At 45.5% G+C, this 60948-nt stretch overlaps 5 protein-coding genes and 1 long non-coding RNA gene across 6 annotated transcripts; 5 read left to right on the forward strand and 1 right to left on the reverse strand.

The window, feature by feature from the left end:
* Window positions 1-29766: 29766 nt before the first annotated feature.
* On the reverse strand, window positions 29767-31761 carry LOC136484121 (uncharacterized). Its single transcript, XR_010765771.1, has 4 exons — window positions 31593-31761; window positions 31005-31518; window positions 30763-30839; window positions 29767-30201 (listed from the first exon to the last, which is right to left on the reverse strand). It is a non-coding gene; the product is annotated as an uncharacterized lncRNA (long non-coding RNA).
* A 315-nt stretch (window positions 31762-32076) lies between these two features.
* Window positions 32077-33888, forward strand: LOC136456997 (uncharacterized). Its single transcript, XM_066457036.1, has 4 exons — window positions 32077-33088; window positions 33265-33355; window positions 33458-33676; window positions 33789-33888. Exons 1-4 carry the CDS (start codon window positions 32077-32079, stop codon window positions 33886-33888), a joined length of 1422 nt encoding a protein of 473 aa, XP_066313133.1.
* LOC136484125 (DEMETER-like protein 2) lies at window positions 33779-40459 on the forward strand. Its single transcript, XM_066481318.1, has 14 exons — window positions 33779-33905; window positions 37109-37188; window positions 37476-37560; window positions 37654-37745; window positions 37831-37899; window positions 38000-38036; window positions 38136-38218; window positions 38465-38914; window positions 39019-39055; window positions 39165-39251; window positions 39396-39461; window positions 39586-39700; window positions 39779-39817; window positions 40167-40459. Exons 1-14 carry the CDS (start codon window positions 33888-33890, stop codon window positions 40343-40345), a joined length of 1437 nt encoding a protein of 478 aa, XP_066337415.1. The 5' UTR covers window positions 33779-33887; the 3' UTR covers window positions 40346-40459.
* A 6388-nt stretch (window positions 40460-46847) lies between these two features.
* Window positions 46848-49515, forward strand: LOC136484135 (pentatricopeptide repeat-containing protein At3g53700, chloroplastic-like). The gene has a single exon (XM_066481326.1). The coding sequence runs from the start codon at window positions 47100-47102 to the stop codon at window positions 49368-49370; it is 2271 nt and encodes a 756-aa protein (XP_066337423.1). The 5' UTR covers window positions 46848-47099; the 3' UTR covers window positions 49371-49515.
* Window positions 49516-51688: 2173 nt separating this feature from the next.
* On the forward strand, window positions 51689-56858 carry LOC136484142 (probable dolichyl-diphosphooligosaccharide--protein glycosyltransferase subunit 3). Its single transcript, XM_066481339.1, has 2 exons — window positions 51689-52821; window positions 56408-56858. Exon 1 carries the CDS (start codon window positions 51752-51754, stop codon window positions 52772-52774), a length of 1023 nt encoding a protein of 340 aa, XP_066337436.1. The 5' UTR covers window positions 51689-51751; the 3' UTR covers window positions 52775-52821; window positions 56408-56858.
* Window positions 56859-59375: 2517 nt separating this feature from the next.
* On the forward strand, window positions 59376-60533 carry LOC136484149 (antimicrobial ginkbilobin-2-like protein). The gene has a single exon (XM_066481353.1). It carries the CDS (start codon window positions 59555-59557, stop codon window positions 60425-60427), a length of 873 nt encoding a protein of 290 aa, XP_066337450.1. The 5' UTR covers window positions 59376-59554; the 3' UTR covers window positions 60428-60533.
* The last annotated feature ends 415 nt before the right edge of the window (window positions 60534-60948 follow it).

Consider the following 60948-nt stretch of genomic DNA (forward strand, 5'->3'; position numbering starts at 1 on the left):
ATAGTGCAACCAAAGCAGTCGAGTTCATCCAAGACATTATGCACCGCTTCGGCATGCCCAATCGAATCATCACAGATCTAGGCTCCCCCTTCACAGCTACAGAATTCAAAAGCTGGGCACAAGACTGTGGTTTTAGTATAGACTATGCGTCTGTTGCACATCCAGAAGCCAACGGACAAGTAGAAAGGGCTAATGGACTCATACTGGCCGGATTAAAACCAAGGTTATACGAAGAACTAGTGGACTATGGGTCCAAATGGATTGAAGAATTACCTAAAGTAGTATGGGGGTTACGAACTCAAATAAGCAGAGCAATAGGCTACTCACCCTTCTTCCTAGTTTACGGGTCAGAGGCCGTACTGCCTGCCGACTTGATCTGGACATCACCAAAGATAGAACAATACGATGAAGGAGAAGCAGAACACACAAGAAGATTAGAACTCGACAGCTTAGAAGAAGTCAGAGTAAACGCTACCCTCCAATCAGCTAGATACCTACAAGGTTTAAGACGACACTACAACAAGAGTACCCATCCTCGATCATTACAAGTCGGAGACTTAGTGTTAAGAAGGATACAAAAAACTGACGGACGACACAAGCTACTCAGTCCATGGGAAGGTCCGTTCATTGTCACAAAAGTCATCGGACCAGGCACATACAAGTTAATAACCAAAGACGGAAGAGAAGTCAGCAATACATGGCACATCAGCCAGCTAAGAAGATTCTACACGTAAAAACAACTCAAGAAAAAACAGATATGCAAGCCACAAGGGACCAACGTTCACAATCGACAAAGGACAATATTCCTCGACAACATATGTATTAGTTTATATTCATGATCAATAAAGATGATATTCATCCACAGCATGTCTTGTCATGACTTTCAACAAGTTGTTTTCACGAAACAAAAAGCAAAATGGCTGAAAACATGCCTGAGCATCCCGGCCGAGAGCAAAATAGCTGAAAAGATGCTTGAGCCCGCCGATGAGGGTAGCTAAAAGCTAACACCCGAAACAAAGAGCAAAATGGCTGAAAACATGACTGAGCATCCCGACCGAGAGCAAAATAGCTGAAAAGACGCTTGAGCCCACCGATGAGGGTAGCTAAAAGCTAACACCCGAAACAAGAAGCAAAATGGCTGAAAACATGCCTGAGCATCCCGGCCGAGAGCAAAATAGCTGAAAAGACGCTTGAGCCCGCCGATGAGGGTAGCTAAAAGCTAACACCCAAAACAAGAAGCAAAATGGCTGAAAACATGCCTGAGCATCCTAGCCGAGAGCAAAATAGTTGAAAAGATGCTTGAGCCCGCCAATGAGGGTAGCTAAAAGCTAACACCCGAAACAAAAAGCAAAATGGCTGAAAACATGCCTGAGCATCCTGGCCGAGAGCAAAATAGCTGAAAAGACGCTTGAGCCTGCCGATGAGGGTAGCTAAAAGCTAACACCTAAAACTAGTCGACCGAAGTTAAGCTTAAAAAGACCCTCCAGCTCTTCGTTCCAAAAAGCAAGAGGCTCGGGGCTACATCCAGATAGGAATACTTTTTCCTCAGAAAAGCACAAGCGCCACTTAAGAAAGCACTCGGATGCCGAAGTTTGTCAAGGCAACATTCTATGCCGAGTCATTTTACATAGCGCAGACGAAAAGGTTGTCAACACAAAGATCTACATCTAACAAGTCATAGCGCAGACAAAGCACTCGACAGATCACAAAAGAGAAAGAAAAGAAAAGTACTCAACAAATCGAGGAATTTCGTCAGGATAACGCACAGAGTTGTTTACAGAGCAGAGACGAAAATGGGACAAAGTACTCAGCAAGTCAAGTAACTCCGACCATACCCGGGCAAAGAATACATCAATGAAAATAAAGAATCTTCATTTGAAGAGGAGTGTAATATTACAAGAGGCTGGTCAATTGGATCAGGCATTGTCATCAGGAAGGGAAATATCAATATTAAGATTGTCTACGACCCTACTGGCTAAATCTTCGACCTTAGGCTCCATCCTCTCAATGGCATTAAGGTATTCTTGACTATCAGCTTCCTCTACTATCTTGGACAGAGGCGCCTCTGGAGCAAGGACCCGGACCTGGGCCATCACATTCTTGGTACACACTTGAGCGCACTTCTTCGCGAACTCTTGGAAACGAGTCAGAATCCGAGGAATGAACTGAGCCCAAGATTGCCCGTCATCCGCTGGAGTCCGGAGAACATCAGCTAGTGAATGAAAGGATTTCCACAAAACGTTCCAATTTTCAGTAGCCGTCGCCAGCTTCCCAGACAAGTCTTCAATAGTTTTTTGGGCCTGCACAAGATCTTTATCAGCCCCACGCCTAATCAACTTAGCAAGCGCAAGTTCTTCGTCAGCACGAGTAGTTACCTCCTCAGCTTTGTTATGACTTGTATGAACAAGAGTCTTCATTTCATCAATGCCCTCCGAGAGCTTTTTTCCTTCAACTCGGAGAGCTGGACAAGACACCAAACAACAAGTCAGCATGAGAGAAAGGTTTGAATACTGAAAGAAACAGAGAGAACCCAGAATACCTTTACATTCTTTCTTCATGGCTTCCAAGCTCTTCATGGCCACCAAGTTCTTTGAAGCCTCCTAGATAGCAGCATCTTTCTGTTTCTCCAACTCCTGGGCAACAGTGTCTCTCTGTTTCTCTACCTCTACCACCCGGGCACGGAGAGCCTTTTCCTCTTTTTGATGCGACTTATGCTCAGTCTCCAACTCGGCCCGGAGGAGGTCAAGGTCAGTCTTCAGAGAACTTACCTCGGAGGACAACTTCTTCTCGGTTTCAGACGAAAAGAAGAAGCCGGTATGGTCATGAGAGAAAGTCTAAACAATTAAAGAAAGAGAAGAATAAGGCGTAAGGATGAAGGCAAAACAAATGGCCTAAGAAAGAATCTCAGAAAACTTACGTGAAGCTTCTCCCTGAAAGAAGTCGCAGAGGACGCCAAGCTCCCCTAGGCTGCGGTCAGCTCCGATAGCCGATGGGTGGCATCGAACTATTGCACCACGTCACCGGTAAAAGAGGGACCGCCAGAAGCAAGAGAAGGGGAAGGAGAGGCCGGCTGGGGCGAAGAAGGAACGACCAAAGCAACCTCCAGGGAAGCCAAAGCCAATCCCTCAGAAGGACCCGACGCGACGGCCATAGTCACCTCTGGGGCGGCCAAGTCCGCAACTTCGCCAGGTAGCTCTGAAGCCCCCGTAGCAACTTCACCAATAGTATGTTGCGAGTCCTAAGGCTTGGAACTCAATGGCACGGCGGAAGGCTGAGAAGAAGTCGATGAAGAAACGAGAGAAGACGAAAGACTAAAAATTGATAAAAGAAAGCACCGATGAGAACCAGAAGAAAGAAGATAGAAGCAAAAGGATGAAGTCAGAATCTACTCACCCAACCACTTTCTTCTTCGCAAAACCAAAAGAAGGCCTCGTAGGGGGGACCACGACGGCAAAAACGTCCCCGCCACCCGACGACGGGAGCGGGATAGCAGATACCGGAGCCACGGAAGAAGCCGGGGCTGGAGCCATGGAAGAACTCTGCACTGGAGGAGCGGTAGAGCTCGATATCGAGGCTACCAAAGAACTCGACACCGGAGCTTCAGAAGAAGTCGGCACGGGAGCCTTAGAAGAACTCGTACCCGACGACCGGTTACTTCAAAAAGATCAAGACTAAAAGTCAAGACAAAGAAGAGAAATTCAATGCGACAGGAATATGAAAACAACTCACCGCCGCATGATGAGGGGTACTTCATCATCCTCCTCTCCCTCAGCCAAGGAAACCAGAGCACCTGCTGAAAAAAGAATAAAAAGTACTCGGTTCAAGAGAGAAACAGGAAAACAAAGGAACAAAGAGTATTAAATATGCTCACCTAAGAGCATGCTAGCAACAACTGGAGTACCTGAGAGAGTACTTGGTTTGTGAGGCTTCTTGGAGACAGGCAGGCCAGATGAAGATCCATCCGTTTGCCCCCTCTTCAGGACACTACGAGGACCACGAGGGACTAGACGAGGAACATATTCTTCATATACATCAACAAATCCGGAAGAAACTCCAGGAAGCGCTGTGGAGGTTGGGGACTTACTAGTTGCAGAAGTTCCAGCAAGTTTATCCCCAGTCTCTGCCATGGCAGGGAGAACATCAAGAGGGATCGGGTCAACAAAGTTTCGCCCAAGCTCCTACGAAAAAGAATAAAATAGCAAGACAAGGAAAAGCTAAGCAAAAATGGATGCAGCAAGAGTACATAAAGTATCCAAACAAAGAGATAAACAACTCACAGTTGGGGGCGGGTTGTTGGCAGAGAACTCGGGAACAGCAGGAGGAATAACGCTCACTCCTTTCAGCATCTTCTGGAGACGCTCGAGTACCTCCTCATCGGTCAGCTCAAGAGCTGGGACCATGCGTGAAGGATCCTCGGCCCCAGAATACTCGAAGCCAAGGTGCTCCCACTCTTTCAAAGGCTGAACTCGGCGACGAAGAAAACTCGAGACAATACCGAAACCGGTTAACCCCTGCTGTTTCAGCATGCTAATCCTATCAAGGAGTGGCTGGATCACTTGAATCTCAGCGGGTGACTCAAGTTTCTTGTCCCATCGGTCATTCACCACAGGACCAGATCCAGAGTGGACGACAAGGGAAGGGATCAGATTGGCAGCATAAAACCAGTCGGCACGCCAATCTTTTACAGAATCAACCAGGTCATAGTCAAAGAACTTGATCTTAAGACTCTGGCGAAACTGAATCCCGCAACCGCCAAGAACGCTGGTTTCTTCGCGGCGGGGTTGAGGTTTCAGACGAAAGAAATAGCGAAAAAGAGATAGAGAAGGAGGGATTCCAAGGAAAGCTTCACAGAGATGAACGAAAACGAAAAGATGGAGAACAGCATTAGGGGTTAGATGGTTCAGACTAACCCCGAAATAACCAAGAAACTGATGGAGGAAGGCGGAAGCAGGAAGGCAAAGTCCGGCGCGAACAAAGGAAACGAAGAGGACAATCTCACCAGGACCCGGAGCAGGAACCCGATGCTCGCCCAGAATTCTCCATTTAGTGATGACTTTGCTTTGGATTAAGCCGTCGCTGACGAGCTCGCGCAGCTGATCTTCGCTTGTTGTTGGAGCCGGCCAAACCTTCTGAGCAGCCCTCATGGCCACGAACTCTTGGTTCTCGATCAAAGAAAGGGATGACTCCCCGTCCACAAAGGTCGCCTGGGACTTGCTCACGGTTTTCTTCTTACCCATGAACTAGCGGAAGCAAAAAGGTACTGGAGAAGATGAAGCTAGATGGCGGCGCTAAGGACGGCGGCGGCAATGGCGACGGCGGATGATTAAGAGCTAGGGTTTGAAGGCAAAAGAAAGGCAGTAAAGGAAAAGAGGACGAAGGGTCTATAAATAAATTTTACAGCGTTAGAAACGGCCCACTAGGCCCGTTAAAACACCGTGTGAGAACGCAACGGTCCATTTACCGACACAGCTAAAACGACGGAGGGCACAAATCCACACAACGGTACAATCCAATGGGCAGATTTCAGACTTATCCGTCCAGCACCACGGCAAGGATATCAGATCACTACAAGAACAACCCGTCAACCAAGAAGAAACAAAGGGCCACCTCATAAGGAACAAAAGAACCCGGTTATTTAAGAAAGAACTCGGTAATCTCACGAACGACAGGGATCACAGCAGAGAAGTGAAAGACAACTCAGAAGACAAGATTCGTTCCATTACAAGCGACTTCAAAAATAGAAGATTACAAATCTTACAAGACCCAATGAACTCGGTACCACGAAAAGCAAAATAGCAAAGAGGAACACGGACACGGCTAGGCTCTGGAACGACTACGTGTCCCAAATTGCTACTCGGAAGGACAAATCGCCATCAGCTACACTATTTTCTTCAAAGGACGGATGCAGTGTATCCAAGGCGGAAATCAACAGCACGGCAGGACAACATGGAGCAGAGAAGGCCGGCGGGCATCTATCTACCCAAGACCGATGTGATGCTGGATATGGTGTTGATCTGCACCGGACAATCTCAGGACAGGCGACGAAGATCAACCCAGAACTGCCAGATGAAGGAACGAAGCCCACATCACACGACTTCCTCCAACTACCGCCATGTACATCCTGGTACAATGCTGTCGTGGGATTAGCCTACCTCTAATCCCTATCACAAGACTTCCTCCAGCTACGACAAGACACACAGGAACTACAAAATATGCCCGAGGGCTGCTCTACTTCACAAACTACCATGTTCATGACCACGAAGGTTTCAACAGAATGTCCAATGGATGAAAAACAAGCACTCCAGGACAGTATTTATAGATCAAAGGAGCGGCGCACATGGACTAGGAGTACCAACGAAATAAGCCTAACAAAGGACACAGTGAAAAGACAGGACTCAATAATGGAAGACTCAGGCGAGAGGGAACAGTACTCGAAGACGAGCACATTCAGAAGAATATACCAACACAGTACAACCCGTGAACAAAAGGCATTTACACTCAACCACCACCACACAACTACATCTGACAACAGCGGACTATCAAAGAATACGCCAAGACCTCGCATCCGAGTTCTTCCTGAACAAAACAACACGGATATACGCTCGGGGGCTCGGCCAGCATCATGGCTTAATCAACACTAAGCTAGGGGGCTCGGCCTTCATTTCAACTACTCCCGGAGGCTCGGAACCAAAGACGAAGGACCAAGAATACAAGAAACTCAAGACTACAACAACGACAACACATCAAGACTCTTCATCCGACTTCTTTTCTAAAGAGAAGAACTCGAAGAAAGCTCGGGGCTACGGGATACATAGCCCCAGAATTTTTTGAAGACAAGAATCTGGACCCTCCAACTTTTGCAAGCAAAAGCAAGAGGCTCGGGGGCTACACTCAGTGAGTGCAATTTTTACGAAAAATTGCACCCACCCAAAAAGAACCCGGACATAAGCTCGGAGGCTGCATGCCGCGAAACTACTCGGATGATGGTTTAATCCAAGACTAAAGAGCTGCTTCAGAAAGATACCGCAAAACTACTCGGATGATGACATAATCCAAGTCTCGGGGACTACTTCAGAACACAAATTTTCAAACAACATAAAGATTCAAGACCCTCCAACTTTTTGTTCCAAATAGCAAGAGGATCGGGGGCTACACTCAGTGAGTGCCCTTTTTCTTTGAAAAAGCGCACGTCACCAAAAGACTTCCTCAACGCAGACCACTTCAAGACATTACGACAAAAAGAACCCGGAACGAGCCATATTCGAGTTCTTTTTGATAAAACTTCAACGAACAATCAGAGCAACTTCAAGACAAGATCCTCCAGCTCCTTGTTCCAAATAGCAAGAGGCTCGGGGGCTACAACCAGATGGATGTACTTTTTCTTCAAAAAGCACTCACCACTCGAAGATCCCAAGAAGCGCTACAAGGTTTCACTCCAGAAAGCACTCGGATGACGTTTGTTCCTACTCAACAAGACCTGAAGGAGCAAAACGAGTCTTTCAGAGCTCAACCATGAAGTGCTCGGGGGCTTGTCGATGCGGGACCCACAGGATACCCCGCAAGAGAGAGAGAAGATCTAGTCTAACTAGGATTATTCCCATGTAATCTTAGTGGTAGTACTATTCAGTAATCCTACTAGGAACTCTCATTGTAAACCGACTAGGACTCTGGCCTCCTGACTATATAAAGGAGGGCAGGGCTCCTGGGAGAGGAGGAGAGAACAACAATTGTACGACACAACACAATCAATCCAACGCAGAGGCTAACGCCGGCTGGACGTAGGGTTGTTACTCGATCAACGATCGAGGGTCCGAACCAGGATAAATCGACTGTCTCTTGCGTTCACCATCGAGTTCTGCATACGCTGAAGCCCGAACATACTGCCTCGGGTACCCCCGTGGCAGGCTATCGGTGGTAAAACATCGACAGTCGCTCTGCGGCATAGCCGCGCTTCAGGTGCGGCACTACCGCACCAAGCCAAACAGCAAGGGGTAAAGGAGTGTTGAGCTGGCTGTCTTGGCTGAACTTTGAGGATGCTTTAGTGTAGGATTGAGCACTTGGTTGCACATATTGACTTAAGCATTGTGTCCTCCTTTATAGTACGGCTTTTCCTATACTCAAATTTAAAATATAAAATGAAATAAACCTCCTTTGAGCTTGATGCCGTCACCTTTTGTGATTGGGGGCTCCTCCGTTATACATGACATCCTCTCTAATGATTCTCCTGCTTGTTATCTCAACAAATCTCATTAGTTCTCTAATTGCATGGTCATTATCACCAAAACCCATAATTAGAGCTTGATTGCACTTATAGTTATGTTATGTTTCTTCTATGTGAACAAAACAATTACAATATGAAACAAAGTTATTGCTCCTATAGGAACAGAGGAGGGCTTCAATGGTTTGTAGATATGTAATGTAGTGTGGAACTCCTCACTATTAATTTTGTTATAAAGATAAAATCTTTAAAAATGTTAACAATAAATGCTATTAGTTAGCATATTTTTCTGCCCCTTCTCTTAGGGTTCATTAACCATATATACGTTCATTTAGTGTTTCTCATGAGATAAGATTAGACTTTTTAGATGGAGAGAAGTCATTTTGTTTTTCATCACAATCGATTATCTTCGAATTTGTGCATGGTATATATGTTGTAGAGAATTTGCCCGCCGTAGCAGACGTGCAACAAAATTATCTACTGCATCTCATAACACTAATGAAGATGAAGAGCAAAAATTAACCGGCAACAAAAGGCACATGCCTGATTCAAGCCTGAATTTAGTGGACGGCAATGACAGAGATAGAGGCCAGTGCAGTTAGATGTTGTCACTAGTGATGAAAGCTATGGATGGATGCATGATCAGAGGCAAACTTGTACATATTAACGAGTATGGACCGGGTAGATGAGTAACAAATAGAACTACCATCCAGGAGAGTGGTAACTACTTTTGCGCAGATTTCACATGTGAAAAACAGCAGCAGGAACAAACTAAAACTAAACTAGTATCGTAAAGATGTGTTTATATTGTTTTATTTATCTCCTACTACTACTACTAGCCACTGATTGAGTTCTTCACCCCCATTTTGTGGTGCTTTCCTCTGTCTAATCCATCATCCAAAAACAAGGAGGCGTCAAGCTTGATCCAGCCTGGCGACATTGGCATTTGTGCGACAGCAGCCTCACAGTGCCAACGTCGACTGTCTGCAGCAGGAAACAGAATCTGGAAAGAAGCATGCATACAGGCAGAGCAGCTGGATCAGAAATCCACATGCCTGCATTGCATGCAAACCTTGCCTTCCTCTCTATAATTCGCAATCGCCTGGCAGTTGGTATATATCATCGTAGCAGTGGGCTAGCGGTTCGATCGCCTCGCCGCAAGCACGCGTCCCGGCCATGCGATCCATCGCTGCCTGCGCTCCCCTCATCTGTGCTCTGCTCTGCTGCTACTCCTGCATTGCCTGTCTGCGCGCCAAGAGCACCTGTAGATCGTGATGGAGCGGCATCGGCATCAGGAGAGAGGCTCCGGTTCCAGCCGCAGAAGCTGCTGCAGATCGCGGACGCGAGATCAGCGGCCACACAGCTGCTGAACGCTGCTGCTACCGTGGCGTCGGCGTCGGTAACAGCCTGAAGAAGCAGACGCCGAGCAAATCGAATCCAAGGCAGAATTAGAAGGAGCTGAAGAAGGATTAGGGGAGCATTTTCAGATAGATGTTTCTTGATGTACTTCTTCTTCAGTCCGTGGCCCACCTTTCTTTAATTTTCCCTCCCATTCTTGGAGTTGTAATCCGTAACAGGTTCCAAGAGCTGATGGCCTCATCCTTGTTCTGCTTTCTTCGATTCGTTCTTCCAGCTTTGACATGATCTTAACATTTCCCATGGAAGCCCATGGGAATATGGGATGAAGACAGGAAGCCAATTTTCTCTTCCTACCTTTAACTTGAGTTTTGATTCATATATACAGGGGAATTTTATTTCTCCTCTTGCTTTTCTCTACTGGCTCAAGACTTGTTAAACAATCTCTCAACAGTTCTTTGTATTGTGCCTCCTCGCACGGTCGCACCCGTAACTTGAGTTTTTATTCATATATACGGCTGACAATGCCGAGAGGGAGTAAATAGGCGTATCTAAAATTTTACTGTAAATGCTAAGTTCAAATCTGTCAGTCAATGTCGGAAGTCCCGGCGTTTGGGTCGGAACTCCCGACGTTGTCAGAAGTTTCGGCGCAAACGTTAGCAGTTCCGACGCCTACGTGAACTACAAAAGCAGTGCCAAATTTAACTTTACGGATAAATAATCTTACAACCTTACTTCCTAGTGGTTTGGTGAAGATGTTGGGTCACTCCCTTGACGTCGTAATGCGTCCAAACCATAGATCGAGTCCAAACCCTAAAATGAAAGTTTGGAAAAGAAAGAGACAAACAAAGTAATCTCTAGCAATCACAGCAACAACAAGCACGCGGGACACGAGGATTTATCCTGAAGTTCGGTAACCCCACAAAGTAGCTCCTACGTCCTTGTTGTTGAGGTGACCACCAAGGTCGGAGTCTCTTCCACCTCATTGCCTCTCTCAAAGCGACCACAAAGGTCACTTGAGCTTTCCACTAAGAATTCAAAGGGTGATACAAACTTACCAAGGCTCTTCCACAAGATGGAAGCTCTTGGGCAACGCCTAGCCGGCTAGGGGCAAAGCCCCAAGAGTAATAGATGTAAAATCAACCGGCTTGACGAAGAAATCAAGTGCTCAAGCTTGCCAAAGTGATGCTCTCACTTAATCCACTCTCCTTTCACTCAAAATCCTAAGGGAATCGAAGATTAGAACAAAGGGGGAAGGAGAGGGGTGCTTTAGTTGTTTGAGAGTTGTTGAGCACGAAGTGGGTCAGCTGTAAATGAGTCCGTAACGGTTAGAAGTGAAAAGAGAGGTATTTATACTCGAAGTAGAAATCTAACCGTTCAGATATACGTCGAAAGTTCCGATGCAGATCTCGGGACTTCCAACGTTAACAGAAAACACTATTCACATAGGGTCAGAAGTCCGCGCGAGTAAGTCAATGTCGGAACTCCCGGCAAACATCGGGACTTCCGACGTGCGCAGTTAAGCAAACCAGCAAAGCTCCAAGTGTCGGGACTCCCGACAAGGTTTGGGACTTTCGACGGTCGGAAGTTCCAACGTACGTCGGGACTTCCGACGAGCGCAAACAGCCAGTCAGTCAGAACCATAGGTGCCAGGACTCCGAGCTTGGGTCAGCACTTCCGACCGTCGGAAGTTCCGACTCACGTTGGGACTTCCGACGTCCACAGTCACTGCGCAGGCTAAGTGACTGGGAGTCAGAAGTTCTGGCAAGACTCGTGACCTCCGACTGTTGGGAGTTCCGGCTTACGTCAGGACTTCCGACACCGACAGTCACAGAAAAATAATCTACGTGCTCGTGGAGTGCTAGAGTGTCTCTCTTTTGATTTTATTTTAATAATTGAGCACTGTATCTTTCTCAGACCAACTAAATTTGCATCCCTCTTTGTAGTGCGGCGGATCCTAAACTCAAAAACAAAATTAAAACTTTTGGAGAGCGTTTTGAGTTCGTCCGCCTTTACAATTTCAAGAATTGAGGGATACCATTTCATCTTTATCAACTCTTTGAATCTTTCATGGGACTAATAGCTGCGACATATCTCATTAAGATCACATTAGTCCCTAATTTGGATGTCATCAATACACCAAAACCCACATAGGGGGCAAATGCACTTTCCATCTCCCCATTTTTGATAATTGATGACAACCAACTTAGGCTTTTATAGGAATGAAAGATTTTAAAACTTTTGAACGCCAAAATTTATGAAGAGCTCCCCCTTGATGTATGCATCAATTTGAATTTCAATTAGCATCATCTATACTTGATTTGCATACATCAAGACAAAAACTCCCCCTAAATTTTGCAATCCGTGGGGTGCAACAATTGTGTGTGAACAAATAGATATATGTGAAAAGAAATACAATATGACATGTTATTTCACACAACAAGTGAAAGAGAATATAATGGCCAAGATTTCAAAAAAGAATTTGAAGCAACACATGGCCATCCAAAAAAACATTCACCATCATAAGTAGAGACAAGTATAAGCCAATAAGATAAATAGATAACCATAACTTGTCCTACAATCATTCATCACAAACACATATAGATAGTTGTCCATCACAAGCTTGCCACCACACGATATAGTTCATACACGCTAAAGGTTTTAAAGTTCCAAAACAAAAAGACCAACTAACTTATTACAAGAGAAATCAAAGCCTAACACTCCCCCTTTGTCAACAAGTGCCAAAAGGGGTAGGCCGCATGAAAAACTAACTACTCATGCTCGTAGTCATCATCCTCATCTTGGTCACCGTCCTCACCACCATCATCGTCCTCATCATCATCGACCTCAACGTATTCCTCATCTTCTTCCATCACCTTGCCCTTGCCATGAGGGCGAGAAGTCACATCAGCTTCATATGCCACACATGCCTCATCATATAGAGCCAACGGATCACGGGGAGGCACAAACAATGGCGGAGAAGACACAATCCCTACGTGTTGTTCAAACCGGTAGAGGCACTCTTGCATATCGTGCTCACGTTGAGCACTGGCACAGCACTGACCAAACATGTATGTCATGAGGAACTTGAATTTGCTTGGCTTCTTACCCAAGGAGGAAGAAGAGAAGGGCTCGGCACTAGAAGATCAGGCAGCAGTAGCAGGTGGTGAAGCACCACGGCGAGAGCGAGAACCTACAACAGCTTTCCTTTGTGCTTTGGCTACATCACTTTTCTCCCTCGGTTCTCTAGCAGCAATGATGGAGGTCTTGTTGGATATCTTGAGGAGCTTTTGCTGAGTGTCATAGGGAAATCGAATGCCAGACACTTGCTCAATGACATGCATAATGTATGGTGCGTAAGGAAGATTCTTCATAGGATCCTCAGTAGCATCATGGATCTTGTTCCAAATATATCTGCTGATGGAAAATTTCTGAAACTCATCTCCAAATTGCTGAAGCACTCTCTGTGAATCATCACAAAGGAAGGTGGAGTCACCTACCTTCGGATACAAGATCTATCGTAGGATGTTATTAAGGACATAGAAATAGGGCTTCAGATATACTGTCTGTCCATCAAGATACATGTGTTGGTACTCCTCCAAAGTGACATCCTCATACTCAGTCAACTCAACTGCAGTGCGGTGGTTGTGACTCAAACCAAGAAGGCGAGAGAAAGTGATGAAGTCCACCTTATAATGCTTGCCTTCATTGGTCCAATGAATAATGTCAACAGCACCGGTAGGGTCTCTCTCATGATGATAGGAAGCATAGAACTAACAAATGAGCTCATTGCTCCAGTGCTTCCTAAACTCAAGCAGGTAGGACAACCCCATTGAGTGTATATCCTGAACCATCTGCTCTAGCTCGGGCTCCTTGTACTTGCCAAGAGAGTATGCATCAATGCACTTCATCTGAAGGACTGGTGGCTCCCTCTTCTTCAAAAACTTCCGATATAGAATGGAATCATAAAAGTCATAATGGAAGGGGTGCCAGAAATGATACTCAAGTCATAGATCCTTCTCGTCCTTAGCATAAAGGTTCCTTCCCCTCATGGACCTGATGTCCTTAACCTAATGATGATAGTCCACTGGTAGAGGAGGAGTCCAACCACCAGCCAGATTGGGAGCCATGGTGGTCTCCCACATGATCGGCGACACACCCAGGAAGGGAACAAGCTGAGAGATGAAGCCCGATCTGGTAGTCGGGGTGCGAATAGGTGGAGCAGCAATGGTGCAGCCGGCATGCTCAAGAGCTTCCTCTTCTTCATCAACAATCGCCACATCCCCAACAAAGGCTGGGGTAGGAGGAGGAGCGACAGTTGATGACCCTTGATCGTCATGGCGACGGGCAGCATGGGAACCACCAACACCACCACGCTGATATGATGCCTTGGTGTGACCAGATGGTCTGGGGACAGCGGCACGGTCCTGGTTCTTCTTGGACCTCTTCTCCTTGTGATGCGAGGGACTACCACCATCCATGACTATGAAGAACACAAAGTGGAACTAAGAAACAATGCAACGAGACGCGAACGAACATCGAGAATTGAAGACACATGAATGGAGCGCTCACCCTAGGGTCGGAAGTTCCGGCCAAAGTCGGGACTTCTGACAGCCTGGAGTTCCGACCTGGCGTCGGTAGTTTCGATGGTCGGAACCTCCGACAATCGCTGGGACCTCCGACACACATGGTGACCATCCCATTCATGGGGCTTCAAATTGCTACACACATTCATACAAGGAAGATAGAGGAGTAGATAGGGAGAAAGAATGGAGGCAATGTGCAAGGTACATTGACAATAGGGTAAGGGCTCCACGGTAGTACCTTGAATCAAGAAAGGAAGAGATGAAGAAGAACTAAATCCGCAGGCCACGAACAAATCAACGAATGTGAGCACGTCCACCAACGAAATCTCCACCACACCAACTGAATGTCCACCATGATCCAAGGAAATACCAGGGCACGGGCGGTGGAACAGGGGTAGGGAGGTCAGGACTGCCGGCAAGGCCTTCGGCGGTGCAAAGAGAGGGAATGGAGGTCGGAGCTCCCGGTAGGCCAGAAGTATGGGCAGAGCGCGATGCGGCGGCACGAGGAGAGGCGATGGCAGCGTGTGGAGAGAGATTGGGGAGGGAGAGAATAACCGCAGGAGAAGGGATTGGGCTGAGTAAATGAGATGGTGAAATGGTGCAGCGCGGTCAAAACGGACAACGTGGTGGTCAAAAATCCAGATCTACGTCGGAACTCCTAGCTTACATCGGGACTTCCGACGGTCGGGACTCCCAGCGTGAGCCGTGACTTCCGGCCGTCGGGACATCCGGCGTACGTCGGGATTTCTGACGCAGGGGAACAGAAAAACACCTCAACCTTCACTCAATCTACCATGTGGGGCAAAAATATGATGGACACTAACATTTTCACAAGTGACTAGATTTCATTCAACCAACACAAAGCAATAGTCACTCATGAAAATTATAAAATAGATTTTGAAAGTGTCACACAATGTTTTCTTAATTCTTTTCTCCTAACTAGATCAAACAAAATGTGTGTGCAAGGGATCAAGCCACGTTATGAGAATCAATGATATTTAGTTCACTCCTCAAAGCATAAAATCTTGACTCATCTAGGGGCTTTGTGAAGATATCGGCTAATTGCTTTTCGGTGCTCACATGATGAATGGCGATATCTCCTTTGGCTCCGTGGTCTCTTAAAAAATGATGCCGGATGTCTATGTGCTTTGTTCGAGAGTGGTTTACAGGGTTGTTTGCCAACTTAATGGCACTCTTGTCACACAAAAGTGAAATCTTGGTTAACTCACATCCAAAATCCTTTAGTGTTTGCTTCATCCAAAGTAGTTGGGCACAACAAGCGCCGGCCGCCACATACTCAGCCTCGGCGGTGGACAAAGCAATGGAATTTTGCTTCTTAGAGCTCCAAGACACCAAGGATCGACCAATAAATTGGCAAGTCCTAGTAGTACTCTTTCGAGTTACTTTGCAACCAGCATAATCCGAATTGGAATAGCCAAGTAACTCAAAAGTGGAGCCCATAGGATACCACAAGCCAAGATTAGAAGTGTGTACTAAATACCGAAAAATTCTCTTAATGGCCATCAAATGACATTCTTTCAGATTAGCTTGAAATCTTGCACACATGCACACACTAAGCATAATATCGAACCTAGATGCTCAAAGGTAAAGAAGTGATCCAATCATGGAGCGATATACCTTTTGATCGACGTCCATTCCTCCTTGATCAAGATTAAGATGTCCATTGGTTGGCATAGGTGTCTTGATGGGCTTGGCCTTATCCAAGTTAAGCTTGTTCAACATGTCGTTGGTGTACTTGGTTTGACTTATGAACGTGCCATCCTTGAGTTGCTTGATTTGAAATCCAAGGAAAACTTCAACTCTCCCATCATGGACATTTCGAACCTATTTGTCATAATCCTACTAAATTCCTCAATAAAAGCCACATTAGTACTACCAAATATTATGTCATCGACATATATTTGGCAAACAAAGATATCGTTGTTGACTTTGCGAGTAAACAAAGTAGCATCGGCCTTTCCTATCTCAAAACCTTGTTTGAGTAGGAAATCCTTCAAACAATCATACCAAGCTCTAGGGGCTTGTTTGAGCCCATAGAGCGCCTTGTCGAGCTTGTAGACATGGTTTGGATACTTAGGGTCTTCAAAGCCTGGTGGTTGCTCTACATACACCAACTCGGATAGGGGGCTGTTGAGAAATGCACTCTTCACGTCCATTTGATATAACTTGAAATCATGATGAGCGCCATAGGCAAGTAGAATACGAATTGATTCTAGCCTCGCCACCGGTGCATAGGTCTCCCCAAAATCCAAGCCTTCAATTTGAGTGAATCCTTTAGCCACCAACCTTGCCTTGTTTCTTGTTACCACGCCATGCTCATCTTGCTTGTTGCGGAAGACCCACTTGGTTCCAATCACATTTTGCTTGGGCCTTTCCACCAAGGACCAGACTTCATTCTGAGTGAAGTTGTTCAACTCCTCTTGCATGGCTATCATCTAATCTGGATCATCAAGTGCCTCTTCCATCCTACGAGGTTCCAAAGGAGAAATAAAAGAGTAATATTCACAAAAACTTGCTAAATGGGAACATGTAGTTACCCCTCGTCGAATGCTCCCCAATATGTTGTCAACAAGATGATCCCGTTGAATGGATTGATGCACTCTAGGATGTGGCACTTGAGTTGATCTTTGGATGGGGCCATCATCGTCATCATCATGGTCATGATCGATTGGAGGATCACAATCATGAGCTTGTGGAGGGTTGACTTCACTTCTTTCTTCATTGTTGAGTTGAGATTGAACTTGCTCATTGTTGACACCATCTTCATGAGAATGACATTGGGCTTCATTTGATCTCCCATCTTGATTATTTCTTCTTGCGGAAGCTTCACCATGTTCATTGGATGAAACATGATGAATGTTTGGATCAAGATCATCATGCACAACATGGTTTTCATCTTCGTCTTCGACGGGCTTTACTTCACCAATGGTAATCTTCTTGATTGCTTCGTGTGTAGCTTCTTCATTACCTACAATCTCAACCTTGACTTGCTCTTTTTGAGAGCCGTCGGTTTCATCAAAAGTCACGTCTACCACGATTTTAATCAAACCGGTGGTTTTATTGAAAACACGATATCCATGTTCGTTAGTACCATAACCAAGCATGAAACCTTCATTAACCTTTGGTGCAAACTTAGAGCTTTTGGATTTCTTGTTAAGTATGAAACACTTGGATCCAAAAACTCTAAAGTAGTGCACCTTAGGCTTTTTACCAGTTAGAAGTTCGTAGGCGGTCTTTTCTCTTTTCTTGTGAATATATAAGCGGTTGATGGCATGACATGCCATGTTGATGACTTCCACCCAATAGTTGGTTGGAGTCTTGTACTCATCCAACATTGCTCTTGCGGCTTCTATGAGCGTTCGGTTCTTCCTCTCCACAACACCATTTTGTTGTGGAGTGTATGGAACCAAAAACTCATGCTTGATTCCTTCTTCATCAAGAAACTCTTCAATGTTGGTGTTCTTGAACTCCGTCCCGTTGTCACTTCTAACTCTCTTGATTTTGACATCAAACTCATTTTGGGCTCTTTTTGCAAACTTCTTGAAGATACCTTGGACTTCACTCTTTTCACGCAAAAAGAATACCCAAGTGAAACGAGAATAATCATCAACAATTACAAAACCATATTTGTCACCACCAATGCTTATATAAACGACGGGTCCAAATATGTCCATGTGAAGCAACTCCAATGGCCTTTCGGTTGTCACAACATTCTTGATGGGATGTTTAGCTCCAACTTGTTTTCCCACTTGGCATGCGCTACAAATCCTATCTTTCTCAAAAGAAACATTTGTTAGTCCAAGGATGTGTTCGCCTTTTTGAAGTTTGGCCAAGTTCCTCATCCCAACATGGGCAAGTCGGTGATGCCATAACCAACCCATGCTAGATTTTGCTATTAAACAAGTCTCGGGATTTACTCTATTTGATGTGAAATCAACTAGATAGAGTTTCCCCTTTAAATGACCCATAAATGCAATAGAGGAATCCTCCCTTCTATAGACTTCCATACCCTTATCCGTAAAGAGACAATTGTAACCCATTTCACAAAGTTGTGAGATGGACAACAGATTGTATCTCAACGAATTCACAAGTAAAACATTTGAAATGAAATTATCATTTAATATAGCAATTTTACCCAAACCGAGGACTTCACCTTTTCCATTGTCACCAAACACAATATTTTCACTTTCATCTTGACTTGGTTGGAATGATGTGAACATGTCCTTCTCTCCGGTCATATGATTTGTGCATCCACTATCCAACACCCAACTTGTTCCACCGGAGAAATATTCCTACAAAGACAAATTAAGATTTTATTTTAGGTACCCAAAAAGATTTGGGTCCTAGGGGGTTAGTCACATAAAACTTGGGCATCCAAACACTCCTCATAATTGCCTTTCTCTTTTGGGAACCAACATACTTAACCACAATCTTGCCATCCTTGCCCCAACAACACATATAGTCACTAGCATAGCACCGTGGAAGTGGTGCTTGTGGCTTGGGGCATCGGATTGCTTCGTCTTGATTGTCTTGTTACTTATAGGTTGGATCTTTGGAATGTAGACCTTGTTGTTGGCCTTGCATATTAGCTCATCAAGAGCAACACCCTTGTTGAACTTCATACAAGGCACACCATTGATCATGTTCCTTCCATTGACCTTTCCATCATACCTATTGTAGCCAATGCCTTCCTTGATTGATGGGTGTCTTGATGACTTGTATATAGTCTTGTTAGATTGCTCTTGACACTTGCACCCATTCTTCAATATCATCTTCAACCTATGAATCTCCTTGTATTTCTTCTCTAACTCAACAAGGTTAGTTGTATATGCATTCACATCAATTTTATAGCATCTTTTACAACCAACACTAGTGGAGACATTAGAGTCTTTGGTTGCCTTAGGAGAAGTTGAAGTGCTAGCCCAAAGAGTACTATAGTTTAGCTCAAGATTTCAATATTTTTCTTCCAAGCTTGTGAGGCTTTTTTGAGCTATACTCTTCTCATTATTGAGGCTAGCTACTTGATCATTAATCGAGGAATGTTCCTTAGTCAATTTCCCAATTGAGTCATTGGCTAAAGACAATTCAACAGTTAATTTCTCAACCTTCATCTTTTCCTCGGCGATAGATGCTTCAAGGGCAAGGTTTTTCTCTCTCTCTTGAGTGATTATATCTCCTTGCATCTCTAAGCATCTATCCCTCTTCTCTAATTTCTTCATTAGTATTTTTATTTTAGTGAAGGCCTTTTTACCAGATTTCTTTATCATGGTTGCTTCAATTTCTTCTATGTTATCATCACAACTATCATACCCATCACTAGATGAAATGGGTGTAGTATGTACCTTCTCCCCTTTTGCCATGAGACAAGTTGGGGTGTAGTAGTCGTTGTCGATGAGGTTGGAGAAGAGCTTCGGTGGTGAAGATAGGTTGGAAAAGAGTTTTGGTGAAGTTGAGTCGGGGAAGATCATGGTCAATGAAGAAGAGTGGTGGATGGCGATGTTTGCGGCTCCCTTCTTCTTCTTCTCATCATCACTTGAGTCACTATCACTTGACTCCCATTCTTCCCCAAGATGAGCTTCACCTCTCTTCTTGCCTTTGTTCTTCTTGTCTTCATCCTTGTCGTGCTTGTGCTTCTTTTTCTCATTAGGACAATCGGCTATGAAGTGACCGGTTTGACCACATCCATAGCAAAATCTATTTTTGAACCTTTCCTTTCCATCACCATAGGTCTTGCAGTTGCTTTTCTTCTTCATAAACTTTCTAAGATTTATAATCACAAATGCAACCTTTGCATCGGAATCTTCTTCTCCACTTGAGGAATCATCCTTCACTTTCTTCTTCTTTTCTTGACTTAAACCTTGACCTTTATGTTGTTGAGTTGCTTTAAGGGCTACACTCTTGTTGAATCCCATTGCATTAGGATTTTGATTGTGAGCATTGATTGCATCTTCATCTAGACACTCATGATGCTTGAGTTCTGAAAGAACTTCTTGAGGTGTCATCTCATCATAACTGGGCCTTTCCATGATCACGGACGTTAGCATGTTGTTCTTGACTCTATAGGTTCTCAACATCTTTCTAGCAACCTTGTTGTCATCCCATTCGGTGCTACCAAGAGCTCTTATGCGGTTGACCAATGCCATGAGCCTATCAAACATGGATTGTGTTGTCTCATTTTGCAAGAATACAAATCTTTCCAATTCACCATGAAGTAACTCAATGTTTCCTTTTCTCACACTTTTATCTCCTTCAAATGACACTTTCAAAGTATCCCAAATTTGTTTTGCACTTTCCATTCCATTCACTTTTCTAAACTCAACCGGTGATAGGCTTGACACAATCAATGCTATGGCTTGTGCATTTTGATGGAGGTTGTGCACTTTTTCCGAAGTTATCTCTCTATCTTCATCGGTAGGAATCATCACACCAACATCCATAACTTATCAAAGTCTTGTGGCAATGAGATGCATCTTCATCTTGTAAGACCAATCGGTGTATCTTGTTCCATCAAAGTGAGGTGGCTTGCTAATGTTGATGGACGGAGTATGTAGTGTTGAACCTTTTATGAGTTGTCCATAGTCAAAGCTCATGTTTGAATATATTCCCTTTCCATGAGCATGCTCACCGGCTCCAATATCACTAGCGGCATCTTTGTTTGCTTCATTCTTGTCACTAGTATCATTCTTGCCACTTATTGCATCATCAACCTTCTTGCTCAATTCTTCCTTCATCTTGCTCATCTCATCTTGCATCTTTTTCATTTCATCTTGAAAGAGCTTGGCTTGAGCACTCATCAACTCTTCAGCTATTTTTTTGGCCATTTTGACGGCAACGGCTTGCATCTTGTCAGACTCCGACATTGTTTCTTCTCACGCGGTGAAGCACAAAGAGAAGACCATGCTCTAATACCAATTGAAAGGATCTAACAATGCCTAGAGGGGGGTGAATAGGCGTATCTAAAAATTTACTACAAATGCTAAGTTCAAATCTGTCAGTCAATGTCAGAAGTCCCGGCGTTTGGGTCGGAACTCTCGACGTTGTTAGAAGTTCTGGCGCAAACATCAGCAGTTCTGACGCCTACGTGAACTACAAAAGCAGTGCCAAATTTAACTTTGTGGATAAATAATCTTACAACCTCACCTCCTAGTGATTTGGTGAAGATGTTGGGTCACTCCCTTGATGACATAATGCCTCCAAACCGTAGATCGAGTCCAAACCCAAAAATGAAAGTTTGTAAGAGAAAGAGACAAACAAATACAAGTAATCTCTAGCAATCACAACAACAACAACAACAAGCACACGAGACATAAGGATTTATCCCGAGGTTTTGCAACCCCACAAAGGAGCTCCTATGTCCTCGTTGTTGAGGTGACCACCAAGGTCGGAGTCTCTTCCACCTCCTTGCCTCACTCAAAGCGACCACAAAGGTCACTTGAGCTTTCCACTAAGAAATCAAAGGGTGATACAAACTTCTCAAGGCTCTTCCACAAGATGGAAGCTCTTAGGCAATGCCTAGCCGGCTAGGGGCAAAGCCCCAAGAGTAATAGATGCAAAATCAACCGGCTTGACAAAGAAATCAAGTGCTCAAGCTTACCAAAGTGATGCTCTCACTTAATCCACTCTCCTTTCACTCAAAACCCTAAGGGAATCGAAGATTAGAGCAAATGGGGAAGGAGAGGGGTGCTTTAGTTGCTTGGGAGTTGTTAAGCATGAAGTGGATCAGCTATAAATGATTATGTAACGGTTAGAAGTGAAGAGAGGGGTATTTATACTCTAAGTAGAAATCTAACCGTTTAGATCTATGTTGGAAGTTTCGACGCAGATCTCGGGACTTCCGACGTTAACAGAAAACACTGTTTACATAGGGTCAGAAGTCCGCGCGAGTAAGTCAATGTCGAAACTCCCGACAAACGTCAGGACTTCCGATGTGCGCAGTTAAGCAAACCAGTAAAGGTCCAGGTGTTGGGACTCCCGACAAGGTCTGGGACTTCCAATGGTCGGAAGTTCCGACGTACGTTGGGACTTCCGACGAACGCAGATAGCCAGTCAGTCAGAACCATAGGTGCCGAAACTCCCGGCTTGGGTTGGGACTTCCGACCGTCAGAAGTTCCGACTCACGTCCGGACTTCTGACGTCCACAGTCGCTACACAGGCTAAGTGACTGGGAGTCATAACTTCCGGCAAGAGTCGTGACTTTCGACTATCGGGAGTTCTGGCTTACGTCGGGACTTCCAACACCGACAGTCATAGAAAAATAATCTACGTGCTCGTGGAGTGCTAGAGTGTCTCTCTTTTGATTTTATTTTAATGCTTGAGCACTCTATCTTCCTCGGACCAACTAAATTTGCATCCCTCTTTATAGTGCGGCGGATCCTAAACTCAAAAATAAAATTAAAACCTTTGGAGAGCGTTTTGAGTTCATCCGCCTTTACAATTTCAAGAATTGAGGGATATTATTTCATCTTTATCAACTGTTTGAATCTTTCATGGGACTAATAGCTGCGACATATCTCATTAAGATCACATTAGTCCCTAATTTGGATGTCATCAATACACTAAAACCCACATAGGGGGCAAATGCACTTTCATATAGTGGAACTACATTTCTCCTTTTGCTTTTGTGAGAGAAGCAACGCCAACAAGTTAACACTTGTCATTAAGAAAAACAAGTTAACACTTCGCTGGAGTCATGTGAACTAAAAATTGCCCGTGGTCAGGAGCAGTTAGTGTCTTACCACTGTTGTAATACCTCTTCTTATATATTATTATCATTTGTTGGCAAGTTGCAGTCATCGAACTTTATTGTGTGCCAGTAGATTCCTTGAAATTTTTTGTCATAGCAAATATCAACTTAAAAAGGGAAAATTGGTTTATAGCATGGAGAGATCATGATATTTGGAAAATACCAGCGAAAGAATGAACTGTTACCTTCAATTGCCGTGAATCCCTCCATCGAGACACCTTTCTTCCCTAATTTAGCGGCCTAGATGGACATGAACACGCTGATGGGCAGTGACACATGCCCTATGCCGCCACTCGTGGTAGCAACGTTGGGACGCTTCTTCTCATAGATGGCCGCGGCGGCCATGTCGACGATGGAAAGGACCAAGCTGATGCCGATCTTCTCCAGGTTCATGAGCCGCTGCCGGCCGGTCATGAGGCTCCGGCAAAGCGGGACGAAGACGTGGTCGTAGAAGGCGAGGGTGAGTCATGCTCATCAAACTAGTCAGTGCCGAGCGTGATGAGGTAGAGGCACATGTACAGCACCCCCATCTGGAGCCCCGTGGCCTCCTCGCATGGCACAGCCGCGCCGCCGCCGGGTCCACACGGTGGCCCCGTGGACACTACCAGGAGACCCATGCGCACGCCAGCAAACAACTCTGGCCCGGAGCCACGGCATGTCACCAAAACTGTTGCTATGCGCTGTAACACCTCTGGTGTTACGAGCTTGCTTAGCACCGAGGTTTAGACCTAAGAGGATTTAACGAAACAATTTTCTTGGATTTTAAAATTTAACTTATGTTTAAAAGTATCAATTTTGGCGAATGGCTTGTTTATTTGATTAAGTATGAAAAACAATTTTTATAAACAAAAATTGTTGAAAGTAAAATTTGCTAAATAATAAAACCTTAGCTTTAGTTATGCTTGTACATGCATAAAGTTGTTTTAGAAAATGAATTTTTGGAAGTTAAAATAATATAAAATATAAATAGGAAAAATCATATCATCAGCAAGATATGAACATCGTGAATATCTGGGTATGCTTGTTCGAGTGTCAATGTGATGTTTGTTAGTTTAAAAATTAATACGAACAAAATAGAAATAAAAACGAGAGTGTCGCTGGCCACTCGTCCCACCTACCTCACCGGTGCGACGGTGGTGCTTTCCCCTTGCTCTGAATTAGTCATCTGATTTATTTGCGTCGCTGCCTGGTCTTGCCCTGTCCTCGACTGCTTTGCTTGGTGCCGCTGCTGCACTGAACGAGCGCAGTAGGCGCCATGTGCGCATGCTCCCTCGCGCCCTTTCTTGAAGAGCGCCTTTAAGAATGATGGTTGGACTGCTGCTGCCGTGTACTACTTTGCTTGCATTTCCCTTCCTCCCTGCTTGTTACGCCTGGACCCACCTCATTTCCTCTCCTCTCGGCGTGCGCTCACCAGCGTTTCTACCGTGGCCACAATCGCCGCGCCTCACGCCCGCCAGTGCTGGCCCTCCCCCGCGCGAGCGCACGTGAGCCCCCATGGCCCTCTCTAGACCGCTGCCTCTCCCGTGTGCCGCAGCGCCGCCCCTCCCTTACCCGCTCCTCACCACCGCAGAGCGCCCGGTCGGACCGCGACCTGCCCGCTGCCCCACAGCACACGCCATGGCCGAGCCCGGCCGGGCCACGACTACCCGCGCCTGTGGCCGAGACGGCCGTAGCACCACGCCATGTCCAATCATGCCTGCTGCGCCGTCTCCCGACTCCTCACGCGTACAAGCCCACAGCGCTACCCTCCCTGCCCCTCCGCCGTGGCGTAGCCACCCAAGCCCTAGAGCACCGCCGCTATGGCCATGTCACCCGTTCGTGGCCCGGTCCCTCGCGAGCATGCGCACACCCCCCCCCCCCCTCGGCCCCGTGCTGGAGCTACAAACCCTTTGTGTTTCCCCCGCACCGCCACATCGCTGCCGGTGCGCCCCCATCGTCGTGCCGCCCCTACCGAGCGCCGACACGCGTGGCTAGGGCTCCACGCTCTAGCTATGGTCGAGCCGCGTCCACTAGTGGGTGCGCCCGGCAGCGGGTAGGCTGTGATGCCGCCTCCCCACCGCCGTCGGCGACCTCATGGTCGGATACGGCCATCGATGATGGCTTCACCGCGTGTACTCTGCTCTAGAGGAGGAGGTAAGGACGTAGAACTGTAAATGAAAGATTTTCCAGGGGGCTAGGTGTGAAGATGTGACTCATACGAATAGTAGCATACCAATTAGATAGAAGTGTGGGGACATTTTTGCAAAACTGCCGTCGCGCGTGGACCGGCCTGTTGGGCCGCTCGCCCTGCGCCTCCGTGGCCTACGGCTTGCTCGGCGCCCCATCTGGGCCGGCCTGTCGCCGCCGCGCCAGGGCAGCTCACGCCGCACGCGCCGGTGGGCCGAATCGCGCTATCGTCCATGCCTGGGCTGTGCGTCCGCGTTTGGCTTGCTGGGCCGCTCGCGCCCCATCCCGCGTTGGGCCGCGCCCGCCATGCCTGGGCCGCTCTCGCCAGCGCGCGCGCCCCGCCCCGCCTGGGCCACGCATCCGCGTGGGCCGCGTTGGGCTGAGGTTGTGGATGTCGGCCCTTTTCGATTTCTAGAGCAATCTCTAATTTAGCTTATAAGGTAAACTTGTAAAATTAATATAAATTTGTGTAGTTGTCCAAAAAATAGTGAAACCAATTTTGTTAGGCTCCTAAAATCATGATCTATCTATTAGCGTAATTGGTTCATTTAGTTGCTGTTGTTTTTAGGGTTGCTCTAATTATTTTAAAATGTTTAATATTGTTAAAATGTGAACTTGTGGGAAATTTTGTGGGGAAATGGTGATAGTATTAACTCTAAAAATTTTACAGTAAATTACCAATATTATTAGCTGCTCACTATAATTTTTGTAGTTCCAGAATAATTAATTTGCTAGATAGATAGTGATGCCCTATTTTGAATAAAGATTAAATCGATAGAATAGAATAAAGAGACACATTGGAATTGTATAACTAAAAGACTTGTTGGGTGATAACATCTTTCTCGATGATGTTGATACGTAGATTAGTGCATTAGTCATTAAAGCTAGCTTGTTAGTTCATAGTAGGTATTCTGTGTTAAGAGTTGTTGTTGCCTTGTTAATTAACTGCTGCATCATCTGCATTAATGCATATCATATAGGTACGATGATGGATCAATAGATCAATTGAAGGATGATTGGGAATCTAAAGATGGTGTAATGGTATTCTCTCTGGGAGATGATGCAATGGGCTTTCTATTCAGTTGATGGTGGATGATCTGAAGATACAGATACTAACTTTTTTTGTATATATCTTACCTAGGCAAGCCCTGGTGCATAACCCCTACTTTTCTGCACTTTAAATTATATTCGTGTATTAAGTTTTAAGGAGTTGAATGAAACCCACTTGCATATATAAATATTTATCCTATGAGTCTTACTAGTATGATAGGATCATGTAGATTGCTATGCTACAGGACTCTGGTAGAAGTCAAGTGATTGCCTGTCACTCGCGAGAGATAGGAAATATATTACTGTATTATTATCACTTGGAATATATAAATGGTGAAAGAAAAAATAGAGACCAGGCAGGGATATGGTTTGGGTATTGGTGGGTGTAAGAGGTTGTGTCCTGCGGCCAATGGGGCATAGCTTGGTTACACTGTTTTCTCTATCTGTGTCGGTTAAGGACTAGTCGTTGCATTGGGTTCTAGGCATGTCACAGACTTACTATCCCGAGCACATACTTGGGTATGGGCGTAGGAAAGACTTGTTACTCTCTTGTCATGGGTTCCGACTCTTTTCGGACCGACTGTCAGGGTGGTTTTTGAGTAGAGGTCCTTGCACCGCACTGAGTCCGGGACTCAGGAGTGGGGGCTTGGAGTCCTAGTTTGGATAGGGACCTGGACCCCGTGATAAGAGGGTAGTGGGTTGGTTCGACTTATGCCTGGGGTACAAGCGGGGCGTGTGTTTTCGGAGTACCCAGCTGGGCTCATTGATTCGTGAATCGCCGCCGTATCGGTACGACTTGTCTACACTCTAGCATCATAGTAAGAACTGAAAGATGAAAGTTGGTAAAAATGATTTTGATTGTTTACCACCTACTTGAAAGTAGCACAGGTGCTTACATAGAATGGTTAGTTAATGAACTAATATTGACTGCTAAAAAAATTGAATATAAGAACGCGCTTTTAGTAATGCTCCTGCAGATGCAATGAACCCACAAGCCAGATAGCCTTGCATAACCTTGGAGTCTTTTTTCTCCTATCGGGTAAGTCTTGCTGAGTACAATTGAGTACTCGGGGTTTTATTTCCCCTGTTGCAGGTGACAGGTGGATGCTAGAGCTGACCTTTGTGTGTGGATTCCTTCTGGTGGGCTCAGAGAGGATTCCTTTACGCTGTGATCAAAGTCTTTATTTATAACTCTCACTAAATATTTTTATAAATAAAAATTTTATAATCTGTTGTCATAGTTTATATATCAAAGCTTCATCATGTCATGAATAGACGTTTATTTCCGCTATAATTTTGTTCACATATTTATATTCCGCTGTTAACTTAAATTGTTCATAACTCTGATAACATGATCATATGTCGCTATTATAAACAATAAATATTATACTCTGATGTTGTATTAAAAGTGATGTAAGAAATTATTAAAATATTGTAAGCTTTATTCTCTCATTTGTGATCCTGATAGAAAAATATAGATTTTTGGGTTCTCCCCTGAGGTGTGCCCGACGGGACCGTGTAATTTGGTGTCCTCCCTTGGCTACTTAGTGTCTAATGGAAGGCGAGTACTTCTGGGACGCATTAGATTAGGCAGTTCCGCCACAGCCGTCGCCATGGCAACTAGCGCCTCGGCCAAGGGTACCACCACCGTCGCTGTTCCTGTGGGTGGAGACCACCTTTGCCTCGGCCAAGGGTACCACCATCTCCGTCCAGACTTCTTCCCACCGCAGCTCACCTGAACTGAGCAAATCCGCGCCGGCACGCTAGATCCCCCCGCCGCCAAGTGCGCCGTTCCTGCTGCTCGCCATGGCCGCCGCGCGGGGAACTCCCGCGGACAGCTCCAACCAGGGCCATCCCCACCAAGCCAGATACACCGCCACGTCCGCCACCACCGCACACACCTCCTTCGGTCGAAACTCCGTCAGCAGCCCTGCTTCACCGGGCCGCCTCCCGTCCTGCTCGACGCCGGCCGTCAGCGCGTGCCGCATGGTGAGCCGCCCCATCTGCTCCTACTCAACCCCGCACAAGATTTTCCCAGAACAGCCCCTCTAGCTCCCCCACGCACCTGACGTGTAGTCGCCGGGTTCGCCATTGTCGCATGCCGCCGCTGTCGCCCCTGCTGCATGTCGCGCGGGCACGGGCCACTGATTGAGTTCTTCACCCCTATTTTGTGGTGCTTTCCTCTGTCTAATCCATCATCCAAAAACAAGGAGGCGTCAAGCTTGATCCGGCCTGGCGACATTGGCATTTGTGCGACCAAGGTTTTCATTATCAGAAATAAAAATTTATCGGAGGTCATGGATAAATACGATAAGTAAGATATATCGGAAATATCGGACCAAATTCAAAAAAAAAATCAAATTGTTTTGAAAAAAATTCGTAGAATTTGACTTGAAACTATTCTTAAGCTATTAAACATCACTTGTTCACAGATAAAAACAAGAATAAAACATTATAGTGTGGGACCGTCGCACGGCTGAATTTGGGTTGTCTGTGTGGGAGCAGGAAAGAAGGGAAAATTTTGGCCGATGTCAAATTTGGAAATTTCGGAAATTTCCGTGAATTTCGGCCGATAAAAAAAACCTTGTGTGCGACAGCAGCCTCACAGTGCCAACGTCGACTGTCTGCAGCAGGAAACAGAATGTGAAAAGAAGCATGCATACAGGCAGAGCAGCCGGATCAGAGCGGCCGCTCGCTCTCAAGTTCCTGTTCCACAGCGAGCAGCAGCCCATCACAATCCACACGCCTACTCCACTGTCCACTACAAAACCTTGCCTTCCTCTCCATAATTCACAATCGCCTTCCTGGCAGTTTGTATCATCGTAGTAGTGGGCTAGTGGTTCGATCGCCTCGCCGCAAGCACACGTCCCAGCCATGAGTTCCATCGCTGCCTGCACTCCCCTCGTCTGTGTTCTGCTGCTACTCCTGCATTGCCCGGTATGCGCGCCAACAGCACCTGTAGATCGTGATGGCGCAGCATCGGCGTCAGGGGAAAGGCTCCGGTTCCAGCCACGAAAGCTGCTGCAGATCGTGGACGCAAGAGCAGCGCTGTGAACGCTGCTGCTACCGTGGTGGCAAGGGAGAGCTGTGGCCTCGGCGTCGGTGACAGCCTGAAGAAGCAGACGCCGAGCAAGTCGAATCCAAGGCAGAATTATAAGGAGCTGAAGAAGCCTTCTAATTAATCCAGACAGAATTGACAGAATTAGAAGGCTTCTTCAAAACAGAAAAATCTCATACCGACCGCTTTCGGATTGATTATAGTACCGTTTCTAACCGTTTCCATCCTCCATCACGACAGAACCACAACAGCGCTTACATACGTGACCACACTAGATGAGCCTGCTTGCAGACGCCGCAAAACATCCCACTTGCAACTCTATATCTACGGTGTAGTGTACGATGATGAAACCATTTTAACCCTCGGTCACCATCTATACTAGAAAATTTTGCACGTTTCGCGACGCCCTACCGGCCAGATTGTGAAAACTGATCCAATGTATGAACTCTGGAAGCAACGGCAGTTGCAGAAAACTACCATTGCAGAAAATATTGCATCTAGGCACGAGAGACAAAGCAAAGACCTAATCAAGAACATTACGTTGAGATGGACTGAGATAAATAAAGATATGAAAACATCAGTTCAACACACATATATCACCAACTATATTTCTAAGTTATCAAGTACCATGTTTTCCTTCTGATACTGCTTCAAGCAGGACAAACAGCTGCTTGATCACAATATCATCCTTCAAATTTACTAATTTAGGACTTGTTTACCTATTCAAACCAATCGGCCTGAATAGCAACGGCCTCCAGCACCAACGCTGTCACCTACCAGGAGTCGAAAGGGAAACCTTGCCTCGTGTAGCCATTAAAGGGTGGTAGCACTCTTCTTCAAGAGCTTGACAAAGGCACTGCTGTTAACATTATCAGTCCTCGTGGTGGCCTCTAGCAAGTTGAGCAATGGCCAGTACCTTTCGACACGCCTGGAGAAACCTTTGATTTCACTGATTTACTAAGGGGCAATGTCGGTCCATGGCTTAACTCCACTGCTGTATAACCTGTAGAGTATTGGCACTATATGAGATTACGTGTTTTAGAATATGCACTATTGATTAACTGAAAAATTTCTAGATGGATAAATATGTGCATAGATTGACAGGATCCTCAATCGATTGCATGGCTACCTTTATACCCTTCATAAAATAGGAGCACATTTCAGTAGTCATGATATTATGACATGACAATGACAGTCTATGCATTGCTTCAAAAGCAAGAGCATCAACAGTGAGCAGCTTGGCAAATAAAAGTGTTGGCAGCTGCTCAAAGGTAGATATCATTGAGGAAATTTCTAATGAAGTTCTTTGATACAAGAGAAAAAGAACATGCACCAATAGCCTATTGCAGAGAATGTTCCACAAGGTCACAGGGCAGAGCACTTCTCTACACAACAGGACGGCCCACAAGGATGGATGCAAACACTTGCCAGGTGTGACCTACACAAGGCATATGTATCTATATGTTCTCCTGTGTACCTTGAGTAAATTTTGGTAGCTGCACCAATACTCTGAACACAGGTAAAATAATCATGAAACATTACTCAAATATTGGACACAGGTTACCTCTTCAGGATTCATTGGAATGTTACGATCAGCATCATTTTCAGTTGGCACGCTTGGATCACGATCATCTACATAATCTATGTCAATATTGGATCAACTTCAGTTGGAAAGCTTGGATCATGATCAGCAAAATGGTTTATGCTAATATTGTATCACTATGATCGATCAAATGTTCAGACATAGGAAGTTCCTTGATAGCTTGTAGTAGAAACAGAAAATGCAAAAACATAAATCCACCCCACCTGTAGCCTCAAGCCAGCTTATTATGATCTTGTACTCCTGAACTCACATTGTCTTGGATCTCATACTAAGTTCTCTGGATCTGCAACGAAATGAACATATTTTTAGTAAATCAAACCGAGATGCAACCAAAGGCGACCTGAAAGGAAGGGGCTGCTGCAGCAGGCGGACACAGCATTCCCACGTCATGGAAGAAGCTGCGCGGCCGAGGTGAGCGTGAGGCAAAGGAACGGCGACAAGGCCCACACCATCACCCTGGGTAGCATCATGCACAGGCCTAAACAGTACCAGCCCACACCGCGCTGCCGAAGATCATCCACTGCGTGCGCCGTCACACAGCACCGCCGGTCCGCCGCCATGTGCGAGTTCGCGCCGCCCTGAACAACCAACTGTAGATCCGCTCGCCACTGCTTCCGTGCAGCTGTGGACAGGTTCGAGCCGCCCAAAGTCGACACCGCACACGGGCTGGAGCAAGCCCGGACCGCCGCTGCGCCGTCCACAGGCATCCCATCGTCCCTGGATGGTGTGTGAAAGGTAAATGGTCTCCCGCCGCGCATCAGCAAAAGCAAATCTGGCCTCGACCGCTCTACCTCGTAGCCCTGCACGCCATGACCCTAGTGGACGCTTGAAGCGCGGGCGGGCGTGCCTCCCTGGAGGCGCCTGCGGGTAGCAGCGAGACTGGGGAGGCGCCTGCGGGTAGCAGCGAGCGGGGCGGCGGCGATGGGAAGAAGAGAGAGAAAGGAGAAAGAAGAATGAGGGGTCGGGGTGGGAGCGCTGGTCACTGGGCAACGGGAGGGGGGTCTCTGCAAATTTGCACGCGGGCGGTTTTATGTAAAAAAACATGTCTCTCGTGCAAATTTGCACGCCAGGCCGCCTCCGTGCGCCCGCAAAACTCTCTCGTGTGAGGTTTAAGGAACCTGATCTCTTGCCCGCGAGGAGAGATCGATCCGACTCCGAGTTCAGCAATCTGCATAGCGGTGTGGAGCCATGGAGGAAGCCCGGTACGATACGTACGTAGCCGCCGGTAGCCGCTTCAACCATCTGCTACGTTCGACCCCTCCGATCATGGCTGCGATGTCGATTGAATCTTCTACGCCGCCTTCGACCCCTCCGATCATGGCAGCGGAGGTCCTCCAACGATCCAGATGGAGGAAGAAGCGTTCCCAAAAAGGCAAGCTCAAATTCAAGCTTCTTACCCCACGGAAGGTCAGGCCAAAGCCGTCGCTAACAGCTAAGAAAGCGTCGGTGCGCAAGGCAAGGAAGAAGAAGACAGGAGCCGGCCGTGATGGCGCTGTCGAAACCCCCGTGCGTTGTAGGCTCGACCTGGAGGAGGAAGCTGGCGATGGCGGCGTCGGCGGAAACCCCCTGCTGGTGCGCCGCAGGCTCGACCTGGACGACGCCAAGGTCGGCAGCGGCACACCGCTCTGTTGCTTCAGCAGGGCCACGCTCATGGACAACCTGACATCCCTCGCTAGGCTCACCTTGGGCGACGACGTCAAGAAGCCACCCCGCACGCCAGCATCGCCGAAGATCGATCTGCGTTACTACAGCCGAGCACAGCTGATGGAGAACCTGAGGTCCCTCGCCAAGCAAAACACCCTGCTGCTACCCCTCGCCGTCGTCGACACCTCCACCACCTCCATGGCAAATGGGCAGGGCACCACCAAGGGCAAGAAGAAGAAGGCGATGCTGACAAGACGGGTGGCCAAACTTGTCCTGAAGCCTTACAAGAGCAAGCAGCGGGCCGATGCCGCTACTGATGAAGATGAAGACGCCATCGTTGCTGATGACGATGACCCCATCGCCATGGCGCTCGCCATTCGCAACGAGTCCGCTGGAACGGAGCTGATGTACGTGCCGCACTGGGGGTTCGAGTCCGTGGTGCTTCCCGACGCGAAGACGCTGCGGCAGCTGGTGCGCATCACCCCCGCGATAGAGGCGGCGTACAACGAGCTGGTGCGATCGGACGAGACGTGCTTGGGCGACGACCTGGACGGCGTCCCTGAGGGCCCTGAGCTCGAAGAGGAGCGCCAACGTTTGCAGGTCTTGGTGGATAAGTTCATGGGGCCTGCACGCGCAATCATCGGTAACATTCATGTATCATCATTAATTATATTCCTGTGTTCATAACATGTATTATTTGTGTTTTTTTTGAGTTATTAACATGAAGGAAGCCCTAACATATATTTTCATGTATAGTGTTTGAGTTAATTAACACAAGGAAATCGATCCTGAGATATATATTTTCGTGTACACACACAGGTAAAAGGGAGTTTTCGAATTGGAAAGGATCCGTACTTACTAACGTGGTCGGCACGTTTCTAACACAAAATGTCACTGACGTTACATCAAGGTAGGCTCAACTCAAATCTATTCATTTTTTATATAATTATTAATTAGTTTTCAAATTAATTGCTTGGACAATCCTAATTAACTACCATTCTGGATTTTTCAGCAATGTTTTCATGAACATTGCTGCGAAGTTCTCCTTTGCGAAGAATGGAAGCATTGCCGGCCAAAGTACAAATGTACCTTTGATAACAGATTGTGATTCAGGAGTGTCTAAACGACGTGATAATAAGCACATAAACCAGCTCATTGCATCGCTCAGAACAGGAGAAATATCAAATTGGGACAAGGACAAAGAGCATATAAAGGAGGTGTTGAAGGAAAGGTTTGAAGATTCGACGGCTAAGAAAATTTTACAGGATATTAAATCTTTCCTAGAGAACGATACTTCTCATTGGAAATACCTGCTTGAGGAAGCCTACAAAAATGGGTATCAGAAGGAGGAAACAGATGAAACAATTGATTGGGAGGCTCTACTGCACGCATCGTTTGGTGAAATTGAAGAATGCATCAAGGACCGTGGAACTCACTGCCTGATGGCATTCAGAATACTGGTACGTAGTCACAAACCGTACCATATAAAATTCCAATGCATGTCTTCTCTTTTTATGACACCTAATTTTTATCTAGCGCGTTTTGTTTGGAATGCTAGCTAGTATTTCTAACATGTATACCAAGATTTCTAACTAGACTAGCCAATGCCCGTGCATTGCTACGGGTGACAAAACTATGTTAATCAAAGCTGTTGGTCCCATAAGAAGGGTTTTCGAAACAATGTTGGCGCCAATAATAAAGTTAAAGCAACTTGCTACCAACTGAAGCTAGCTGTCTCCCTATTGAGTACATCAGAAAATTTCACAAATGGCTATATCAGCTCATTGTTCTCTGACAGGTTCAATTTGGGTAACTGCTGAATGCACTTGTGCACCAGTCTCCCCATCTTGGGATAAGGGATTTGTTCACCAAGTTCTTATGATGACAGATCATAGTACCTCTCCAATGCCAAATCATTTTTCTCCAGTTTCATCAGATCTCCCTGTCCGCTAGTTGAGCCCATCCCCTCTTCAGAACAATCTCAGACAATGCTCCCAAGAGATGACCAGCACTCTGCATTACAGAAGGGGCGAAATGGAGTACAATATAAGCAAGAAATTTAGGTTCAAAAAGTGTATTAAGTAAGGTGAAAGCATGCAAACGAATTATAAAGTGTAATTGACAGAAAAAAAAGTGCTACCTATCTGATGTATACCATATCAGAACTAAGAGAAAGGCCTTCCAGTTTGAACCTTGATGTATACCATATCGGAATTATAAAGTGTAATCGACAGGAAAAAAAAGCTTGCGGCAGAACATTGATCTTTGCGCTAGGATCCTCCAAGCTCCCTTTCATAGGAATCAGCACACAGTCCAAAAGCTTTGCCAGTTTCATTTTCTCATCTAGCTTGCACCAACATGCTCAAATTATCACTCAGAGAAAACAGTCAGCACATCTCAATATCCCCCATTGTAGGCTTTAGGCACTCATTGTCGGAATAGTTCTATGACTAATATAGTAATAACCGGAAATCCTTGCCAGGCCAGTAATTTGAAAGTATCCAGTTTTCCTGTCATACTTTACCAAATTGTTCGAGTCTCGTGGACTTGCAGCAAAATGTATCTGCAGCAGACCAAAAAAATCCATAAGATCAAGAGCAGAATGGGCAGATATAATATGTTGTAACATCGACTATATTTGTAACCCATCACCCATGTTAGACACCCTTGGAATCACCAGTTTTTTTTATGCATAATAAATATGCATTAGACCATCATTTCCCAACCACCACTGCCGCAAGTATAAGATCTGTAGGGGAAAAACTCCTAAACAACAATAACACATTAAGCCTAATTAACTTGCAGCAAATTCAGTGATGTCAAATAGGTAGCAAATTAGCACCAACATTTACAGGAGACCGACTTGTGCCAAGCATGATTCAGACGACATGTAAAACAAGATTTTTGAGAAGGTTCTTATGTGGCTCTATTACATAAGATATCTATTTGCATATTCCATTTTGTAAACTGTAACCACCCTAACATAATACCAATCAACAATAGACTGCTGGAAGTATAAGAACTGTTATGAACTTTCAGTAAGAAGCTAAAGACATGAAGTTTTAAGTTCAAGAAAAATGACATTTCGGTGTCCCTCAAACCACCTATGCATCCCATCATCGTTCACCAAACCCCTTTATGCTCTTGACCACATATAAGAAAACAAAAGCATGAATTAATTAGAGATTTAATCACAACAATGAAGCCTGTTCGTTTGGCTGTGGCTTGTCGTAAACGATCGTAAATTTCCAGCCGGAACAGTATTTTTCTCTCACACAAACCAGCCAGCAGTACTTCTTTATGAACCAGCAACGATATGAACCAGCCAAACGAACAGGCTGCATGCAGCAGCTCATTGGGTCCCCAGTCTGCTGTCAGTGTGTTGTGCACCTTAACTGCAGGCAAAGTATGCTCATGTTTCAGTGTCAAAGTTGACACCAATGCACCTTAACTAATATCAGGGTTATAGGTGGAACTTGAAGGTTTTAGTTGTCAGTTGTAACATAAACAAACATAAGTTACCTGCCAAAGATGCAAGAGAGTGGATACAAATTTTCAGCTCCTTAATTATTGTGGATAGCCACTTGCTACTAATCATCTACTGGTTTGATTAATGCAATGAAGTCCTTGATACACTTGCTGTTCAGCACAATATTGTCATGAACAAATTCAACCATGCTAAAATCCGGCAGCCATCAAATAACATGTATTAAATATAAAAATGAAATGGATCCTCCTAATAACACTAATCTACCAGGAGCCTTGCTCATCTCCCACGAATCAGGCTGCTGGAGTTGCCTCCGATGCAGCCGGCCATCGGAGCAGCTCTCAAGGTGCTCTCGCGGGTCACTGGAGCCGCCCTCTCGTTGCTCACGCGGGTCGCTGGACACTCGCATAACCTTGGAGGTGTGCCCGCTGGGGCCACCGCGGGGGCTGAGCTCGCCCGCTGGGGAAGAAAGGGCATCTGGATCCAGTCTCACCAGGGTCACTTGTGTCTCATACTCCACAGGGCTGTGGTCCGCAACCGCCGTCTCGCTACAAAGACGAAGGTGGAGGCGGCAAGGTGTGTTGTGGCCCTAGGGTTCGGGGAGGTGAGTTAGGGAAGGGATCTGGAGGATGCTGGCTGCGGGGAGAGCATGGAGCCACCAGATGGCGCGATAAGCACTGAGCGATGGCAGCGACGGCGGCGCTCGACGTCGGGGGCGAGGCGAAGGGCGTGGGGGGCTCGCATTTTTTCGATGAGATGAGGACTGGCTGTCGCGGTTGATGGAGTCAGGTAGGTGTGTGGGGACGGGGGCGGCAGGGGCCGGGGGTGTGAATGATTCAGTTTCGTCTTAATAGGAGTAGAGATAATAATTTTACAAAACAAACTATATTAAGGCGCATCCAAGAGATCATGGAGACATTTCAATCTAGACTAGATATTTTTATATTTGATTTTTTTTTACAAACATAACAGCTAGTAGTTAAAATGTCAATTTCTTGATTCTTTTTCATTAATTTCACAACTTTGTTGCATTGTCCTTATGAAAGCATAATCTTTGTACAAAGTAGTACTCCTTCCTTACATTTCATTTTGTTTGTTGTAATGAGGTTGAAACTAATTCTCTAGTCGATTAAATGAACATAAAGTGTATTATCTGATATTGTATACTTTCTACAGTTTTTACTCATTCGGATCAAGAGAGATCAAGGAAGCATTGACCTCGAGTGGCTTAGATACATCCCCCGTGCAAAGGCAAAGTAAGATACATATATTTATATACTCGTATTAGTGCTTCGTAAGCTTACACAAAATATGTGATTCTTTAAGGGACTTCAGCAAAGTAAGACAAATACATTTATAAAATCGTATTAGTGCTTGTAAGCTTACACAAAATGTGTCTCTTTAAGGGACTTTAATTTAAAGAGTAGCGACGCTAAGATATTCATTTTAGTGAATTGATACTAAAGATTTATATTTTTGCAAATAAAAAAATTAGGCACAGAATGAATAAGTATTCGTATTTTCTTTTTGTCCATTCATTCAGGAAGTACCTACAGAGTATAATAGGGATTGGATATAAAAGTGTTGACTGCATCCGTCTCCTATCACTGAGGCACAGAGGATTTCCGGCAAGCTACCACTTCCAAATTGAAATAGTTATTGTCATAGGGGAGTGCATTTGGAACTGACAAAATTATGATAAATTCTTATTATTATTTTAGGTTGATGTAAATGTAGCTCGCATAGTGACAAGGCTAGGATGGGTCCCTCTTCAACCTTTAGGTGATTCTATACAGTTCCATATGGTGGACAAGTAAGATCATCTTTTAGTTTTTGCTGTGCACATTTACATACTCGAACTTCAATATTCCTCATCGCCATCTTTTGTCCATTTAAAGAGAACCTGTCATGGCTAAAATTCAGGAGTATCTTGAGCCCTTATTCTGCAATATTCCTTCACACATACGGTAAGTTCTCTAGTTTGAACTGTTAATTTAGTTGCTTTCCTAGAACTTTGTACATGGAATACTATAATATATATAATCTAATATATGATGACAAATATAGGTATGAATTGCATTGCCAACAAATAACATTTGGAAAGGTATGCAAATTGATTTATTTATTTTTTTTGGAAAGGAATGTAAATGGATTTTTGTTTTGTTTTCTCAGTACTAATGATGTGGCTTATTTGCTATGATAGTTAATATGCGTCAAAAATCGACCGAATTGTGGCGCCTGCCCATTTACTGAAGATTGCAAGTACTACAAAAGTCTCTTTGAAATGTTAGTTTCAATATCCACAGTCTATTTAATACATCATTGGTACTATATTGTTGCATTTATGATTTTTCTTTAGCTGAGAAGCTAAACATATAAATGTTTCAACTAGTGAAACTAAATGTAAATTTTTCTATTCATCCTACTTATGTATAAAGGTACAACATTTTAATTTGTCTTTTCATAAATATCCATTATTAAGTACACTTTGTTCTAATGAAGAAAATAATGCAATGTGGTGTTTCTTAATAGAGCCAGGCACGACGCCCTTCTGAAGTATAGTCAGCAGGATGAAGGAGGGCAAACAGACATGGTTGAAAGAATACATGATGCTGTAATGGTCAAACCAAGTCGTGAACACATGTATCAGTGCCAAATTGAAATGGGAAAAAGTATAGAAAGGCATAACACCGAGCCTATTATTGAGATACCACCAACTCCACCACATGAATACCCAGAATCATCAAGTGAGGAAGAGTATGAACAAGAGTATCAGGAAGAGTATGAACAAGAGTATCACAATATTGTTGATATAGAAGATGTTGTTCCATGCTATGATGTAGCGTTTGATATTCGGCCAATGAAACCTACTGAACATGCAACGACAGGGCCATCACAAGGAACAGATATGATTTTGATCCATCCACATGACAACCCAATCCCAATTCAAAGGAGATACAATCTACGAACAGAGTACCTTGCGTATGGCATGATTTCTGTTTCAATTAAGTCAACAGAAATATGTTATAAAATACCTAAAAAATATGCACATCTATTTTCTGATATGCCACTTTTGCATTTTATAGGTACATAATCCCAGATGGGCATGAAATCTTGGACACGGTTAGTAGTTGTTAGCTTCATTTTTCTATTCTTTATAATTAATTATGAACTATGCATTATTCTTTATGGAAGTAACAAACTGATAATGACAAATTGCTTGGATTACTAGTTTGAACCAAGGGTTCATGGTGATTGCAACCCGTACCTCTTTATAATTCGTGATTACGATGACCATAGTGTGAATGCTACAATTCTGGTGAGTTGGTGTGCTTTAATCTCATCTACCACTTATTATAACCGTCCGCTTTTGAAAATATTACAAGAACGATGCAATCTTTCTCTTGGGAAACTCCAATTTCAAGATCTATGAATAATTCAAAACTACTTTATTTCATAATAGATACCTTGCCGGACAGCAAACAGAGAAATATTCCCATTGGATGGTACATACTTTCAAATAAATGAGGTAGTACACTATTTTCCATCCTTGTTCTTCTAATAAAGTCACTACTCTATATATATGTCTTCTTACACACACAAAACTAAACTGTTTGATGTTGACTAACTAAATATAGCATTCACTTTTCTAGGTTTTTGCAGATCATTCATCTACCCGTTCACCTATACAAATAAAAAGGGATATTTTTTGGAACTTCAGAAGGTGTAGGGTGTACTTTGGCACATCATTAACTACTATCGCCAGAGGTATATTATCACTTTCAAATAATATGTGATGAACAATTGTTCAATAAAAGCACTAATTGCATTGCATCATTTGCTCAGGTCAAACGCAAGAAGGAATTCAACGTTTATATCATTCGGGTATATAGTTATGTTCTATTTCTTCTATGTGAACAAAACAATTAAAAGATGATACAAAGTTATTGCTTCTATAGGAACAGAGAAGCTACAATGTAGTGTAAATACATAATGCAGTATGGAACTCCTCAGTATTAATTTAGTTCTAAAGATAAAATATTTAAAAATGTTAACAATAAATGCTTATTGGTTAGCATCTTTTTCTACCCCTTCTCTTAGGGTTCATTAACCATATATAGACTCACGGGCGCTTGTGTTCATTTGGTATTTCTCATAAGATAAGATCATGACTTTTTAGATGGAGAAGTCATTTTGTTTTTATTCACAATCAGTTATCTTCGGATCTGCGCAGGGTACATATGTTGTAGAGAATTTGACCGCAGTTCTAGGCATGCAACAATATTATCTCCTGCACTTCATACCAATACCACTAATAGAGTACAGCAAAGAACCGGCAAGAAAAGGCACGTGCCTAATTCAAGCCCGAATTCAGTGGAAGACAATGACAAAGATAGAGCCCAATGCAGTTAGATGTTGTCACTAGTGACGAAGGAGCAATTGCAAAGCTGTGGATGGATGCATGATCAAAGGCAAAGTTATACACATTAACAAGTAGGGATCGGGTCGAGGAGTAATGAATAGAGCTTGTAGCATCCAGGTGTAACTACTCTTGGGCAGATTCCACGTCTGAAAACACAGCAGGAGGAATACAAACTAAACTAGTGTCATAAAGCTGTGTTTATATTGTTTTATTTATCTCTAGTACTACTACTACTAGCCACTGATTGAGTTCTTCACCCCCATTTTGTGGCGCTTTCCTCTATCCATCATCCAAAAACAAGGAGGCGTCAAGCATGATCCGGCCTGGCGACATTGGCATTTGTGCGACAGCAGCCTCACAGTGCCAACGTCGACTGTCTGCAGCAGGAAACAGAATCTGGAAAGAAGCATGCATACAGGCAGAGCAGCTGGATCAGAAATCCACATGCCTACTCCACTGCATTGCATGCAAACCTTGCCTTCCTCTCTATAATTCGCAATCGCCTGGCAGTTGGTATATATCATCGTAGCAGTGGGCTAGTGGTTCGATCGCCTCGCCGCAAGCACGCGTCCCGGCCATGCGATCCATCGCTGCCTGCGCTCCCCTCATCTGTGCTCTGCTCTGCTGCTACTCCTGCATTGCCTGTCTGCGAGCCAAGAGCACCTGTAGATCGTGATGGCGCGGCATCGGCATCAGGAGAGAGGCTCCGGGGCTCCGGTTCCAGCCGCGGAAGCTGCTGCAGATCGCGGACGCAAGATCAGCGGCCACACAGCTGCTGAACGCTGCTGCTACCGTGGCGTCGGCGTCGGTAACAGCTTGAAGAAGCAGACGCCGAGCAAATCGAATCCAAGGCAGAATTAGAAGGAGCTGAAGAAGGATTAGGGGAGCATTTTCAGATAGATAGATGTTTCTTGATGTACTTCTTGTTCAGTTCGTGGCCCACCTTTCTTTAATTTTCCCTCCCATTCTTGGAGTTGTAATCCGTAACAGGTTCCAAGAGCTGATGGCCTCATCCTTGTTCTGCTTTCTTCGATTCGTTCTTCCAGCTTTGACATGATCTTAACATTTCCCATTGAAGCCCATGGGAATATGGGATGAAGGCAGGAAGCCTATTTTCTCTTCCTACCTTTAACTTGAGTTTTGATTCATATATACAGGGGAATTTTATTTCTCCTCTTGCTTTTCTCTACTGGCTCAAGACTTGTTAAACAATCTCTCAACAGTTCTTTGTATTGTGCCTCCTCGCACGGTCGCACCCGTAACTTGAGTTTTCATTCATATATATAGTGGAACTATATTTCTCCTTTTGCTTTTGTCAGAGAAGCAACTCCAACAAGTTAACACTTGTCATTAAGAAAAACAAGTTAACACTTCGCTGGAGTCATATGAACTGAAAATTGCCCGTGGTCAGGAGCAGTTAGTGTCTTACCACTGTTGTAATCCTTCTTTTTATATTATTATCATTTGTTGGCAAGTTGCAGTCATCGAACTTTATTGTGTGCCAATAGATTCCTAGAATTTTTTTGTCATAGCAAATATCAACTTAAAAAGGGAAAATTGGTTTCATAGCATGGAGAGATCATGCTATTTGGAAAATACCATCGAAAGAATGGACTGTTATCTTCAATTGTCGTGAATCCCTCCATCGAGACACCTTTCTTCCCCAATTTAGCGGCCTAGATGGACATGAACATGCTGGTGGGCAGCGACACATGCCCTGCGCCGCCACTCGTGACAGCAATGTTGAGGCGCTTCTTCTCGCAGATGGCCGCGGCGGCCGTGCCGACGATGGAGAGGACCAGGCCGATTCCGATCTTCTCCAGGTTCGTGAGCCCCTGCCGGCCGGTCATGAGGCTCCGACAGAGCGGGACGAAGACGCGGTCGTAGAAGGCGAGGGTGAGTCGCGCTCGTCGAACTAGTCGGTGCCGAGTGCAAAGAGGTAGAGGCACACGTCCAGCACCCCCATCTGGAGCCCCATGGCCGCGCAGCCGCCGGGTTCGCACAGCGGCGGCCGCAGGTGCCTAACCTCCGTGGACACTGCCAGGAGACCCATGCGCACGCCAGCAAACAACTCCGGCCCGGAGCCACGACATGTCGCCAAACTGCTGCTGTCCGCCGCCATGGCCGGCTCTCGGTCCGTCGTCGCTGTTCCCGTGGGTGGAGACCACCAGCGCCTCGGCCAAGGATACCACCACCTCCGTCTGGACTTCTTCCGACCGCGGCTCACCTGAACTGGGCAAATCCGTGCCGGCACGCTAGATCCCGCCGCCGCCAGGTGCGTCGTTCCTGCTGCTCGCCATGGCCGCCGCGCGGGGAACTCCCGCGGACAGCTCCAACCAGGGCCGCCCCACCAAGCCTGCTACACCGCCACGTTCGCCACCACTGCGCACACCTCCTTCGGCCGAAACTCCGCCGGCAGCCCTGCTTCGCCGGGGCGCCTCCGTCCTGCTCGATGCCGGGCATCGACGCGTGCCGCATGGTGAGCCGCCCCATTTGCTCCTACTCAACCCCGCACAAGCCGTTCCTAGAACAACCCCTCTAGCTCCCCCACGCACCTGACGTGTACCCCGCGCCAACTTGTAGTCGCTGGATTCGCCATTGTCGCATGCCGCCGTTGTCGCCCTGCTGCATGCTGCGCGAGCACGGGGCCATGCCCCTATGAGCCATATCCGACCGCGCCGCTGACATCGATAGGTGCGGGCGTGCGGCCGGCCACCGCGAAGCCCGCCGGCTGGTCAGTCACCGCCGCCGTGCCCTCCCCAGGGCGAATCAGGTTATGCCCATACCTGGCGTGTGTGCTTTGTTTCTCGGAAAAAGTCTACATACCCTCCCTAACTGGTGGCGTTTGGATATAGGGATACAGGAAGTGGGACAGGGAAAAGGAAATAGATGAACGGCCGGGATTAAATGAGACGTAAAGAATGAATGGCTAGGATACAATATTACCCTTTGAAGAGGTGGGATATCCCTTTCTCCATCCGTATCCCAGTGCCATCCAAACGCCACTTAGGTTGGTCTACGTAGGGCTTGTTTAGTTCCTCTCCTTAAAATTTACTCCGATGTTTGGACACATTCATGGAGTATTAAATATAGACTAAAAAATAATTAATGGCACATATTGCGACTAATTTACGAGATGAATTTTTTAAGCCTAATCAGTCTATGATTTGACAATGTGGTGCTACAGTAAACATGTGCTGATAACGGATTGATTAGGCTTAATAAATTCGTCTCGTGGATTACTAAGGACTTCTGTAATTTATTTTATTATTAATGGCCCTGTTCGGCTTACCCCATATTCGGCTTATTCGGCTTCTTTTTTCAGCCGGAACAATGTTTTTCTCTCACAACAATTCAGCCGGAACAGTGTTTTTTAGCTAGTTTCAGTCAAGTTCCAAACCAACGAACGGGGCCAATATTCGAAGACTCCATGTAACATCCCTAAACTTTACTCTTAATTTAAACACCACCGTAACCCCTGAACTATAAAACTATCTAGGTATCCTACGCACTAAACTTTGTAAAACTCGGCAAATAGCCCTCTAGTGTGGTATTGGAAGGTGGTTTTGCTGATACGTTAATTCTCGCTGGCTGGTTTTGATGATGTGATATCTAGGCCCAGCTGTCAGCCTCTATGACAACTTCATTCACAACTCCTGCTCTTCCTCCGTCTTCTACCGCGGACCTCGCTTCCGCTACGGTCGTGTTCTCTGACGTCACCGACGCTGCTCACGGACCTCGCCCCGCACGGGCCCGTCCATGCCGCGATCTGGGTGGCGTTCAGGACTCGTGCTGCGTCGACTACCACGCCATGCTGCACACACTCCAGGCCGCGCGCGGGCTCAGGCCACCCACTTCGTGCTCGTCTCCGCCACTTGCGTCCAGAAACTGCTCCTCGAGTCCTAGCTCGCCAAGCTCAAGTTCGTGGAGGAGCTGGCCGAGGAGGCCGCGCGGGCGCCGCCTTCACCTCACGGCATTCTTCAAGAGCCTCGACGGCAGGTCGACATCGTCAGGAACGCAGCCGTACGTCATGTTCGGCGACGGCAAGCTTGGCGGGCCGAGGACGGCGCTCAACACCATGTCGGGCAACTACATTAGCGCCCATTCTGGCCAAGAGCATCTATGGGATTTCGCACACCTACGCGCACGTGGGTGGTCCCAATTTTGTCCAGAGGAAGGCCGGGGCGGTCGGGCCACATGCCGCGGCGGGCACGACCGGGGGCGGCGACGGAGCACGCGGTAGACGGCCGGGAACGGGGCTCGGCTCGAAGAGGAGCGCGACAGGTGCAGCATGCTACGAAGGAGGCCATGGGTGTCAGCCAGAACTCTCTCCGGCGAGATTCACGACTCGGGCGAACTTGCTCATGAACTCACCAGAACGCTCAAGAACACAGGAAACAAACTGGGTTTTTGGTGCTATAACCGCGACAGCTTTTCTCATTGTATTAAGCATCTATTTATGTACATCTCGAACCTAAAAATAGAAAGAAAGGAAAGGAACGAGCGACCACCCACAATACAGGGACGCGCTCAGGAGGATTACTTTCCAAACCGAGATCGTCGCTATCAATGGGGACCTCCGCTGGAGCAGAGCAAGGGCAGAGGACGGTGCTCGCAGCGGGTTGCCCGCGTGCATGCGAGCACCTGGCGTGGCGGCGTCCAGGGCGTCATCGATGGCGGGGTAGGCGGCAGGGCTAGTGCCCCCGGCGTGAACGGGCTCGCCGAGCGTGCGCGAGTGACAGAGGAGATGGAGGCGGACGCAGCTGTGGTGATGGTGAGGGAAGTGGCAGCGTGCGCAACCGGGAACGTACATGAAGACGAGTTCTAGCTCCCGTGGCAAACGCGCAGGTAGCAGCCCCCGGGGACGCCGCACGGGCGGCTCCTGGCATGGGTGTGCACATGCGGTGAAAGGTGGCAATGCCGCGAGCGAGCCAGGGGCGAAGCTAACTCTAAATTGATAATGGTACACTATCGAGAGACATACATTAATTTGGTAGCAATACATGGTGAAAATTTATGGAGTTAGTGGTAACTTTTTTTTTACCCTGGTGCATGAGCACCGGGCAACATTAACGTGGCTTCACCCCTGGCGCGAGCTTAGAGGTCCGGCCATGGCGACGGCAGACTCAAAGAGAGAGAGAGCGAGAGGGGTTCAAAGAGAGAGAGAGCGACGCTGCTAGGAGCCCTAGAGGCCACGTCATTAAAAGGCAGCCACCTTAGAGCGTCACATATGCAAAACCACCCAGTAAAACCACCCAGGGGGTATTTGTCCGGTTTTACAAAGTTTAATGTATACAATACCTGGTTTTATAGTTCAGGAGGTTACGTAGACCACCCTCAATATGTCAGGGGGTTACGTAGACTTTTTCCTCTGTTTCTCTAAAATGAGGGAAGAAAGATGCCTCTACGGAGGGATTCAAGCCAACAGGTGGCCACGGTGACAGTCGGTGATATTTTAGGTGACGGACGTTTTGGATGGTATATTTTCGAAAGGTCGTGTGCTAATATGAAACTAATTTTTCTACTTAAAAAAAGGTAAATTAATTTAGTTTTCAACTTGGAAGTGAATCAATGTAGAGTCAAAAAAAATGTTTTGCTTGACATAATTATACTTTGCATATGGTACATGATGAGTTAAGGTGTTCCTTCGAATAATAAAAATTTCTTGCAATTATGAGATGTTGGACAAAAAAAGAGATTCACCCCACAGGATTCAGCTCTAGATCTTCTCTCTTGCATGGAATCTCATTTGCCTCAAAAATATTTTTTTCAGCAAACAAACAACCAAAAACCGAGTTTTTCAACAGAGCACATATATATTTCGCCAAAAATGCTTAAAAGAGAGGCTATGTGTCTTTGTATGGAAGTTTGAAAGGAAAATTCAACTCAACAATTACCAAAGCCACAATTCTGCATTGCCATTATACCTCAGAACAAAAAGGCTGGTTATTCAGCTTAATGTTTCTTTAATTCATGTAACTCTTGCACAGTTAACTAACGATTAACCACTAGAAACATGCACTGCACTTTAGCAACAAAGCATGGCACATATGGTGGAAGCAGGTTGAGATGCTTAGTACCATACACAAATGCAACGAAGTACAGATTATAGCATATGCATAGTTTTTTTTCCATCAGAGAACATATTGTTTATCAGTGAACAAAATGTTTTTTTTTCCATTCTAAGCTCCATCTTCAATTCAGTAGAGAGATGATTTCAGAAATGCTAAAATGGTCGAGGACCATCATGATCAAGATTGAGAAGACATGTACAGCATAACTGAACCCTGCAACTGCAATTAGGGACACTTCTATGCACGGGCCTGCGTATATGAAATCCAAAATGCAAAAGAAAGATAGTGCCACTAAGGTTCAGAACAGATGAACTCTGAATCTCTGATGATCCAGTTCTGTACTGATAAAAGAAAACACAAAAACACAGGGGGTATACGTGCGAAAAAGCCTTGTACCCTATCCCTTCGGCTTCCTCGCAGTCACGGCGCCGCACTGCTTCCTCTTCCCTTTCCCTGTTCTGTTCGCCAGCGGCCCAGCGCCCTGCTGCTGGAAGTGGAAGCTTCCATTTGTTCATCTTCTTTGCCTCGACCCGCCTTCTTCTCAGCTGCTCCCAAGACCCAAGGTCCCAACAATCCCCTAGACCCATTTGCTTCATTTGCACCACCGGCCTCTGAGCTCACCATCCCTTGCAGCCCAGAACGCGCACCAAATGCTTGAGACATTGTCACAATGGCCGCTGCGTCGTACCTAGCCTCCTACTCCCGCGCTTCGCCAGCACCGGCAGCGGCGGCTGCGTGCCCGTGCCCGTGCCATGCCGGGCCACCTGCGCTGCGGCCTCGGCCTCGGCGGCGTCGGCCCCGTCCGGCGCCCCTCCGGGTGTACGCCATCTCCGACCAAGACCGGCTCCTCGCCGCCCTGCGCGAGCAGGCGGACCCCGAGGCGGCGCTCCGGGTGCTGAACTCGGCGCTCGCGCAGGAGGACTTCGCCCCGAGCTCCGCCGTGTACGAGGAGATCATCCAGAAGCTCGGCTCCGCCGGCGCGTTCGACCTCATGGAGGGGCTTGTCCGGGAGATGCGGCGGGAGGGGCACCAGGTCAGGGTTGGCGTGGTGCGGTCTTTCGTGGAGAGCTACGCGCGGCTGCGGCGGTTCGACGACGCCGTCGACCTAGTTCTGACCCGGCTAGATATCTTTGGGGTTCAGGCGGACACGGCGGTGTACAACCACCTCCTCAATGTCCTTGTCGAGGGGAGCAAGATGAAGCTCCTGGAGTCGGTCTACAACGAGATGGCTTCTCGGGGGATTCAGCCTGATGTTGTGACACTCAACACGCTCATCAAGGCGCTGTGTCGGGCGCATCAGGTCAGGACCGCGGTCTTGATGCTGGAGGAGATGTCGAGCCATGGTTTGGCGCCTGATGAGACCACATTCACCACCTTGATGCAAGGCTTTATTGAGGAGGGAAGCATTGAAGCGGCTCTGAGGGTGAAGGCGAAGATGATGGAAGCTGGATGCTCACCAACAGGGGTAACTGTTAATGTTCTGATTAATGGCTACTGCAAGATGGGGAGAGTGGAGGATGCGCTTGGCTACATACAGCAAGAGATTGCTGATGGATTTGAACCTGATCAGGTCACATATAATACTTTTGTTCACGGGCTGTGCCAGAATGGACATGTCAGCCATGCCTTGAAAGTCATGGATCTGATGCTTCAGGAGGGCCATGACCCTGATGTTTTCACCTACAATACTGTTATCAACTGCCTCAGTAAAAATGGAGAGCTTGATGAGGCTAAAGGAATTGTAAATCAGATGGTGGATAGGGGTTGTTTGCCTGACACCACAACATTCAACACTCTCATTGTTTCTCTGTCCTCACAGAATCGTCTTGAGGAAGCATTGGACCTTGCGCGTGAGCTAACTGTGAAGGGGCTTTCTCCGGATGTCTATACTTTCAATATTTTGATCAATGCCCTTTGCAAGGTAGGAGATCCTCATCTTGGCATTCGGTTGTTTGAGGAGATGAAGATCAGTGGATGCACCCCTGATGAAGTTACATACAACATTTTGATTGATCACCTTTGCTCAATGGGGAAGCTTGTAAATGCTTTGGATTTGCTGAAGGAGATGGAATCCAATGGTTGCCCTCGGAGTACAGTGACATATAACACAATAATTGATGCGTTATGCAAGAAAATGAGAATAGAAGAAGCTGAGGAGGTTTTTGATCAAATGGATGCACAGGGTATTTCAAGGAGTGCTGTCACATTTAATACGCTTATTGATGGCTTGTGCAAGGCCAAGAGGATTGATGACGCAACAGAACTTATTGAACAAATGGTGAAGGAAGGATTACAACCCAATAATATCACTTATAACTCTATTCTAACACATTATTGCAAGCAGGGGAACATCAAGAAAGCAGCTGATATTTTAGAAACTATGACAGCAAATGGATTTGAAATTGATGTTGTCACATATGGAACACTCATTAACGGTCTATGCAAGGCTGGTAGGACTCAGGTTGCTTTGAAGCTTTTAAGAGGCATGCGAATTAAAGGGATTAGGCCTACTCCAAAAGCTTACAACCCTGTCATACAGTCTTTGTTTAGACAGAATAATTTAAGAGACGCCCTTAATCTTTTCAGGGAAATGACTGAGGTGGGTGAGCCTCCTGATGCCCTAACATATAAGATTGTTTTCCGTAGTCTCTGTCGTGGTGGAGGGCCTATCAAAGAAGCTTTTGATTTCTTGGTGGAGATGGTGAATAAGGGTTTCATGCCTGAGTTTTCATCCTTCCGTATGCTAGCTGAAGGTTTATTGAATCTGGGCATGGATGATTATCTTATTAGTGCTATTGAACTAATTATAGAAAAGGCCAAATTCAGAGAATCTGATGTTTCTGCGATAAGAGGATATCTCAAGATCCGCAAATATTATGATGCACTGGCAACTTTTGGCCGTCTCCTAGAGATAAACAACCCTCAGTGGATGTATCGTTGATACAGCATGCCTGAGAATGTATCATGTAAATGACGGAATAGATGAAAAAATTTCTGGTTGCTAGATTGGCTTAAACTTTTGCAGCAGTGGTGTAATAGATGTCTATCTCATTGCTCTGTAGGAATGAAGTCAGCAGAATATGGGATGCTCTCTTGCTTCTGGAGAGCTGCTTATCTTCATGTCCACCGTGAATCCTCTTTTGAGGCTCCTGTATTTCTTGGGTAGCTAGCTAATGATCACAATATTCTTGCTGCTCTTTAAGTGATGCTACATTTATCATTACTTTTCTTTTAATGATTAGGGAGTCTTTTCAGGATTTTTATTTTTCACATCCAGAAATTTTACGGGCAACAGATTTTAGCTATCTTACAATGTGTTCTTCATAAACTTTTGTGAGTGACTTCATATTAAGCGTTTTAAGGTGGTTGATAAGACTACCTTACATCCTAGTAGAATCCCGGCAAAAAAAAAGGGGTCTAATAGGTAGATTGATACCGGTGGTCACATATATACTTGTATATTTAATGAGAGCATCGTAAAGTAGATTATCAGTATAGAGCATTTTGTGAGGTGAGAGGTTCAACTGAGTATATTATCTGATTCCTTCTCCTTCTCGCACTACATGGACTGCATGTCTGGTGTCTATGATCAGTATCAGCGTCATGTGTATAAAAATAGCTGCTTTTCATGACTGTTCCCATCTACCATTGTGATGTTTGTATTCTTAGAACATTTTTCAGCTGGTTATGTTTATGTTTGCATGTTCGGCAGAAGATACATCGATATGATTACACTGAAACCGGTTCAACCACGGCGGGCACTGATTTTTCTCGCAAATCACTTCATCCCTGTTCAGTGGCATCACTGCTCAAAATAGTAACAGATGAGTTTCGGGGTTTCTTTATTTTTTTTATACCAGCATAAATTTGTCACTACCCTGGGCCATGACGATATCAAATCAAGGCGTGAAAAGAGATCTCGGATATTAGAGGAGGGAAGCTGACTCTCTTTACTCGACGTTAGTCATTGTTTGAAATTAAATTAATGTTTTGCCGACTTCGACTTAAAGCCACTTTGGAAGGGTTCTCAGCGGCTCTGGCTCCTCAACTCTTGCAGTCAGTGTTTATGGCAACGGTTGTTGAAGCCTTTCTTTTTCAATTTTCTCTCCTCCGACTAAAAAATCCAATTGGCCATGCTCTTTCTTTTAGTCGGAGGAAAAAAAATCTTTCTTATCCCTTTGAATTATTGACACAGCTCAGGTTTCATCCACGAACGCAAAACCGTGTATTGTGGGTCCCTAAATACGTAAAACCATTTGTTGGACCACCCCACACTGTTTTAGCTGATGCGGCAGCGGTTTTGACCAGTCAACACAAGACATATAAAAAATAAAAAATCTACAAAGTTGTAGAACATATTGAGATGAGAGCTACAACTTTATTGTTGATCACATCAACATCTAAGATCATTTGAAAAAATTTAAAAAATGAATTTTAAAATTAGAGAACTTAAAACGAATACTTGTGCCTCTAAACGATCTGAGATAAACAAATTATCAACTACAAAGTTGTTGATCTTACTTTGAACTATAACTTTGGTATAGACTGTGTCACATCCGAGGTTATTTTAAAATTTCAAAAAATTGAATTTTAATGCTTTAAAATATGTTAACTTAAACAAATATTTGAGCCTCTAAAATATATTAAATTAAAAAGTATCAACAACAAAGTTGTAGATCGTGACGACCTCTACAACTTTGATATAAAGTGTGTATTCATGCAACTTCATAAAAAAGTTTTGTGTATTTTTATATAAGAGAAAGGAGAAGGACCAAATGATGGATCGGTCCCACTGCCACGTCAGCAAATCGCCTAAGAAACCACTTTAAAATAGTCAGGGGATATTTTGTCTGGTTTTAAAAGCTGAAATGTGTACGTTGTTCTTGTTCGGTATTAACTACTCTCTATGTTCCAAGTTATAAGTCGCTTTGACTTTTTTGGTACATCCATTTTGCTATGCATCTAAATAAATAATATGTCTAGATACAAAGTAAAATGGATAAACCAAATAAAGTCAAAGCAACTTATAATTCAGAACTTAAGGAGTATAAAGTTCGAGGGAGTCTTTCAAATTCAATGATTAGTTGAGGTGAATTGGATTTTTTTTTTTAACGAATGAACTTTTTCCCATCCTCTTAGTGCGATTCATTGAAGATTGAACCACGTAAGCGGCCCAGGTACTTGTTTCTTAGCTAGGATTCAGCCCATTAGTAGCCCATTAGTGAGTCTTCTGTCTTCTCTTCCACCTTTGTCCGTTGCCTCAACGCAAGTCTAAACCCACGGACCCGCCGGCCTCCTGCCCTCCAGATCTGCCCATCCGCCATGGCGCCTCCACCGCACCGCCACCTGCTGCTGCTGCTGCTCCTCCTTCCCCTCGTACTCCTAGGCGGCGCACCCGCCGGAGCCGATGACCTTGTCTCGGAGCTCCAGTCCCTCCGCGCGCGGTCCCCGTCCGGCGTGATCCACCTCACCGACACCTCCGTCACCCGTTTCCTCTCCGCCCCCTCCGCGCGCCGCTCGTACTCCGTGCTCGTCTTCTTCGACGCCGCTTCGCTCCACTCAAAGCCCGACCTCCACCTGCCTCAGCTCCGCACCGAGTTCGCGCTCCTCTCTGCCTCCTTCCTCGCCCACAACCCCGATTCCGGCGACCTCTTCTTCGCCGACATCGAGTTCGCCGAGTCGCAGCACTCCTTCCACCAGTTCGGCGTCAACTCGCTGCCCCATGCCCGCCTCATCCGCCCCGAGCACGCCATCCTGTCGGGATCTGAGCAGATGGACCAGTCCCACTTCGCGCGCCTCGCCGACTCCATGGCCGAGTTTATCGAGTCCCGCACGGGCCTCGAGGTCGGGCCCATCGTCCGCCCGCCGTTCCTCTCCCGCAACCAGATCATCCTGCTTGGCATCCTCTTCCTCATCTCCATCCCCTTCATGATCAAGAGGATCATCGATGGGGAGACCCTGCTGCATGACCGCCGTGTCTGGATGGCTGGGGCGCTCTTCGTCTACTTCTTCAGCGTCTCTGGGGGCATGTACGGGATTATTAGGCACACGCCCATGTTCCTCACCGACCGCGCGGATCCCAACAAGCTCGTGTTCTTCTACCAGGGGTCAGGGATGCAGCTGGGGGCTGAGGGGTTTGCTGTCGGGTTCTTGTACACACTAGTCGGTCTCATGATCGCTGGGGTGACACACTTGTTGGTAAAGGTGGAGAGCCTGCAGACGCAGCGGTTTGCATTGCTCGCTGTCATGGCGATCGGGTGGTGGGCTGTTAGGAAGGTGATCTACTTGGATAACTGGAAGACCGGCTATAGCATTCATACTTTCTTCCCAAGCAGCTGGAGGTGAAATTCTTGCCTGAGTGAGATGGATGCTTCTTCCCTTTGGTTTCAGAGGTATGGAATAACATCCCACCTTTTTCCAATTCTGTAGTTGGCATATTGGTTGCGATTGTTGCGTTAACATCGGGGTGACCCTGAGTATAAATGATTTTGTCTTAGGTTCATAATTGAGTAATTCATACATGTGTTTTAAGCAAAAGATACGGCTTGAAAATCCAAAAACAAACTTGGGTTGATGATAATCCAGCATTGAGATAAATGGTGTGGAGCATCTCCATATGAAACTGATTTCTTTATCTCCAATTACTTGAAGTAATTTGCTTGGCATAGCATGCATTGTTAAAAAATAATTGTAGTATCCGGTACACTATTGACCAAAAAAAATATTTGATGATGCATTGATATCCAGTGATTTTTTTTAGCGTTGTGTTTTCTTGTGTTTCCTGGGTTAGGTTTCTGTCCTAGCAAACTGGACAGAGAACTGATTTTAGAATTGGATTCCGTTCCTTACCCTTGATTTGAGCTCTCCATTTCTTTCTGTTCTCTCATTCCATCTTTAAAAATCATATGCATTAGCATGTGTACATGCTATGCCCTACAATGCTTTGTTTTTGAGAATTCTGTTACTTTGTAGTATCTTTCTTGTGCTGGTGGCTGTATCCTTGTGGAGACATATGTGTGATCATGCGTATGGGTAGTTGTAGCATCTTTCTTAGATGCTCATAGTTGTATGTCAATTGTGTTTATTTGGGATCAGTGTATTCCTTAGAAGAGGTTGTTTGTCCCATGCTCTCCAAGGCTCAGTTCTACTCATATGGCGTGCAATATTTGTTTTGCCTGAACAAACAATGTTATTGTTACATCAAAGTTCTTTTAGGGCTGGTTCGGCAGTGGCCGGACCAGGTTTCGATCCTGGCCACGATACTCCAGTTTTCAATACAGGCGGCTCCGTTCCACCCGGAACGACGCCCCGGAACGGCCCGTTCCGAAATAAACGAATGGGGCCTTAAAGATTTGAGATGTGTGATGAGGATGTCAAAACTCAGGGAGTTTGAAAGATTCTTTTATCAAGAGGATGCAGTGTGCATATAAAGATTCAAATGTGCTACTTTTGGTCACATGCCTCAACTGAAGCCTTTTAACGCCAAGCATACAATGCTATTTGTCTGTAGCAGGATAGTAATTATGAGATACACTAAAAGGTTATATTTTCATAATTCAAGGATAGTTAAACATTTGTTTTCTTAATATTCAGGGGAAAAAAGATACACTAAAAGCAACATGTTTGGATTACGTTAACCAGGATATGAACCCTATTTCTGCACAGTTTCAACTATTATGGCTTGGCAATTTCATTCAGTGTCATAGTGGTGGCATCTGGGTTGGCACTTGGGACACAGTCCAATCTGGTGCCCGATGATTGGCTGTTCCATATTGATACTGCTTGCGGACCCCTTGTGAGGCTTCAGTGACATTTACTTATTATAAAATTGAGCTTATGACAGTGAGTAAATTAAATTTCTTAGAGTGCTTTGTTGCTAACGGTATGGAATAGATGATAGAAATGGTAACGGTGTGAATTCAAATGGTATCAAAGTTACCTGAAAATTCAATGGTATTCTAACTTTCTAATATTAGAAAGATAAAGACTACAGAGCTATGAGTAACAATCTGTGGCCTCTTGTATATTTCCCCAATCAGCTGTCTCAAAGTTTCTAAGTTGTATTATGTCAATCTGTGGTTCAGCACTTTAAGTAGAACATGTATACCGAGTCCTCTTATATATTATCCATACTCTTTCAGGTCACACTAGTTTTAACTTTCTGAGGGCAATGAGATACCACTTTGAAAACTGAATTTATAATCCTGCATTCAGAAAAATAATGTTAGGAAACATTTTCTGAATTTTGGATTACAGAATTCAGTGATTCTATGAAACATGTGCCTTTTCAACCGTCATGTGAGGTTAAAAGAAAAACTGTAGCAACTATCAGGATGCTATCCTGAATGGATGATTTTACCTTTTTAGTTTTGATAGTATTTTTATCACTATTTAGTATGATCTAGATTCTAGAACTAGAGAAAATGCTACCACTTAAAAACTGAATAACTTGAGTGACAGGCAGTGAAATAGTTAAAATGAGGTTGTTGACTTTTCCTATTTGCGGTAGCCATTCTGGATCCGTAGCAGATCTGTATGATTTATAAATGGGGTGTTGAGGAGTAAAAAATAAATTTGTTGGGGAGCATGAAGTTCAAAAACTTGGATGATTTGATGTTGCGTGTACTGTGGGTGTCACTTGTTATTAATTATTACCTCATGCAAGCTCAAACCAAATAAATATATCATTGTGTGCAAAAAGTGCATCAGATTTTTAACATATAATGTGGACTTGGAGGATTATGGCCATCAGTGTATTCCCTTGAGTTATATACTTTCTAGCTAATATTTTTGCTTAGGTATGCTAAGGTACTTTCCAGTATCTAGTATGAACTTGAAATTTAGCAATAGAATATCATGAAGCTATGACTTCTTTTTGTTATTGATGCTCTGACCAGTGTTCCCTGGAGGTGCCAGTGCGAGTGAGGGTGTCAGTGTCCAGATTTGGGTGCAGATGCCCAATCCGGCGAACTCTAGAAAATAGGATTTGGGGTTTGTCTAATATAGTAATTATTATGATTGTTAATTAGAAAAGAAAATAAATTCATTTACACAATCTTGTGCGCAATCTTTTATTATCGTGTCACGTTTAACTAATCCATATGGGCAAATGCATCACAAGTTTAAAAAGGAGAGAAAAAAGAACAGGAGAGGGAATAAAGAAAGATATATGCTATTGGGTTGCCTTTTACAGGCCTACTCAGTCCACCTAAACAAATCTTGCCCTAACCTTCACTAGGCCTACGCAGGGACACATCTAGTAGCTGCCACCGCTCCCTCCTCTTATTGCCAAGACTACATCTCTGATCTCTTGTGCCCATCGCAGAGCTGCTGCCGCCATCCCCTTGCATCTGGGACTAGAAAATTGATTGCCCCTGCCCTTCTCATCTTCAATGGTGCTCTTAATTTCCCTAGGAATCAGATGTTGCTAACTTAGCGGACTGGAAGGGCAAGGCTGAGGACCTGCGGTTCTTATCATCTTTAACGCTGTCTGACTCTTCAGCCCTTCTCCACTTTTCATCCTCCGTGCTCAGTGGTTGGCCATCCTCCAAAGAAACCTGTTTGCCTCCGGTACTGCTCTGGCGTGTCTGATACGTGTTGCCCTGTGTCGAGCATGAATTGACACTGCAAAATTTCTTTGGGCATGCGTATCCATGTAACATTGTTCTTGATCAAACTTTTTGTGTGAGTTCTTGAAGCTACTACATGCTAAGGTGGCATTAGCATGTATTGAAGCTACCACATACTTTCCAGGAAGTGATTGTTTTGTTCACTTTTTGTGTGATATTATGTGATTTTACTTGATACTTCTTTCTCAAGGAAATGAGTTCTAAGCTAAGAGGCAATATTCAAGTGATTGTGAAACTTAAATTGGAGATGCAATTTTGTGAAAATAGTGTGCAGTTATTTCTAGTTTTCCTCTTTTAGTTCTTATACTACTGCTGACAAGTATTTCATGGTGTGCTTATTTAATTTCAGGGTTTGAAGTCGTCCAAATTGACATGCCAAAAGTTTAAGATTGCAGTTTCTCAGCTGCTCTAGTATGAAATAGAGAGAGAACTCAAGTTATTTTAGCTGAACTTGCAATTCTGTTACTCAAAAAGAAAAGTCTCAATTTTGAACTCCTATATATGATGTGGTACTTTTACTTGGGCCCAGTTTAGTTCCAAAATTTTTGGCAAAATGGGCACTGTAGCATTTTCGTTGTTATTTGGCAAATAGTGTCCCATCATAGTCTAATTAGGCTTAAAAGATTCGTCTCGTGGATTTCGTCTAAACTGTGTAATTAGTTTTATTTTTTATTTATATTTAATGCTTCATGCATGCGTCCAAAGATTCGATGTGACAGAAAATGTGAAAAATTTTGCAAAATTTTTTGCAAACTAAACTGGACCTTGGTTGAACAAGACAATGATAAATGTTAGTTGATCATGCCCTGCTTACATCTTTTGGATGATCGCTGCATTGAATGATCTGGTCCGGAAGTTCTGTATGGACTTGTGGACTTGTGTTTGTATCCAGGGAAATTTTGTTCATATTGTGGTATCTGAATGGCGAGGCTGTCGTACAGATATTTTTAAAGACGTTATCTGCCGTTCTTGATGTAATGTGCATCTTACAAAATTGAATTGGCGGTTAGTACCAAACAACTCTTACAGGAACCAAGAGCCTTAAGTCAGGGCTTTTATTTTTTCTAATACTTGAAGGCTCCTCTACTTTTGAGAGCCATTTTTCTTGGTTCAACGCCATCAAGGATTCTAAATCAGGGTCTCTGCTTTCTTATGGCATGTGGAATATGTTCATCATTTACATATCGTTTTCCCTTTTTTCCCCTTCCACATCTTAAGCCTGTTCGTTTGGCTGTGGCTTGTTGTAAACGATCGTAAATTTTTAGCCGGAACAGTATTTTTTTCTCACACAAACCAGCCAGCAGTACTTCTTCATGAACCAGCAACAATACGAACCAGCCAACCGAACAGGCATTGATCGGGCGTGGGTGTGGCAGTGGCCGGAGCTTGTGGATGTTCTACAGCTAGCCATCTAGGGATGGCATGGTTGAGGCCAACCGAGATTGAGCTCGGGAAAGAACAGAGGTGGAGGTCGGCTGGAGTAGGGAGGAGACGACCGAAGGTAGGGTTTTGTCTAGGCACCCAAATCCGGGGAGAAAAAAGGGGAGGGGCGTGTGAGAGATTGGGGGGCTGATCCGGCGAATGAGCAGGGCAGAGCCGGTGGCGGTGGCACAGCGCATGGTGAGAAAAACGTTGGAAACTGGAAAGTGAAGGCCTTGGGTTTTATTGTCATGGGTAGTGTTACCAAGGTTGGCACATAAGCTTTTCTAAGTTAAACCTTTTTAAGTTTAATCAAATTAAGTTTAAAATAGTATAAATATTTATATCGTAAATAAACATATTACTTTTTTTAACGACATGTGGCTTCAATAATAGGACAGTTGCTTCAACAATAGCTTTCCATAGTCTTCTAAAGCATAAATAAGCAAACACCGGCTCACAGCCGACATTTAAGGGCTTTATAGATCATTCTCATCCTAATATGATGGGACATCATCGTATGGAAGGAACAAAATCTGAGGTGTTTTTCTTCTTTTATTTCTTATCAGTACTCACTTTTTAGTTTTGTACATTCTTTTTTGGCCTAGGCCTCTAAATATATCAATACAAAACTGGCTAAACTCCTACGTACAAGCTTTATGTTAAAAAAAACAAATACACTAGACCGAAAATAGAAATGCACATATTTCTTGGTCAACGTTGCGAAGATGAACAGGCCGTTGCATGGTGTGTCCCCATAATCAGATTGGAGACAGCTTTGCAAAAAAAAAAAAAATAATAATAATAAAATAAAAAAAAATTGATCGAAACAGCTTTGCAAAGTCGACACCTGATTGTCGTAGGATTATTTATTTGAAAGAAAGGACAAGGACAATGTACTTACAGTGGCATTTGTTTTCCGTTTCCATGGCGTTCCGATTGACAGCATGGAATGAAAAGATTATTTAAATGCTTAAGTAAATATTTAGAGTTCCATTCCATCTCGTGGAATGCGCACACATTCCCAGATTACCTGCCTCCTGCCGTCCCGTGTGTCCTCCTCCTTGCTGCAGCAAATCTTCATCCGAATGTCACACAACAGCTCACGAGTAGCAGCTGATGCTGACTTGTGCTGAGATCCAAACTACACATCTCACTTCTCAAAGAATCAATCAATTTTAAATTATTCTAAATTTGTAAAAATAGTAATAATATATTTTTAAATAGATTTGCTATAAAAATATGTTACATGATCAATCAATCTAATAAATATTAAAGTATTATATATATATATATATATATATATATATATATATATATATATATATTGTTACACTTGAGTCACACACAATATTAAAGTATTTTTTTTATATAATCGCCATGGTGTTCTGAATGATATCCCTCGCGCTGCTCCTAGACACTTAGAACTGGTAGCGGCAGCAGTAGCCGGTAGCACGCTGCCTTTGAATGATTGCTATGGCCTATGCTTCTTGTTCGCTTGATTTATAAGTCGTATTTTTCAACTAACAAACAGTATTTTTCTCTCACACTAAATTAGTCAACCGTACTTTTACTCATGGCTTGGATCTATCCGTCTATGGACGAGGGCGACGATGGCGTCAAGGCTGGTGAGGCGTCACCATGTTTGACCTCGGGGAAGTTTCCGAAACAAGCCTAAACAAATGGCGAAGCTGAATGTGTGACTGCGATTTCATTATTATCAGACAAAACAGAGGTAGGAATACACAGGACTCTACCCTAGGAGTAGTGGTAGGTAGTAACATATCTTATTGGCTACAATTATTAAGTGTATTTTTCTACTAGTCTCACTCAGCAGCAGCAGCAGCCTGCCTTTGGCGAATACGACGACCTCGTCCAGACGGCGCCGCGCCGGGCCATCTTCCCCCTACCTCTGCCGTTTCCATCCGCGGTCCAACCACAACAATTCCTGGCCGTTTCAACCACCCGCGTGGCCGCGTCACTCGTCATCACCACCATCTTGGCTTCTTCCCATTCCCCTCGACCTGCGCACCGCACGCCTAGCTGCCTGCTTCTTTATAAGCCACCCACTGTCCGCATGCTCGTCTCCCTCTCCCTCTCCCTCTCCCTCTCAGTCTCTTGCAATCCAAGGTTCAGAGCTCTCCAGCCGTCCAGCGCAGCCATGGTTCTTCATCAAGCCGCATTCCTTGTGGCACTCGTCGCCGCCGCCTCCACTTGGTCGTCGTCATCGGCGGCGAGCTCCTGGACGTGGACGACGAGCGCGCCCGCCGCATCGTGCTCCGGCGCGGGAACCTTCGCGGCCGACAGCGCGTTCGCGGGCAACCTCCACCGGCTGATGTCCCTCCTCGAGGCCAAGGCCCCCGCCGCCGGGGGGTTCGACATCGCCACGGTGGGCGCCGATTCCGGCGGCGGCGAGCGCGTGCACGGCCTCGCGCTGTGCCGCGGCGACGTGGCGCGCGCTGCGTGCGCGCGGTGCATCCGGTCCGCGCGGTCGCACGCGCGGCGCGTGTGCGCGCACAAGACGGACGCCGTCGTCTGGCTCGACGCCTGCACGCTCCGCTACTCCTCGGCCCCCTTCTTCGGCGAGGTCGACCGGGACCACCGCGCCTTCGCGCCCGACGTCGTCGCGCTCCGGGGCGCGGCGGCGGCGGGGTCGGCCGAGCTCGACCGGGACGTCGCCGCCCTGCTGAAGCGGCTCACCAGGACGGCGTACCTCTCTCCGCTGCTGTTCGCCGCTGGGGACGCCGTGACAACGGCGGCCGGCGGCCAGCAGCAGAGGCTGCGCGCCATGGCGCAGTGCACCAAGGACCTCTCCGGCGGGGACTGCAAGGCCTGCCTGGAGGCCGCCATTGCGCAGCTGATGGCTAGGGGGTGCGCGCCGGAGGGCGGCAGGGTGCTGGGCGGAAGCTGCAGCCTCAGATACGAGCTGTCCCCGTTCTTTGACTCCTAAGCCTCCATAGGTTTCACCTGTAATGTAATATAATATAATCTGTAAATTTGCGGTCAAGTTTGTGCACAGTCGAGATTCCAAGGGAGTCAAATCAAATAAAAACAAAAAGCGGGGGTGTTCGCTTTATTTCCGGTTGCTGTTCCTCGATAGCCAACTCTGCTTACAAACCGATGCCAGCCACGTTTCGAGGATCGATTTCGTTCCCAGTCTCCGTACAGTGTATTTCACCAGCGAATTATGATAGAATTGTAAATTCTTAAAGCCTAAAACATTACCAACGTATCCTGAAATAGATGTTCAAGATTGTGAGATTATTCGTCATTGAAAAATAGCAATCCGGACCTACCTTTTCGCCTCCAACTGGCTATTGCGGAACCCAAATTCAAAATGAGTCTTCAACGCAATATCGGATCTTCAACACAATACCTATAGCCTTCAACAGAGTACCTATATGAAAGACTCATTTTGGGTGTCAGGAGAGGCATAACCCAAATATGAGTATCCTCTCTCCTGGAGACCCA

The sequence above is a fragment of the Miscanthus floridulus genome, chromosome 1 (genome assembly GCF_019320115.1).
Source record: "Miscanthus floridulus cultivar M001 chromosome 1, ASM1932011v1, whole genome shotgun sequence".
In the NCBI taxonomy this organism is placed as follows: domain Eukaryota; kingdom Viridiplantae; phylum Streptophyta; class Magnoliopsida; order Poales; family Poaceae; genus Miscanthus; species Miscanthus floridulus.

Excerpts from the sequence above, each read along its gene's own strand:
- LOC136456997 (XM_066457036.1), top strand. The coding sequence starts at position 32,077 with ATGTCGATTGAATCTTCTACGCCGCCTTCGACCCCTCCGATCATGGCA. Across the intron at positions 33,356-33,457 it reads GTCACTGACGTTACATCAAG|CAATGTTTTCATGAACATTG; the intron begins GTAGGCTCAACT and ends TGGATTTTTCAG. Across the intron at positions 33,677-33,788 it reads AAGGAGGTGTTGAAGGAAAG|AAGGAGGAAACAGATGAAAC; the intron begins GTTTGAAGATTC and ends AATGGGTATCAG.
- LOC136484125 (XM_066481318.1), top strand. Across the intron at positions 37,189-37,475 it reads ATCCCCCGTGCAAAGGCAAA|GAAGTACCTACAGAGTATAA; the intron begins GTAAGATACATA and ends CCATTCATTCAG. Across the intron at positions 37,746-37,830 it reads CAGTTCCATATGGTGGACAA|AGAACCTGTCATGGCTAAAA; the intron begins GTAAGATCATCT and ends GTCCATTTAAAG.
- LOC136484135 (XM_066481326.1), top strand. The coding sequence starts at position 47,100 with ATGGCCGCTGCGTCGTACCTAGCCTCCTACTCCCGCGCTTCGCCAGCA.
- LOC136484142 (XM_066481339.1), top strand. The coding sequence starts at position 51,752 with ATGGCGCCTCCACCGCACCGCCACCTGCTGCTGCTGCTGCTCCTCCTT.
- LOC136484149 (XM_066481353.1), top strand. The coding sequence starts at position 59,555 with ATGCTCGTCTCCCTCTCCCTCTCCCTCTCCCTCTCAGTCTCTTGCAAT.